The sequence below is a fragment of the Nicotiana tomentosiformis genome, chromosome 2 (assembly GCF_000390325.3).
Source record: "Nicotiana tomentosiformis chromosome 2, ASM39032v3, whole genome shotgun sequence".
Classification (NCBI taxonomy): Eukaryota; Viridiplantae; Streptophyta; class Magnoliopsida; order Solanales; family Solanaceae; genus Nicotiana; species Nicotiana tomentosiformis.
The window spans coordinates 34,726,362-34,798,450 of NC_090813.1; positions in this window are offsets into that span (position 1 = coordinate 34,726,362).

The window sequence follows — 72,089 nt, forward strand, 5'->3', positions numbered from 1 at the left end:
CCGGTGCCCTCCCCCAGCCTCTGCCTCGACCTCTAACAACGGGGGGAGTAGCTCCTCCCGGGTCTGGAACATCCGTTGTACGCGTCCTCATCATCTGCGAGAGAATAGAAGAAGGAAACTTAGTATACCATCAACTGCACGATAGGAGATGAATAAAGAGTAGTTTCCTAACACCCTATAGCCTCTCAAAGATAAGTACGAACGTCTCCACACCGATCCGCAAGACTCTACTAGGCCTACCCATAACTTGTGAGACCAACGTAAACCTAGTGCTCTGATACCATGTTGTCATGACCCAATTCCAATATAGGCCGTGATGGCGCCCAACACCGTTGTTAGGCAAGCCAACACTGATCAACTAGTGACTTCCCGCTTAGATAAATTTGTAAACGATAGCTTTTTCCTTATTTTAAAAAAAAGATTTAGGAGTTTCAATTTTGACATAAATAAATGGAAGCAATTAGTACTAATCGTAATCATATGAACAAACCAAAACCATAAGTCTACCAGTGTGTGTGCCAAGACCTGGTGTCACAAATATGTCGGAAATCTAGTAGAATATACGAAACAATGCTAGCCTACTATCTGAAAGGAAATGGACAGAAAAAAAAGACATAAGAGAGACTCCAGTTGTTGCAGAACGGCTCGTAAGGACAGCTCACTGGGAAGTTTGGAGCAAGGGAATCAGTCTACGCGCCGGATGGGTGGCCAGATGCACCTGCCTCAAATCCTATACAATCAAGTACAGAAGTGTAGCGTGAGTACATAAAAATATGTACCCAGTAAGTATCTAGTCTAACCTCGAAGAAGTAGTGACGAGGGGTCGACTTCGACACTCACTAGGGCCAACAATATAATAATATGTGATTCTAAATAAGCATGATACACAGAGCTAGCAATAAACTCAGAACAAGAAAATAACTGTACAGTTCTTCCATCATATCTAAGAAACCAAAATACTTCCTTCATTTTAAACAAATGATTTCTAAAACAGTAAATTTATACCAATTATAAAAAGGGCTTTCACTTCTATTATCACACACAAATTGCACCGAGGACGTTCGGCCCGATCCAACATAAAAATGTAAGTTGTGCACTGCTGAGGGTCGAACGGCGCGAACCATAAATGCATCTATTAACCTGCTGAAGCGAATGACCCACTCCCATGAGAGTAGTGGAAATAGTCACCCCGCTCGCGGAATATACTTGTGACGCGGTTAAATATAAATATAACAAAATATTTCTCAATTCTTTTCAAAATATTAATTTACTTAAAACCTTTGGAATCTCGAAATCCTCAACATAGTTCCATTCAATGCAAATAAACAATTATGTTAAGATAACGGTACCCATAAAGCATGGTGTAAGCCTAGAACTACCCGGGCATAACAAGAATAGTAGCTACGTACAGACTCTTGTCACTTCGTACGTACGTAGCCCCCACAAATAATCATACATTAATTATGTTCACCTATGGGGAAATTTCCCTCTTACAAGGTTAGAAAAGAGACTTACCTCGCTTTAAAGCCTACTTTCCGGTCCAAGCTTATGCCCAAACCCTCAATTTGTTGCTGAACAATCCAAAACTATCCAAATAGTGTAGAAACTAATCAATATAGGCTTAAAGTTCATATCCCTACTATTTAAGTAATTTCCCAACTCTAAATGCAAGATTCCTAAAATTCACCCCCGGTCCACGTGCCCAGATTCCGAAAATGTTTGAAGAAAGTTGTTACCCATAACCTTGGGAACATAAATATATGATTTTCATTAGGTTCCATAACCATTTTCGTGGTAAAACTCCATTTTTATCAAAAACCTAGGTTTTCCTCTAAACCCATGATTTTCATTAATTTACATGTTATAATCTACCCATAAGCTATGTATTAAACTCACATTAGGTAGAAATTACTTACCTCACAAAGCTAGGTCGAAATCCCCTCCTTAAGAGCTCCCAAGTCGCCCAAGAGTGTAATAAATGACCCTAAAAATGCCTAAGTCCCAATTTTAAACTCACTGCCCAGTTGCTCCCCTTATTCGCGATCGCGGAAGAGGCCTCGCGATCGCGAAGGCAAATGGTCCAGGCCCAGTAAAATTTACCCATCGCGAATGCGACAGGAGCAACGCGAACACGGAGGTTCGCCTGGCCTACCCTACGCGAACGCGAGGGCTTCTTTGCGAATGTGAAGAACGAACAGCGGCTACCCAGCTTAGCCTCTTCTATGCGAAAGCGGGCCAAGTCATGCGAACGCGAAGACCAGAGGGCCCAGACCTCCGTGAACATGGTCCTGTGCAGACAAACGCGAAGGGAAAAGGTTCCCCAGCCCACAGACCCCAAATCCTTCATCGCGAATGCGAGGGTCTGACCGCGTTCGCGAAGAAGGAAACCAGAAGCAAAAATCTAGTGTGTTTCAACTTAACTCCGGGCGGTCCGAAATGCACCCGATCCCATCTGGACCCCGTCCAACTACTCTAACAAGTCTATAAACATAATACGGACTTGCTCGAACCCTCAAAATGCGTAAAACAACAATAAAACGAAGAATCACACCCCAAAACAAAATTGAATCAAACATTGAACTTCAAGTTTCTAAATCGCTATGAACACGTCGGATTATACTTATACTACTCAGAATGACACCAAATTTTGCGTGCAAGACTTAAATGAAATTATGAAACTATTCCCAGTCTCAGAATTCTATTTGGACCTCTATATCACCAAAATCCGCTCTAAACCACATTTAAAGAACTTCCAAGTTCTTCAAGAACCAACTTTCACTATTAGGCGCCAAAATGCTCCCCGGTCATCCAAAACCTAATCCGAACATACGCCCAAGTCTGAACTCATCGTACGAACCTATTGAAGCCGTCAAATCCCGATTCCGAGGTCGTTTACTCAAAATATTGACCAAAGTCAAACTTGGCCTTTTAAGCCAACCTTAAGGAACTAAGTGTTTCGATTTCAACCCAAACTCTTCCAAATCCCGAACCAACTAACCCTGCAAGCCATAAATCAGTAAAAGCATGTACGGGAAGCCTTATTTAGGGGAATGGGGTTCTATCAAGTAAAATGACTGGTCAGGTCATTACACTTTGTGTATTATCACTCACTCACAAAACGTCGCACGGTATCACCCTTCGTGCTTTAACACTCTCCCTCACCAAGACAATGAATAATAACAACAGAGAGATAGCAATATCAAGAACAAGTCTTACTTCAACATTCAATTCCAAGTTACTAACCTCAACTTTGAGTCAATACCCAATCAATACCAATTTCCATGAAACATAATAAGAGTTGTTCAACATAACGAATATCTAGTCTAATCATGAACAATATGATCAAGGAATACCACGATTACAATAATAAGACTCACTCGCATGTTATGACCCGACAACAACACATAGGTACTCGTCACCTCACCTATACATTGTACTCAACATACAAACACGTAGCAAATAAGCGAATAATACCTAATTTCTCAAGCCAAGGTTAACCACGACACTTACCTCACTCCGAAGGCCACTCAATACTCAATCACAGCTTTTTCTCTAGAATCCACCTCCAAACCACTCGTATCTATTAAAAAATAGCTCCATAATATCAAATATTGTTAAAGGAATCAATTACATTGCATAAATTTAGATTTCCCAAACTTTCCCCCAAAAAGTCAAAAACCGACCCCGGGCCTGCTTGGTCAAAACTCGAGGTTCGGACCAAAATTCATTTACCCACTCACCCCCGAGCCCGGATATATAATTGGTTTTGGCATCTGACCTCAATTTGAGGTATAATCCCCAAATTTTGAAATCCCTAGTTTCTACCCAAAAATCCCCAACTCCTCCATGAAAACCTTAGATTTTAGGTTGAAAATTCATAAAATGTAATAGGTAATTGAAAGAATGTAGTTTAGAATCACTTACTAGCACTTTAGGGAAGAAAATGTCTTTTGAAAATCGCCGGCCGTCTAGCTTTTGAAAATGTGAAAGAATGGCTTAAGTCTCATATTGGGACTGTTTTATGAACTGGGCGACAGTATTCATCGCGTTCGTGAGGACACTGTCGCGTTCGCGAAGAGATGCCTTACTAAGCTTATGCGATCGCGAAACCCTCACCGCGTTCGCGAAGGCTATGCCCCCTGGCCTTCGCGTTCGCGAGCCCGAGCTCGCGTTCGTGTAGAAGGAAAGTCTGACCCCTCCTCCATGTCCCAAATGCTACGCGTTCGCGATGAGCAGGTCGCGTTCGCTAAGGGTAAAGCCCCCATCACTCCGTGTTCGTGACCAGGCCTTCGCGTTCGCGAAGAGGAAAAACTCACCCTGACCAGCTTACCCTTCGCGTTCGCGAGAGTATCTTCGCGAACGTGAAGAAGAACATACCAGAACAACTACTGCAGCAAAAATACCAGATTTTCTAAGTCCAAACCTCTTGTAGCCTATCTGAAACTCACCCGAGCCCTCGGGGCTTCAAACCAAACATGCACACAAGTCCTAAAACATTATACGAACTTGCTCGTGCGATCAAATCGCCAATATAACACCTAAAACTACGAATTGAACACCAAATCAAATAAAATTTTCAAGAAAGCTTTAAAACTTCTATTTTCACAACCGAACGTCTGAATCATGTCAAACCAACTCCGTTTCTCATCAAATTTCACAAAAAAGTCTTACATATTATAATGAACCTGTACCGGGCTCCGGAACCAAAATACGGACCCGATATACACAAGGCCAAACATAAACCAAATTCTTAAAACCATTAGATTTTCTGTCTTTTCATTTTCAACAATAATTCATATCTCGAGCTAGGGACCTCGAAATTCGATTTTGGGCATACACCCAAGTCCCATATTTCATTACGGACCCACCGGGACCGTCAAAACACGGGTCCGGATCTGTTTGCTAAAAATATTGACCGAAATAAACTTAAATTGATTTTTCAGGCAAAAATTCTCTTTTTATTTGTTTTTAACATATAAGCCATCCGGAGGAACACTCGGACTGTGCACGCAAATAGACCTCAAAATGCATAATTAGGTTCTAAAATATACGATGACCTATCGGGTCATCACACTTTGAGAACGTGTTATTCTAAGACTAGCTGGTCCAGAGGCATTCGAAGCTGATCCAGAGGTATTTCGTGCCTTAGCCCTTTGTAAACGCGTCCGTCCTAAACTAACAGCTTTTGTTCCACTTGCTGAAGATGATTCTTCAACTGCAAGCGCACTTGGAGCATCGTTCATATAAGACTTTGCCATTGAAAGAGAATGAGTTTCAACATCCATAACAAAATCAGAAAATTGTGATGATGTTGAGATTGGATGAATAGGTTTTCCACGCTTGAGAGAGTGCTTTCTACCCATAAAACTTCAACACTTTTTACTCGAAATTAACGTTGACATTTAAAAAATTAAAGTTCGAGAATATATGATTAAACCCTACCGATTGTGTATTTTGAAATTGGATGTAAATATGTGGGGCACACGTGGTACAAACGTACGCTTTAGGGAATGGCTAGTCATTTGGAAAAGAGAGACACCGTACGCATTTTAGAGTGAAGTTCTTTTTTTACTATATAAAAACTGTTGACTTATTAATCTGAAGTTACATTTCTATTTGTATTTATCACCTACTTGTTATCTTTTACCACCTACTTTTCTTGGAATGTGCAAAAAGTTAAATTTTCGAAATCCATATATCTATCAAATTTTCTATGTAATACTCAGTTAAATATACTGGAACTCATCACATAGAATATAGCAGCATATTATACATAATATACTAGATCAGTGTAATATACTGATCTAGTATATTATACTCATACAGTATATTATACTAATCCAGTATATTATACAGATCGAGTATATTATGCATGAAAGTTTATGAGTTTTACATATCAATTCAGACAGCTCCAGCATATTATACTGGTGTTTTGTTGTTGTTTTGCAATATTTTATGCAGCATTTTTCTCTGGTTTTGAAAATTATATGAAAATAACAACTCCAGGATAGAACGATAAAAAATCATGAAATGCGGCAGATTATACAGCTTGTAAAAATAATTGTGCATCAAAAATTGTCCAGTATAAAATACTGGATAATATGCTTTCACATGATATATCTCCAGCATAATATGCAGGAAGCAAAAAATTTGAAGTCTTTAATTCCAGGAAATTGTTATGTATACAACTTCTCCATTGTTTTACACTGCTCCATTTCTTATAATATACTAGTTTATGTCGCTTCATAAGTAGCATTTCCAGCATAATATACATGAACCATTAATCTTTATATATTAGAATAGCATCAACAAAAGATATGAAATCTAACTTATTATACATAAAAACACACCATGAAAAATATAAACTCCAATCCATTTATCTTTATTTCAATCAATAAATCGCTTGAATTCCATAAAAAAAAATTGGATTGTAAACATCCAGGATAAAATATTGGATAATATGCTTTCACATGATATATTTCCAGTATAATATACATGAAGTATTTAATTCAAGCAAATTGTTATGGATACAACTTCTTCATTATTTTACACTGCTCTATTATAATATACTGGCTTATATTGCTTCAAAAGTAGCATTTCCAGTATAATACACAGGAAGCAAACAAAAATAAAAACTCCAAATAATTATACTAGAATAGCATCAACAAAAATTATGAAATCTGGATTGTACACATTCAGGATAAAATACTGGAGAATATGCTTTAAGATGATATACCTCCCGCATAATATACAGGAAGAAAAATTTTAAAGTATTTAATTCCAACAAATTATTCTAGGTACAAATTTTCCATTGTTTTGCACTTCCCCATTATAATATACTGGCTTATAGCGCTTCATAAGTAGCAATTCCAGCATAATTTACAGGAACCAACGTAAATAAGAAACTCCAGCTAATTATACTAGCATAGCATTAGCAAAAATTATGAGATCCAACTTATTATTCATAAAAACATACCATAAAAATATAAACTCCAATCCATTTGTTTTATTTCAATCAATAAATCGCTCAAATCTACCAAAAATAACTGGATTATAAACATCCAGGATACAAAATCGGAGAATATACTTTAAGATGATAGACCTCCAGCATAATATACGGGAAGCAAAATTTTAAAGTATTTAATTCAAGAAAATTGTTCTAGATACAAATTTTCCATAGTTTTACACTTCTCTATTATAATATACTGACTTATTGTAACGACCCGACCGGTCGTTTTGAGTATTATAATCCTGTTCTCCTATTTACTGCTTAATTTATGCTTTACATTCGTTTTATGATTTACCGAGTTAGTTGGTTTAGGTACGGAAGGATTTCGGAGTGAAATGAGACACTTAGTCTCTTAATTGAAAACTTAAGTTGGAAAAGTTGATCGGATATTGACTTATATCTAAACGACCTCGGAATTTAATTCTGATGATTCCAATAGCTTTGTATTGTGATTTTGGACTTAGGAGCGTGTCCGAAAAATTATTTGGAGGTCCGTAGTGGAATTTGGCTTGAAATGGCAAAAGTTGAATTTTTGGGAAGTTTGACTGGGGGGTTGACTTTTTGATATCGGGATCGGAATCCGATTCTGAAAATTGGAATGCCTCCATTATGTAATTTATGAATTGTGTGCATAATTTTAGGTCAATCGGACGTGATTTGATAGGTTTCGGCGTTGTTTGTAAAAATTTGAAATTTCAAAGTTCATTCTTGAATTGGGGTATAATTCGTGGTTTTAGCGTTGTTTGATGTAATTTGAGGATTCGACCAAGTTCGTATGATGTTACGGGACTTGACGGTATGTTTGGTTGAGGTCCCGGAGGCCTTAGGTGAGTTTCGGATCATTAACAGATCAATTTTGGACTTGGCATTCCAGCTGAAGAATGCTGGTTTTCTGTCACTGGTTTCTTTCTACGCGATCGCATGAGAATGTCCGCGATCGCGTAGGCTTGTTTGAGGCAGTGATGATTTTGTTCTTCGTGATCGCATGAAGAGGGTTGCGATCGCGTAGCTGTGTGAGTTTGTTATTCGCGAACGCGTGAAGAAGGTCGCGTTCGCATCGAGTAAGTGGAGCAGAAGTAGAGGTCACATGTTTTGTGCTTCGCGATCGCATGGACGAGTCCGCGATCACGTAGGCCTCTGAGAGTGAGCTTCGTGATCGCGTGGAAAAGTACGCGATCGCGTAAGGTTAAATCTGGGCAGTGGAAATTTGTGCTTCACGATCGCGTGTGGTTGTCCACGATCGCGTAGAGCAAATGACTGGGCATAGCGTTTAAGTTCTGAAAACAGGAATTCGTCCTATTTTCCATTTTTACCGATTTGGAGCTCGGAGAGAGAGAATGTTCGGGAAATTTTCAAGGAAAATAATGGGGTAAGTGTTCCTAACTCAATATTAGTTAAATTACCCGAATCCATGGTTGTTTTTGACATTTAATTAGTGAATTAAGTTGGAAAATTTAGAAAACTCTCTTGGTTTAAATTGAAGATTTGAGGGTCGAGTTGAGGTTGGATTTTGGTAAAATTGGTATGATTAGACTCGTGGTTGAATGGGCTTTCGGATTTTGTAACCTTTTTCGGGTTCCGAGACGTGGGCCCCACGGGCAATTTTTGAACTAAATTTCGAATTTTGTTGGAAAAATTAGTATTTTCTTATGGAATTAATTCCAATAAATTTAATTGACTGAATCGAATTAATTGTGGCTAGATGCGAGGCGTTTGGAGGCCAATTCACGAGAAAAAGACATTGCAGAATAACGAATTACACGGCTTGAGGCAAGTAATAGTTCTAAATTTGGTCCTGAGGGTATGAAACCCCGAAATATATATTATGTGATTGGTTTTGAGGTGACGCACATGCTAGGTGGCTGGCGTGTGGGCGTGCACCATAGGAATTATGACTTGGTCAATTCCATGGAACTGTGCAGTTGAAAAATCTATTGATATCCGTACATATTTCCCCGTATTAAAGAAATTGATCAATGAATCATGTTTAAATCATATGTTTACACTGTTGGGACCCACAAAGGTCGTGTACTTGTGAAATTATTTGCTAAATTGCTATTTTGAACTCAATCACAGTTCTATTTGTACATTTGTTTACCTTAGTCTCTCTTATTCATTATTGATGCATCATATCATTGTTGTTGGACTGCTTATCATGATTTCTGAGAGCCCGAGAGACTGGAGAGGTTGATGACTGAGTGAGACTGAGGACCTGATTGTGAGGATATATATGGATCGGACTGCACACCGCAGCATGTTTCAATTGATTTATGCCATGATTGGCTTGATATAGCGCTTGGGCTGAAGGAGCCCCTTTGGAGTCTGTACACATCCCTAGTGAGCGCAGCTACCTACTGAGTGTGAGTGTCGAGTGTCGAGTGATGAGTGACTGTGAGGAATGAGCGACTGTGAGGAAAGAATGACTGCGAGGAAAGAGTGCATGTGAGGTTGGAGTGAATATGAGGACTGAGTGACTGTTACTCTGAGAGGATGCGTTGATTTCATTATTTGCTGCATTTCAGCTGTCATATATCACTATTTTGGAAATTTCGGAAAAACATTATTTTCTGTTTTGGTCAAACTTGATTTGAAATTTCAGTGAAATCTTAAATGTTAAACTTGAGAGCATGCCTACCTTTTTTTATTGGAAAGTACTGTATTGGGACTTAGCTAAGACGCTCGTCACTACTTTCAGTTCTTTATTTATTATTGTTACTTACTGAGTTGTTTGTACTCATACTATACCCTGCACTTCGTGTGCAGATCCAGGTGATCCCGGAAACAGTGGGTGTTGATTCTTTCACACAGTCGATTATTCGGAGATTCAGAGGTAGCTGCCATGTTTCGCAGACCTTGTCTCTCCTTCCCTATCCTTTTGTTTATTGTATTTGGTTTCAGATTATTATAGACCATGTTTTCCAGACTTTAAATGTATATATGCTCATGCACTTAGTGATAGCGGGTTTTGGGAGTGTCTTTATTTCCAATGTTTGTGGGATTTACTCTTAAACTTAATTATTATGTTTTCAGTATTTAAAAGAAATTATGGGTTATTGGTGTTGTTGGCTTGCCTAGTATTGAGATAGGCGCCATCATGACATGTTTGGATTTTGGGTCGTGACAAGTTGGTATCAGAGCCTAGGTTACATAGGTCTCACGAGTCATGAGCAGGTTTAGTAGAGTCTTGCGAATCGATACGGATACGTCTGTACTTATCTTCGAGAGGCTGCCTAACCCTTAGGAAAATTTCACTTTCTTGTATTTTGTCGTGCGAATTGTTGATTCCGAAAACTAAATTTCTATTATTCTATTCTCTCAGAATTAGTGAGGACACATACTACCGAATCGAACGGTCAGCCACCAGTGCCACCAGCTAGGGCCGTGAGAGGCCGGGGTCGTGGCAGAGGTCGGGCCGGAGGTAGAGGTCAAGGTGTAGCTCATACAGCAAGTGGAGCAGCACTTGTAGCACCACCAGTTGCTCCAGCTCAGGAGCAGATTCAAGATATAGCTGAGCCGACAGGACCAGCTCAGGCACCAGCTGTACCATTGAGATTCCAGGCCTTTAGGAGACTTTGGCCCAGATATTAACAGTTTGCACTGGCCTTGCTCAGGTGGTTTCGGCTCAGGCCGCACCTCCTACTTCTCAGGCCGGGGGAGGTACTCATACCCTGGTTTCCCGTACTCCAGATCAGGAGGTACAGTGACTTCAGATACTGGGGGCACTACCAGCCCAGCCGGCTGTAGCTGTTCAGGCCCCGGTAGTCCCCGTTATGGCAGATTTGGGAGGCTTGAGATATTTGGGAGGCTTCGACCTCCATCATTTAGCGGTGTTGAATTAGAGGATGCTCAGAGTTTTCTGGATAAGTGCCAGCGGATGCTTCAAACATCGGGTATTTTGGAGACCAGTGAGGTCTTGTTCACTACTTTTCAATTTTCTAGAGCTGCCTTCAGATGGTGGGAGACTTGAGAGAGCCGCAGGCCGGTCGGTGCTGTACTACTTACATAGCAGGAATTCTCCATTCTCTTTTTGGAGAAGTTTGTGCCGCAGTCTCGTAGAGAGGAGGTGCGCAGACAGTTTGAGCAGTTACGTCAGGATGGTAAGTCTGTGACGTAGTACGAGATGAGGTTTTTTAAGTTGGATCGTCATGTAATTTTGTTGTTCCCACTGATAGGGAGAGTATTAGGAGGTTCATTGATGGCCTCACATATTAGCTACTATTACTTATGACTCAGGAGAGAGTATCTGGTGCTATTTTTGATGAGGTAGTTGACATTGCTCGGCAGATAAAGATAGTTCGTAGCCAGGAGCGTGGAGAGAGGGAGGCTAAGAGGCCTCGTGGTCCCGGTGATTTCAGCAATGTTCCTTCAGGGGGTCAGTTTTACCGCGGTACCTGTCGTCCTTACAGACACGCTCAGGCAGGTCGTCCAGTTCACCGTGGTGCATCATCCAGCCAGGGTTCATATAGTTCTCATCAGGGTCAGTCATCTCTCAATGCCCTGCCAGCCCAGAGTTCGTCCCGTGCTTCTTCGGTTCAGGGTTTATTTGCACCGTGTGTTTCTAGCAGTTATTCTAGTGGAGATAATGTCCTCATCGCTTGGGAAGTCCAGTGCAGCAAAGAAGTCAGACTACGACTTCAGCACCAGTTACTTCACTACCCGCCCAGCCAGCTCGGGGTGGGGGTCAGTCAGCTAGGGGTCACCCAAGAGGGGGAGGCCGATCAGGTGGTGGTCAGGCCCGATTCTATAATTTTCCTGCCAGGCCATATGCCGTTTCCTCAGATGTAGTGATCACAAGTATTGTCTTAGTGTGCCACAGGGAAGCTTCTATATTATTTGACCCTGGTTCTACTTATTCGTATGTATCATCGTACTTTACTCATTATCTGGATATGCCCCGTGAGTCCTTAGTTTCACTTGTTCGTGTATCTATGCCGGTGGGCGATACTATTCTTGTGGACCGTGTACATTGGTCATGTGTGGTAACTATTGAGGGACTGGAGACTAAGGTTGATTTCTTATTGCTTAGTATGGTTGATTTCGATGTAATCCTAGTATTGATTGGTTGTCTCCATGTCATGCTATTCTGGACTGTCACGCAAAAACTGTGACGTTGGCAATGCCAGGGTTGTCGAGGGTCGAATTGAGAGGTTCTCTAGATTATGTTCCCAGTAGGGTAATTTCTTATTTGAAAGAACAACGTATGGTTGGAAAGGGGTGTTTGTCATATTTGGCTTTTGTGAGAGATGTTGATGCAGATACTCCTACTATTGATTCAGTACCGATAGTAAGAGACTTTTCGGATGTATTTCCTGCAGACCTGCCGGGTATGCCGCCCGACAGGGATATTGATTTCAGTACTGACTTGGTATCGGGCACTCAGCCCATTTCTATTCCTCCGTATCGTATGGCACCAGCTGAGTTAAAAGAATTGAAAGAGCAACTTCAGGAGCTTCTTGATAAGGGGTTTATTAGGCCTAGTGTGTCGCCTTGGGGTGCACCGGTTCTGTTTGTGAAAAAGAAAGATGGTACATTGCGAATGTGTATCGATTACAGGTAGTTGAACAAAGTTACAATCAAGAATAAGTATCCTTTGCCGCATAATGATGATTTATTTACCAACTTCAGGGAGCAAGGGTATTCTCCAAAATTGATTTGAGATCGGGGTATCACCAGTTGAAAATTCGGGATACGGATATTCTAAAGACGGCATTCAGGACTTGTTATGGTCACTACAAATTTCTTGTGATATCATTTAGGCTAACCAATGCCCTAGCAACATAATATGAATAGCGTATTCCAGCCGTATCTTGACTCATTTGTCGTGGTATTTATAGATGATATCCTGGTGTACTCACGTAGCGAGGAGGAACATGCACAATATTTGAGTACTGCACTATAGAGGTTGAGGGAAGAGAAACTTTATGCCAAATTCACTAGATACAAATTGTTCTAGATACAAATTGTTCTAGATACAAATTTTACATAGTTCTAGATAATTCAAGAAAATTGTTAAAGTATTTAATTCAAGAAAATTGTTCTAGATACAAATTTTCCATAGTTTTACACTTCTCTATTATAATATACTGACTTATTGTAATGACCCGGGCGGTCGTTTTGAGTATTATAACCTCGTTCCCCTATATACTGCTCAATTTATGCTTTACAGTCGTTTTATGACTTACTGAGTTAGTTGGTTCGGATCCAGAGGGATTTCTGAGTGAAATGAGACACTTAGTCTCTTAATTGAAAACTTAAGTTGGAAAAGTTGACCGGATATTGACTTATGTGTAAACGACCTCAGAATTTAATTATGATGATTCCAATAGCTCTGTATCGTGATTTTGGACTTAGAAGCATGTCCGGAAAATTATTTGGAGGTCCATAGTGGAATTAGGCTTGAAATGGCAAAAGTCAAATTTTTAGAAAGTTTCACCAGGGTGTTGACTTTTTGATATCGGGGTTGGAATCCGATTCTGAAAATTGGAATACCTTTATTTTGTCATTTATGACTTGTGTGCAAAATTTGAGGTCAATCGGACGTGATTTGATAGGTTTCGGCGTTGTTTGTAGAAATTTGAAATTTCAAAGTTCATTAGGCTTGAATTTGGGTATGATTCGTGGTTTTAGCGTTGTTTGAGGTAATTTGAGGGTTCGACCAAGTTCGTATGATGTTATGGGACTTGACGGTATGTTTGGTTAAGGTCCCGGGGGCCTCAAGTAAGTTTTCGATGGTTAACGGATCAATTTTGGACTTGGCATTCCAGCTGAAGAATGCTGGTTTTCTATCACTGGTTTCCTTCTACTCGATCACATAGGATTGTGTCACAACCCAAATACTTAACCTATCGTGATGGAGCCTATCGTGGTACTAGGCAAGCTGACTCATTCCAAAACCAACCGATATTTTCATTTCAAGGATAATTTCAAGGCTATTTAGCATAAAAACCTTCGTAAAGGAGTTCAAATCAAAACAAAAGTGCGGAAAAAAAAGCCCGACATTGGGGTGTCACTAGTCATGAGCATCTACTACAATCTGTCTAACAATATCAAGGCTAACTCAGCCAGAAAAATAGCTAAATACAACTAAAGGAAGATAAGAAGGAGACGAGCAGTGGCTGCGATCGCCAAGCAGCTACCTTGCTATCTCCAAGAAAAATCTGCAACCAGAATAATCAAAAACCGCTACCCTGTCCAGCTACACCTGGATCTGCACACAAAGTGTAGGGAGTAATGTGAGTAAGCCAACTCAGTAAGTAACAACAATAAATAAAGACTGAGTAGTAGTGACGAGCAATAAAGCATATAACGTTCATATCATTAAGTCTCAGTAAAATACCACATGCTTTTAAAATCAGGATTTGAATCAAAACATATCGTTTAAACCCAGTTCTAGTAAAAATCATTTAAAGATATTTTTCAACAGCTTTCAAACAGAGGAAAAATGCACAGGTGAGCAAAAATGATAAAATCATAAATAGCCCCTCTGGTAAGGCATCACTCGTATACAGCCCCTGGAAAACCTCACAGTCACTCGTGCCACTCGGGCATACCTCACAATCACTCATGCCTCACAATCACTCAGCACTCAGCACTCGCCCTCGTTAGGTACCTACGCTCACTGGGGGTGTGTACAGACTCTGGAGGGGCTCCTTCAGCCCGAGCGCTATATCAAGCCAAATCATGGCATAAATCACTCACACCCTCGGCCTATATCAAATATGTTGCAACGTGCAGCCCGATCTCATAAATATCCTCACAAATCAGGCCCTCGGCCTCACTCAGTCATAAACCTCTCAAACCACTCGGGCATTTCATTAAAAACAGGGCATTCAACCCAAAACAACATTTATATACATCAAAATAGAGTAATAAAACTCAGTTATGCAGTAAACAAGTATAACCATGACTGAGTATAAATTTTCAATCGAAAAATGGTGAGAGGATAGTAAGAAAAGGCCCCTAAGGGTCCAAACAGCACTGGCACAAGGGCCAAACATGGCATTCGGCCTAATTTACAGAAACTCTTTCTAAAACATATAAGTATCATATAATTTCAACAAAATATACAACTTTACAGTTGCTACGGGTCGGACCAAGTCACAATCCCCAACAGTGCATGCCCACATGCCCGTCACCTAGCATGTGTGTCACCTCAAAATAGTAGAATGATACAAAACTTTGGGGTTTCATACCCTCAGGACTAGATTTACAATCGTTACTTACCTCAAACCGGTAAAATCTCTACCCCGCAATGCGCTTGCCTCTGGACTCGGCCTCCAAATGTTCCAAATCTATTAACAATCAGTACAATACCATCAATATAAGCTAATGGAATGAATTCCACAAGAAAAACTATCAAATTAGCCCAAAACCCGAAATTGGCTCAAACCCGGCCCTCGGGCCCCTGTCTCGGAATCCGACAAAATTTACAAAACTTGAAAGCCCATTTACTCACGAGTCTAGTCATACAAAATTTACCAAAATTTGACAACAAATCCCCTTCTAAACCCCAAAATTCCATCTCAATAATTCTTCCACTTTTTCCCCAATTTTTCTCCCCAAATCACAATTTAGATGATAAAAATAAAGAAAAATCATGGAATTTAACCAAAACCAAGTGAGAAACACTTACCCCAATCAACTCCCTGAAAATCCCTTCAAATATCGCCTAAATCCGTGGTCTCTAGCTCAAAATATGAAAAATGAGTCCAAACCCTAGATTTTGGAATTTAACACTGCGGCCCAGATATTCCTTAATCGCGATCGCGGTAAAGTACTCGCGATCGCGAAGAACAACTTTGCCCCCTCAGAAATTTACTTTACGCGAACACGGAATTTCCCACGCGAATGCGTATCACTGCTTCCCAAACCTACGCGATCGCATCCTAACTCACGCGATCGCATAGAGCCTCGCCTCTTCACCAGCTCGATATCTCTATGCGAACACGACACTGTCCATGCGTTCGCGAAGCACAACTTCACACATGCACGCTATCGCGTCCCAAACCCTGCAATCTCATAGAACAACTCGCTTCTGTCCCCAAATAACCTACGCGATCACGGACCTACCTACGCTATCGCATATAAGGAAACAAGAAAGTTCATACCAGTAGATCAGCCATTTTGCAATGTCCAAAAACTATCTGTTAACCATCCGAAACTCACCCGAGGTCCCCGGGACCTCAACCAAACATACCAACCAATCCTAAAACCTCATACGAACTTAGTCAAACCTTCGAATCACTCAAAACAATATCAAACCACCAAATTACCCTCTGATTCAAGCCTAAGAACTTCTAAACTTCCAAATTCCACAACCGATGCCGAAACCTACCAAACCACGTTCGAATGACCACAAATTTTGCACACACATCTCAAATGACACTACAAACCTACTCCAACTTCCGGAATTGTATTCCGACTCCGATATCAAATTTTTCACTGCCGACCGAAATCGCCAAATTTTTAATTTCGCTAATTCAAGCCTAATTCTACCACGGACCTCCAAATCACATTCTGGACGCACTCCTAAGTCCAAAATCACAAAACGGAGCTAACGGAACCATCAAAATTCAAATTCAAGGTCGTTTACACATACGTCAATATCTGGTTGACTTTTCCAACTTAAGTTTTTACTTAAGAGACTAAGTGTCTCAATTCACCCTGAAACCACTCCGGTCCTGAACCAACTAACCCGATATAACATAAAATAGCTGAATAACACAAAAAGAAGTAGAAATGGGGAAAACAGGGCTATAACTCTCAAAATGACCGACCGGGTCATTACATCCTCCCCCTCTTAAACAACCGTTCGTCCTCGAACGGGTCTAGAAACATACCTGGAGTCTCGAATAAGCATGTATATCTACTCCGCATCTCCCGCTCGGTCTCCCAGGTGGCCTCCTCCACAGGCTGACCTCTCCACTGCACCTTTATCGAAGCTATATCCTTTGACCTCAACTTCCGAATTTGCTGATCCAAAATGGCCACCGGCTCCACATCATAAGTCATATCACCCTCCAACTGAACCGTGCTGAAGTCCAAAACATGGGACGGATCGCCGACATACTTCCGGAGCATGGAAACATGAAACACTAGATGCAAACTCGACAAGCTGGGTGGTAAGGCAAGCTTATAAGCCACCTCCCCTATCCTCTGAAGCACCTCAAAAGGCCCAGTGAACCGGGGGCTCAACTTGCCCCTCTTCCCAAACCTCATAACACCCTTCATGGGTGATACCTTCAGCAAAACCTTCTCCCTAACCATAAAAGACACATCACAGACCTTCCTGTCTGTGTAGCTCTTCTACCTAGACTGCGTCGTGCGAAGCCGCTCCTGAATCAATTTCACCTTATCTAATGCTTCCTGGACCAAGTCTGTACCTAAGAGCCTAGCCTCACCCGGCTCAAACCATCCAACCGGAGATCTACTCCTCCTCCCATATAAATCTTTGTACGGAACCATCTGAATACTCGATTGATAACTGTTGTTATATGCAAACTCCGCGAGTGGTAGAAACTGGTCCCATGAACCCCCAAAGTCAATGACACAAGCGCGCAACATGTCCTCCAATATCTGAATAGTGCGCTCAAACTGCCCGTCCGTTTGAGGGTGAAAAGTTGTGCTCAACTCAACCTGAGTACCCAACTCTTGCTGCACTGCCCTCCAAAACTGTGAGGTAAACTGAGTGCCCCTATTTGAAATGATGGAAACTAGGACGCCATACAGGTGAACAATCTCTCGGATGTAAACCTCAGCCAACCGCTCAGAAGTGTAAGTAGTACCAACTGGAATGAAGTGTGCAGACTTAGTCAGCCGATCCACAATAACCCAAATAGCATCGAACTTCCTCGAAGTTCGTGGGAGCCCAACTACAAAGTCCATGGTGATCCGCTCGCACTTCCACTCTGGGATCTCTAATCTCTGAAGCAAGCCACCCGGTCTCTGATGCTCATACTTAACCTGCTAAAAGTTGAGACACCGAGCAACAAACCCAACTATATCCTTCTTCATCCGCCTCCACTAATAGTGTACTGCCTCAAATCTTGGTACATATTCGCGGCACCCGGATGGATGGAGTACCGCAAGTTGTGGGCCTCCTCCAGAATCAACTCCTGAAGCCCATCTACATTAGGCACATATATCCGGCCCTGCATCCTCAACACACCGTCACTACCAATAGTCACATCCCTAGCATCACCTCTCCGAACCCTGTCCTGAAGAACGAGAAAGTGGGGGTCATCATATTGAAGCTCCTTGATACGGTTATAAAGAGAAGACCTGGAGACCACAAAAGCCAATACCCGACTAGGCTCTGAAATATCCAATCTCACAAGCTAGCCCGCCAAGGCCTGAACATCCAATGCCAAAGGTATCTCTGCTGCTGGAAGGTATGCTAAGCTCCCCAAACTCTCTGCATGGTGACTCAAAGCATCGGCTACCATATTGGCCTTACCCTGATGGTACAAAATAGTTATATCATAGTCCTTAAGAAGCTCCAACCATCTCCGCTGACGCAAATTAAGATCCTTATGTTTCAATAGATATTGCAAACTCCGATGATCAGTATAGATCTCACAATGAACCCCATACAAATAATGGCGCCAAATCTTCAAGGCGTGAACAATGGCTGCTAGCTCAAGATCATGGATAGGATAGTTCTTCTCATGGGTATTCAACTGGAGCAAGGCATAGGTAATCAACCTACCCTCCTATATCAGAACACTTCTAATGCCTATCCTCGAGGCATCACAATACACGGTGTAAGAACCTGAAGCGGATGGCAGAACTAACACTGGAGTTGTGGTCAAGGCAGTCTTGAGCTTCTAAAAGCTCTCCTCACACTCGTCCGACCACCTGAATGGAGCACCATTTTGGGTCAGTTTGGTCAAGGGTGATGCGAACCGATGGTAATAACCAGCCAAACCGAGAAAGCTCCAAATCTCTATAGCTTATGACGGTCTGGGCCAACTCTGAACCGCCTCTATCTTCTTCGGATCAACCTGAATACCCTCACTAGACACCACGTGTCCCAAGAATGCTACTGAACTTTGCATAAAGCTTCTCCTCCTTCAATCGCTGTAATACAATCCTTAAATGCTGAGCGTGCTCCTCCTGGCTACAGAGTACACCAGGATGTCATCAATGAATACAACAATGAATGAGTCCAAATAGGGCTGGAATACACTGTTCATCAAATGCATGAACATTGATGGGGCATTAGTCAGCCCAAAAGACATCACTAAGAACTCATAATGGCCATATCGGGTCCTGAAAGCTGTCTTAAGAATATCCGAATCCTGAATCTTCAGCTGGTGATAACCGCACCTCAAATCAATCTTGGAGAACACCCTCGCTCCCTGAAGCTGGTCAAATAAATCATCAATACGAGGCAAAGGAAACTTGTTCTTGACTATGACCTTGTTCAATTTCCTGTAATCATTGCACATTCTCATGGAACCATCTTTTTTCTTACAAATAGAACCAGTGCACCCCAAGGTGACACACTAGGACGAATAAACCCCTTATCAAGGAGTTCCTGAAGTTGTTCTTTCAATTCCTTCAACTCCGCTATTGCCATACGATACGATGGAATAGAAATGGGCTGAGTGCCCGGCACCAAATCAATACCAAAGTCAATATCCCTGTCAGGCGGCATGCCCGACAAGTCTGTAGGAAACATATCCAGAAAATCGCGTACCACCAGAATAGAATCAATGGCCGGAGTCTCTGCACTAACATCCCTCACAAAGGCCAAATAGGATAGACAACCCTTCTCAACTATACGCTGAGCCTTCAGGTACGAAATTACCCTACTAGGTACATAGTCTATAGAACTGCTCCACTCAACTCTCGAAAATCCCGGCATAGCCAACGTCACCGTCTTAGCGTGACAATCTAGAATAGCATGACATGGAGATAACCAATCCATACCCAATATCACATCAAAGTCAACCATACTGAGCAGCAAAAGGTCCACTTAGGTCTCCAGACCCCCAATAGTCACCACACATAACCGATATACGCGGTCCACAACAACAGTATTGCCCACAGGAGTAGATACATGAACAACTAAAACTAAAGACTCACAAGGCATATCCAGAAAATGGGCGAAATACGAGGAAACATATGAATACGTAGAACCATGGTCAAATAATACTGAGGCATCTCTGTGACAAACTGAGACAATACCTGTAATCACAGCATCTGACACAATAGCGTCTGGTCTGGCAGGGAGGGCATAGAAACGGGCTTGACCAGCCCCTGATCTGCCTCCCCCTCTAGGGTGACCCCTAGCTAACTGACCTCCACACCAAGCTGACTGGGCGGGTGGTGAGGTAATTGGTGCTGAAGTCAGAGGCTGACTCCTCTGCTGAGATAGACCTCCATGATGACGAGGACAATGCCTCCACATATGCCCAAACTCCCCATACTTAAAACAACTCCCTGGTTCTAGTAGCGGGAACTGAAGGGAACCCCTAGCACCCGGATAACTGGTAGAAGAACCTGGCATGGAAGAACCCTGAATAGGTGAACTCTGAGCCTGAAGGGCACTAAGTGATGAGTGGACCTGATGATAACTGTGAGAACTATGGCCGGATGATGCACCACGGTGAAATGGCCGAGCTAACTGAGCCTGTCTGAAATGACGACCTCTACTGTGCTGGAACTGACCCCCAAAAGGAGCACCGCTGAATCCACCCTGACCACGAGGCCTCTTGGCCTCCCTCTCAACCCTCTCCTGACTGCGAACCATCTCAATCAATTGAGCAATGTTGACAACCTCATCAAAAGTGGCACCCGAAACCCTCTCTCTGGTCTTGAGTAACTGTAGTTGATAAGTGAGACCATCAATAAACCTCATGATCCTCTCCCTGTCCGTGGGAACCAACCATATAGCATGATGGGCCAACTCAGAGAACCGCATCTCATACTATGTCACAGACATATCATCCTGGCGAAGTCGCTCAAACTATCTGCGCAGCTCTTCTCTGCGGGATCGAGGCATGAACTTCTGCAAAAAGACCACGAAGAACTGCTGCCAAGTAAGTGGTGCTGCTCCAATAGGCCTACGCTTCTCGTAAGTCTCCCACCATCTGAGTGCAACCCCGAAAAACTGAAAAGTAGTGAAGGAGACCTCACAAGTCTCCAGAATACCAGCAGTACGAAGCATCCTCTGACACCTGTCCAAAAAGTCCTGAGCATCCTCTCTCTCTGTGCCACTAAAAGGTGGTGGCTGGAGTCTCCCAAACCTCTCCAACCTATGTTGATCATCCTCAGGCATAGTAGTAACCACATAATCCTGAGCAACTACAACCGGTTGGGCTGGTTGTGCCCTCGATGTCTGGAGTCCCTGAACAACCTACTCGGGTGTGCGAGCGACGGGAGTCTGAGTGCCTATGCCTCCCCTGGCCTGAGAAGTGGTTGCGGCCGTCGAGATAGAGACTGCCTGAGCAAGGCCAGTACACGCTATCATAATATGAGCTAGGGCTTCCTGAAAGCCTGGAATCAGAATAGGCGCAGGTGGTGCCTGTGTTGGTGCATCAACAACTGGAATCTGGTCCTGATCTGGGACAATTAGTGGATTTGTAAGTACTGCCCCAGCTGCAGTATAGGATGCACCTCTGCCCCTACTACGGCCTCTGCCGCGGCCTCGGCCCCTCGCGGCCCTGGCTGGTGGTACTGGTGGCTGGCCCTCCTGACCGGTAGCACGAGTCCTCACCATCTGTGACAGAATTAAACAACAAATGTTTAGTTACTAGAATCAACAAATTCACACGACAAGAATTCAAGAATGTGGAATCTTCCTAAAGGTTCTGCAACCTCTCGAAGATAAGTACAGACGTCTCCGTACCGATCTACAAGACTCTACTAAACCCGCTCATGACTCGTGAGACCTATGTAACCTAGGCTCTGATACCAATCTTTCATGACCCAAATACCTAACCTATCGTGATGGTGCCTATCGTGGTACTAGGCAAGCCGACTCATTCCAAAACCAACCGATATTTTCATTTCAAGGATAATTTCAAGGCTATTTAGCTTAAAACCTTCGTAAAGGAGTTCAAAACAAAACAAAAGTGCGGAAAAAAAAGCCCGACATCAGGGTGTCACTAGTCATGAGCATCTACTACAATCTGTCTAACAATATCAAGGCTAACTCAGCCTGGAAAATAGCTAAATACAACTAAAGACAGATAAGAGGGAGAAGAGCAGGGGCTGCGATCGCCAAGCAGCTACCTTGCTATCTCCGTGAAACATCTGCAACCAGAATAATCAACAACCGCTACCGTGTCCAGCTACACCTAGATCTGCACACAAGGTGCGGGGAGTAATGTGAGTACGCCAAATCAGTAAGCAACAACAATAAATAAAGACTGAGCAATAGTGACGAGCAATAAAGCATATAATGTTCATATCATGAAATCTCAATAAAATACCACATGCTTTTAAAATCAGGATTTGAATCAAAACATCTCGTTTAAACCTAGTTTCAGTAAAAATCATTTAAAGATATTTTTCAATAGTTTTAAAATAGAGGAAAAATACACAGGTGAGCAAAAATAATGAAATCATAAACAGCCCCTCGGACAAGGCATCACTCGTATACAGCCCCTCGGGCAAACCTCATAGTCCCTCGTGCCACTCAAGCATAACTCACAATAACTCATGCCTCACAGTCACTCAGCACTCGCACTCAGTAGGTACCTGCGCTCACTGGGGGTGCGTACAGACTCCGGAGGGGCTCCTTCAGCCCAAGCGCTATATCAAGCCAAATCATGGCATAAATCACTCAGGCCCTCAGCCTATATCAAACATGCTACGACGTGCAGCCCGATCCCATAAATATCTTCATAAATCAGGCACTCGGCCTCACTCAGTCATAAACCTCTCAAGCCACTTGGGCATTTCAGTAAAAACAGGGCATTCAACCCAAAACAACATTTATATTCATCAAAATAGAGTAATAAAACTGAGTTATGCAATAAACAATTATAACCATGACTGAATATAAATTTTCAATCAAAATACGGTGAGAGGGTAGTAAGAAAAGGCCCCTAAGGGTCCAAACAACACTGGCACAAGGCCCAAACATGGCATTCAGCCTAATTTACAGAAACATTTTCTAAAATATATAAGTATCACATAATTTCAACAAAATATGCAACTTTACAGTTGCTACGGGATGGACCAAGTCAGAATCCCCAATAGTGCACGCCCACACGCCCGTCACCTAGCATGTGCATCACCTCAAAATAGTAGAATGATACAAAAATTCGGGGTTTCATACCCTCAGGACTAGATTTACAATCGTTACTTACCTCAAACCGGTCAACTCTCTACCCCACAATGCTCTTGCCTCTGGACTCAGCCTGCAAATGTTCCAAATCTATTCACAATCAGTACAATACCATCAATATACACTAATGGAATGAATTCCACAAGAAAAACCATCAAATTAGCCCAAAACCTTAAATTGGCTCAAACTCGGCCCCCGGGCCCACGACTCGAAATCCGATAAAATTTACAAAACTTGAAAGCCCATTCACTCACAAGTCTAGTCATACCAAATTTACCAAAATCCGACAACAAAATCCCCTTCAAAACCCTAAAATTCCATCTCAAGAATTGTTCCACTTTTTCCCCAATTTTTCACCCCAAATCACAATTTAGATGATAAAAATCAAGATAAAATCACGGAATTTAACCAAAACCATGTGAGAAACACTTACCCCAATCAACTCCCTGAAAATCCCTTCAAATATCGCCTAAATCCGTGGTCTCTAGCTCAAAATATGAAAAATGAGTCCAAACGCTCGATTTTGGAATTTAACACTGCTGCCCAGATTTTCCTTAATCACGATCGCGGAAAAGTCCTCGCGATCGCGAAGAACAACTTCACCCCCTCAAGGTTTTACTCTACATGAACGCGGAATTTCCCATGCAAACGCGTATCACTGCTTCCCAAACCTATGTGATCGCATCCTAACTCACGCGATCGCGTAGAGCAATCACCTCGCCTCTTCATCAGCCCGATACCTCTACGCGAACGCGGCACTATCCACGCATTCACGAAGCACAACTTTACACACGGACGCGATCGCGTCCCAAACCCTATGATCGCATAGAACAACTCACCTCTACCCCCAAATAAGCCTACGTGATCGCGGACCTACCCACGCGATCGCGTATAAGGAAACCAGAAAGTTCATACCAGCAGATCAACCATTTTGCAAAGTCCAAAAACTATCCGTTAAGTATTCAAAACTCACCCGAGGTCCCCGAGACCTCAACCAAACATACCAAACAATCCTAAAAAATCATACAAACTTAGTCGAACCTCCGAATCACTCAAAACAACATCAAAACACCAAATTACCCTCAGATTCAAGCCTAAGAACTTCTAAACTTTCAAATTCCACAACAGATGCCGAAACCTACCAAACCACATCCGAATGACATCAAATTTTGCACACACATCACAAATGACACTACGAACCTCCTCCAACTTCCAGAATTCCATTCTGACTCCGATATCAAATTTTTCATTGCCGACCAAAATCGCCAAAATTTTAATTTCGCCATTTCAAGCCTAATTCTACCACGGACCTCCAAATCACATTTTGTACGCACTCTTAAGTCCAAAATCACCTAACAGAGCTAACGGAACCATCAAAATTCAAATCTGAGGTCATTTACACATAAGTCAATATCTGGTTGACTTTTCCAACTTAAGTTTCTATTTAAGAGACTAAGTGTCTCATTTCACTCTGAAACTACTCCGGTTCCGAACCAACTAACCCGATATAACATAATATAGCTGAATAACACAAAAAGAAGTAGAAATGGTGAAAATGGGGCTATAACTCTCGAAACAACCGGCCGGGTTATTACAGATTGTTTGAGGCGATGATGATTTTGTTCTTCGTGATCGCGTGAAGAGGGCCGCGATCGCGTAGCTGTGCGAGTTTGTTATTCACGAATGCATGAAGAAGGTCGCATTCGCATAGAGTAAATAGAGGAGAAGTAGAGGTCACACGTTTTGTGCTTCACGATCGTGTGGACGAGTCCACGATCGCGTAGGCCTGTAAAAGTGAGCTTCGCGATCGCGTGGAAGAGTCCGCGATCGCGTAGGTTTAAATCTAGGCAGTGGAAATTTGTGCTTCGCGATCGCGTGTGGTTGTCCGTGTTCGCGTAGAGCAAATGACCAGGCAGAGAGTTTAAGTTCTGAAAATGGGACTTTATCCCATTTTCCATTTTTACCGATTTGGAGTCTTTAATTCAAGCAAAACTTTCTGCATATCAATCAACAAAGTATTCATATTTTATATATACTACAAAAACTAAGTTTATGAATGTATTTACACTTAAGGATAACCAAGTGCTAAAGGATATTTACAAAAGTTATTTACATTCTCTCCATAATCATCACCAACCACCTATGGAGGAGTTGAATACCCTTATTTGCATTTCCAATCTGCATGTCCCCATAGACTTAAACCAAGATAGTCACGATAATATTTGATTGTAGTGGGAACCAATGTCATAACATCTTCACCCTTCATCAACATATCAACATATCTTATAACAAATGCACCACAACTTTTGTTTCCTTTCTGTTTTGGTGCTTCTTTCCGGTCAACCACAAATGGTTCATATACATTCCCAAATGTAGGATGCAAGTCACCAAATTTACAGTGCTCCAAAATCACAGGAATGAAATTCGTATAAGGAAGAACCTGGTCCAATATAACATCATATTCATCGCTCTTATACACCGAATCATATACATCTATGATCTTCTCATTCAAGTCTAACACTGCCAGAAAATAATGAGTGCTAGAATCTAATGGAATTTCACCATTTACCAAAACTACAGGAAGTCAGACCGGACAGAAAACATTTTCAACAGATGTCAATGGAATCCCACATTTACGATTCTCACCTAATACATACTGACAAAGCCCAAATCCCAGTCCGGAAGGGTCATTCCAAAATTCAAACTCATTCCACTCTTTTGGATTATTAGTCCAATCCTTATATGCAAGATCCAAAGTGTCGTCAAAGCCCACATCAGTTGTTGTCGAAGCAAATGGATAGTCATTGATGTGATATATATGCTTCTTCCTCAGATAATACAATAAAATATCTATGTGCTGAATAATAAACATAAATAAATCTATGTCAAATATAATACAAAATAAAATTATGAATTCACAACGTGAAAGAGATATACATACCGCATCATGAAAACAATTTTTATCATCTACAATCTCTTTAAAGAATATTCTAGACTGAATTTTCTCATTGTAAAGTTCATATGGCGTTGCTTGTAGTAAAGGATCTACTTTGTAAATATCAGTTACTCCCCTAAAAAAATAAAGACAGAACAAATATGAAAAACACAATAATAAAAGAATTATTAATAACATCTAAATCATATAAAAATACAATAAACAAATAGCAAAACTTACTTTGGAAGATGACCTTTTCTCTTGTTTTCTTTTAAATATGTTTCAAAAGTTTCCTCCACCTTTCCGATTAAGTTCCGATAATGCCAGCAACATTTACAAACATATTTCAAACTCCAATTAACACCTTTACTTGTACCCTTATATGGAGATTTTAAATGCCAATTGGCATTACGAATTCTTTTTCCTCTACCAAGCAGTTCTTCTACTACATATGCACTTTGTCCAAACTGTGGTACTTGTCCTCCTGCAACTTCTTTTCCTTTATAGGAGCCAAAATTTACTTTTTCATTTTTAGCTTCTACACCCCGAAAACTTTTGAAGAGTTTTAAGACTATTAAGAAGATTGGCGGGTACTAATTATATTACTTCAGGTATGAACAAGAATGATAATTTGAATGATATCAATTTATCATGATAATATATGTATGAGGTGCATTAAGAATGGTTTATGGTCTAATAAGAGCCCTAAGGCTAAGTCAAGTTGATATATGATGGGATAAAGTTTCAAGTGAGTTCGCATAAGATCTAATTTCAAATGAGCATAGCTATCAAGATATGAAGAGTTATATTGTGTTTAACCTATCAAAGGAAAGGTATATGTGTCTAGTTTCTACTGCTTCAAACCGTTTGTCATTTGGAGATCCCTACAAGAAGTTATGACCTTCTTACTAAATGGTGGCAGAACAGCTACGCGAGTATTGCGTAGCCTACGCAGCATAGTAGCGTAGCCTACGCACCATTGCGCAGGCAAATCCAGCAGCTTCAAGGGTCATTTTAAGGAGCTGAAAATGTGGGTTTAGAGAGAATGTGTTAGTTCTTCATCTTGGAATGGATTTCTAGAGAGAAGGAGGAGCTCTTCCACCGTGGATACACTTCAAGGTAAGTTATTTTGGTACAAGGATGATTATATCACATCATTTAGTGATAACACTAACATTATTATGGGTCAAATCCATAGGAAATTGGTTGGATCTTCAAGAACACCAAAAAGAGAAAAAGTTAGATTCTTCCACCAAGAGGTATCCCTTCACTTGAGCTTCATATATATGTCATATTGGAGTATGTGTAGCATGTTTATGAGTTTTATTTGAAGTTGTAATGGGATATTGTATGAACTCTAAGGGAGGGTTTTGAAATGATATTTTGGGCAAAGAGAAAAAATATGAATATTGATGAATTGATATAAAAGGGATTGTTTTGAGTTTCTAATGATTCCAATAGACTTGATAACTTAATTGATGAACGAATTAAATAGGGAATCACCATTTGGACAAGATACAACACTAGTTCTTGAAATGGGTATTCTTGAACATAGGGTTTTGTTGGAGAAGACAATGAATAGTGATTTAATGATGTTGGTTAATTAACATAGTATTATTAATGACTCCAAATGAGTAATAAATGATAAGAATGGAATTGAATAGGCTAATGGGTGAGCCCATTGGATAAATTGTGATGATTGAAGGCTTGTTGCCGAATTTTGTAACCTACATGGATATTTATTAATCTTTTCATATTTATTTTGATGTAGTTGGGATATCTAATAGTAGGTATTGAATTGTGGGTGATATTTGGACATTTTAATCAATTGGAGGATTGTAATATTTTCTAAACTTGAAGGTTGAGGTAAGTAACACTTCTAAACTTGGTTCTGAAGGTATGAATCCCCGAATTTGGTGTTATATAAATTACTTGGAGGTGACGCACATGATAGTTAACGAGCGTGTGGACGTGCACCATAGAAATTGTGACTTGAATAAATTCTGTGGAGTTGAAAAATTAAAGAATCATGTTATTATCTATGTATCCTCCACGTGTTAGAGAAATTTAGCTGAGACTCATATTAAAGATCATGTTTAGGCTACGTGCCCATATTTTGGGACCCATGGGGTCGAGTTGCTGTTGAATTGATTGTTTTAAATTGTAATTCCATACTCAGTCATGTTCATTCATTTCATATCATATCTCAGTCTATGTTGCTATTTATTGGTACATCATATTATCATTTTGGGCTGATTTTCATGACATTTTGAGCCCAAGAGACTGGAGAGATGATGACTGAGTGAGGCTGAGGGCCTAATTATGAGGATATTTATGGGATCGAGCTATGTGCTGCAGCAGGCCATATTGGCTTTATATATATTATTATTATATGGATCGGGGTTGCCCGCCAGCAGGAGGCCTTATAGGCTTTATTATTATTATGGGATCGGACTGCACGCCGCAGTAGGCCATATCGGCTTTATATAGTGCTTGGGTTGAAGGAGCCCCTTCGGAGTTTGCACACACCCCTAGTGAGCATGGTTGATGTATATTGCGGGATGGATCTTCTCTGGACATGGATTTTGCCTGAAGCATTTATATTGAGAGATGGGTCTTCCCTGGGCATGGATCTTGCCCAAAGCATTTATATTGAGGGATGGATATTCCCTGGGCATGGATCTTGCCCGAAGCATTTATATTGAGGGATGGATTTTCCCTGGGCTGGATTGGCCTTATACATTACTGAGTGAGTGACTGTCAGTTGATGGATATATATATATATATATATATATATATATATATATTTGGGATGGATCTTCCCTAGGCTAGATTGGCCTTATACAGTACTGAGTGACTGACTGTTAGTTGATGGATATACATATATATTTGGGATAGATCTTCCATGGGCTAGATTGGCCTTATACAGTACTGAGTGACTGACTGTTAGTTGATGGATATACATATATATTTGGGATGGATCTTCCCTGGGCTGGATTGGCCATATACAGTACTGAGTGATTGAGTATTTTAGATTGTGAGTACACAGAGTTTTCACTAAGGTGCATCACATACAGTATGTACATTGGCATGTAGATATAGAGATGTCATATTCCTCGTATTGTTTAGGATTGATTTGTTTTATTTGTACTGAAAGCAACTATTGAACTTGAAAGCATGCCTACATTTCTGTATTGTTATTATTTATACCAGACTGTACCTGCGCAGCTCGTCACTACTTTCAGGCCAAAGGCTAGTCTTGTTACTTATTGAGTTGATTGTACTTATACTACACTCTGCACCTCGTGTGCAGATCCAGGTGCTTTCGGACACGGCGATCGTTAGATCTCAGAGTGCTATCAGTTGGAGACTATCAAGGTAGTTTTCTGGAGTTCACTAACCTTGACTCCCTTTCTTTCAATTATTACACCATTCTATACTTTCAGACAATGTTTTGTCAATCAGACTTTGTATTCATATTAAACGCTCATGTACTCAGTGACACCGGGTTTTGGGAGTGTTTATATATGTAATTGTGAGATTTCTTCCGCTGAATTTAAATATTATATTTTCAAACTTAAAAAGATATGGTGGTTTATTGATATTGTCGGCTTTCCTAGTATTGAGATAGGCGCCATCATGACAGGTGAGATTTTGGGTCGTGATAAGTTGGTATCAGAGCTCTAGGTTACATAGGTCTCTTGAGTCATGAGTAGGTTTAGTAGAGTCTTGTGGATCGGTACAGAGACGTCTGTACTTATCTTCAAGAGGCTGCTGAACCCTTAGGAAAATTTCACTTTCTTGTATTCTATTATGCAGAATTGATTTAGCTTGAAACATAACTCTTTGAATTCCTTTCACGCATTCGTGTGCGCATGGGAGCGCTCAGTATCAGCTGTGCATCGTTGACTTGTGATTCCATGAATGAGGTTCGAGATGCGTATTCTGTGTTTTGGTGATGGACTAGTCTAGAGGACTTGAGGTCATGTTTAAACCGCAACTTAGACTCGGCAGTTTCAGTTGTGAGAACTTGTACATTAAGACTCATATGCCCAGTAATGTTCCTACGAGAAGAATTTATTGCTCGATGAGCGGTTAAATGGTTATATGATAAGTATGATGTGATTGCGGGATGTGTTAAGATGGTTTGAATGTGACAAGAAGTGTTTTCCTTTTGATAAAAAAAAAGAAAAAAAAGGGTGCTTGGTGTCTGTCTTAATTTGACGTATAGTCTCGAGTATGAATGTGTTGAAGGATATTTCACGTTATTAAATTGTGGGACAAATTAAATTCTCATATCTTGTTACTGAGTTTGGACTCGGAAAGATTAAGTGATTGTGTAGTAATTGTGGCTGCGAAAGGGTATAACAAGATGCCAATTTGAGGCTAAGCAGGTGGGTTATCTCCTGCGGAGTAATCTACATAGGTGTGTTCCTTATAATGTTGAGTGGAGAGTTTCGTTTCTACCAGTAGAGTGTATGTGTTGATATTTTAATTTGAATCTGTTTGAGAAAGATAACCTGACTGTCACGAGAATGAAGGTGAGCTTAGTAGACGAATTGAGGTATTTTATGGTTTGTGTTACCTGAGCTTGTGAAGAATTTGTGTTGAACTGACTGAAGTATTATGGCAGTAATAGAGTACGGATATTGTGAGTTATGGAATGTTTTGTTCTATGGCTTTGAGCCATGTGGGGGAGCCTGCTATTGACGATTTGATTTCATGGTTATGTGTTGTACTGGTTTCGGTTGGAGGCATACATGTGAATCGTTTATGGCTTGCAGAGATTGAGATCAAGGATGAATCGAGTAAAGATATTGCTGGATACAGGTTATATTGCACTTTATGAGTATTTTATTTAAACTCAGTGGAGGCACTAATTGATCCATGTGCAAGTATCGTGGCAAGTATTCATACTCAGAAGAATGCTTAGGCAAAGATATGCCTAGAGTTCACTGTTAAGCATAAAGTCATAATGTTTCTCGTATTCGTACCTTTGTCGAGAACTATCTGGGCTACACTTGAGGTTACAAAGAGGCTAATTCCCTGAATAAGTTGGGTAGCTACTATTTCTATGTTAACTTACTGATTTGAGTTACGATAGCACACTTTGCACATGCCTACTCTATGACGTGTTATTTATACCAGTCCAGGAGCATGCGAATTTTATTTCATTTATCATATACATGTGTACTTATTTGATTGCTCCTACATTCTATGCTTGGACTGGAGGCTTGTGACCATGCTGGGTGATTGATATTATTAGCACGTGAGTTATCCATGCGGGTCCAGACATTTATATTATTGGCACATGAGTTGTCCGTGTGGGTCTAGATATTGATACTTTAGCACGTGGGTTTTCCGTGCGGTTGATGTTAATGTGAGCTCTGGAAGAGCTGGTTACCATTGTTAGATTCGTGTGTCTTGGTTCTACTATATATGATGAGCTTATAGCATTGCAGTTGTGGTGGTGCTTGTTGAACTTGCAATACGGTTCTCTTCTTTGAGACATTTTCCATTTTTGGGTACACGGATTGCGCAATTGTGGCTTGAGTTATATTGGTTTGCCATGAAATGAGGCAAGAAAATATTATATTATGCGTATTCCCAAATACGAAATACTTTTGCAAACCAAAACAATGTGCTCTAGTAAGAAGCACGGGGTCACAAAAGAAAAAGAGACTAAATGGTGCAAGTATTATCCTAATAGCATTGTCACTTGGGAGTTGGAAGCCTATTGTAACGACCTAGCCGATCGTTTTGAGTATTACAACCCATTTCCCCCATTTACTACTCAATTTATGCCTTATAATTGATTTATGACTAATCGGCTTAGTTGGTTCGGGTCCGGAAGGATTTCGGAGTGAAATGAGACAATTAGTCTCATAATTGAAAATTTAAGTTGGAAAAGTTGACTGGATATTCATTTATGTGTAAACGACCTCGGAATGGAATTCTGATTATTCCAATAGCTCCGTATGGTGATTTTGGACTTAGGAGCGTGTCCGAAAAATTATTTTGACGTCCGTAGTGGAATAAGGCTTGAAATGGCGAAAGTTGAATTTTTGGGAAGTTTGACCGAGGGATTGAATTTTTGATATCAGGGTAGGAATCCGATTCTGGAAATTGGAATAGGTCCGTAATGTGAAATGTGACTTGTGTGCAAAATTTGAGGTCAATCGGACGTGATTTGATAGGTTTCGGCGTCGTTTGTAGAATTTGGAAATTTTGAAATTCATTAGGCTTGAATCCGTGTGTAGTTCATATTTTTGAAGTTGTTTAAGGTGATTTGAGAGTTCAACTAAGTTCGTAATGGGATATAAGATTGGTTGGTATGTTTGGTTGAGGTCTCGGGGACCTCGGGTTGAGTTCGGGTGGTTAACGGACCAAGGTTCAAAGTTGAAGAATTTCTGGAGGTATGCTGGTTCTGCTGTTTTCGCACATGCGGAAATGGACTCGCAGGTGCGACGACTTAGGCGTAGGAGCGAGATGGCTGGAAGCCGAGGATTTTCGCATCTACGATGTCTTTCCCGCAGATGCGGCCTCGCAAATGCGATGGTGTCCTCACAGATATGCAAACTAGGCAGGCGAGTGAAGTCCGCAAATGCGACATTTTGCTCGCACAAGCAGAGGCACATGTGCGCAGATATTGTCCGCAGATGTGGATTAACTAGACAGAACCCTTTAAGTTCGAGGGTTCGCGATGTTTCACCCATTTTTCGGATTTTGGAGCTCGGTTTGGGCGTTTTTGGAGAGGAATGTTTCCACACATCTTAGGGTAAGTGTTCTTGACTCCCTTGTGAATTTATTTCATGAATTAATCTCCATTTTTGGTGTAAGATTATCGAATCTTCAAGAGAAATCGAAGGAAATTTCTATAATGTCACAAAACAAATTTTTTCGAGTTTTGAATAACGATTCGGAGTCAGATTTGAGTGAAATTAGTATGGTTGAACTTGTAATTGGATGAATTGTCATATTTTGCGAGTTTCGTCGGATTCCGAGATGTGGGCCCCATGGGTGATATTTGGGGCGTAATTACGGATTTTGTGGAAAATATTAGTATTTTGATATGGAATTAATTCTTATAATTTTAGTGCGCTAAATCAAATTAATTGTGACTAGATTCGAGCCATTTGGAAGTTGATACGCACAGAATGGAATTTCGACATTGGATTTGGCTTGTTCGAGTTAAGTAACTCTTCTAATCTTGGAGTTGAGTGTATGAAAACCCTGAATACATGTATTATGTGATTTATTGGGAGGTGACATGCATGCTAGGTGACGGGCTTGTGGGCATGCACTATGGAAATTATGACATAATTATTTTCGTGGAATTTTATCGTAAACTAATCTTGGCGTTTTCCTTGTATTGTCATATGTTAAAGGAATTTGAGCTGAGAATCATATTGAAAATCATGCTGAGACTATGTGCAAGTATTGCTGAGACCCACAGACGTCATATTGTTGTTGAATTATTTGTTTAAATTGAAATTTCATACTCAGTCATGTTCATTCATTTCATATCATCTCTGAGTCTCTGTTGCTATTTATTGATTCGTCATATCATCATTTTGGACTGATTTTCATGACATTGCGAGCCCGAGAGACTGGAGAGATTGATGACTAAGTGAGCCCGAGGGCCAGATTGTGAGGATAATTATGGGATCAGGCTACACGCCACAGCAGTCCAGATTGGCTTATTATAGCACGTGAGTTGTCCGTGCAGATCCAGATATTATGATAGCACATAAGTTGTCCGTGCAGCACGTGAGTTGTCCATGCTGATCCAGATATTATTATAGCACGTGAGTTTTCCATGCAGATTATAGCGCTTAGGCTGAAGGAGCCCCTCCGGAGTCTGTACACACCCCGAGTGAGTGCAGGTACCTACTGAGTGCGAGTGCTGAGCGATGAGTGCCGAGCGATTGGGAGGACTAAGTGACTGGGAGGACTGAGTGACTGGGATGACTGAGTGAAATGTTACTCTGAGAGTATGCCTATGGTTTTATCACTGAGTTGCATCGCATTGAGTTGCACACATGACATACAGGCACAAAGATGTATTTTCCTCATGCTGTACAGTATCACATCATTCATGATTTCTCACACATGTTGACAGATGGGCATATTGATGCATTTGTTTTACACGGGTTATCTGGAAAGAAAATGAAACATCTTATTTATTATTGAAAGGATTGTTTTTTAGAAAAATCATTGTTTTCAAACTTATTCACATTTATGGCAAACTTCGGTAAAAGATTTGGGTTTTCACTATTTTATTTGAAAGGAAGAACTATTTTTTTGAAATCATGATTTAGCTGAGCATTTTATCTCTAAGTTACTTCTTATATTATTTTCTTTACGTTGTTATGGACTTTTGTGGACTATTGGTTTTGGACCCGACCTTGGTAAAAGCTCGTCACTACTTTCAACCTAAGGTTAGGTTTGTTACTTATTGAGTACATGGGGTCAGTTGTACTCATACTACACTTATGCATCTTACGTGCAGATGTTGGCTGCTGATGTTGTTGTGTTTGTTGGGAGCTGGATCTAAAGATGTACCTGCGTTCCGGTTGTAGCTGCCTCTTGCTCATGGTAGCCTTAGATTTACAACAATTTGTTCATGTATATTTCGAACAGATGATGTATTATTTCATATCAGTTTTGTGAATTCTATTCTTAGAAGCTCATGATTTGTACTACTAGTTCTTGGGGAATGTATAAGATTAAGATCTTTATTTACTTTAATTACTTTAATAATTGTTATTGGAATTGGATAGTTGAAAGTTGGCTTACCTAACGGGTTGGGTTAGGTTCCATCACGACTAGTTGGATTTTGGGTCGTGATAAGGTGGTATCAGAGCCCTAGGTTCATAGGTTCTACAAGTCATGAGCAAGTGTCTAGTTGAGTCTTGCAGATCAGTGTGATGACGTCCATACCTATCTTCGATAGGCTACAGGGCATTTAGGATATATACTTCCCATCTTTCCTTCCTTATCATGCGGAATTGATTCTGCTTGAGACATAACTCTTTGAATTCCTTCCACGCATTCGTATGCGCACATGAGCGCTCGGTATCAGATGTGCATCGCCGGCTTATGATTCTATGAACAAAGTTTGAGAGTGTATAATGAGTTTTGGTGATTGGCCAGTCTGGAGGACTTGAGGCCATGGTTAGACCGCAACTTAAGCTCGGTAGCTTCAGTGGTAACTGTATAATTGGACTAATATGTCCGGTAATGTCCCTACGAGTGGAATTTGTGGCTCAATGAGCGGTGAAATGACTTTGTGATGAGTATGATGTAACTGTGGGATGTGTTAAGATGATGTGAATGTGGCGAGAAGTGTTTCCTTAAAGTGTGAATGAATTCCATTGGGTGCTTGATTTTTGTTTTGATATAACATACAGTCTCGAGTATTAATGTTTTGAAAGATCTTTCACGTGTTAAATTTTGGGACAAATTAAATTCTCATGTCTGGTTAATGAGTTTGGACTCAGAAAGATTAAGTGATTGCATAGTAATTGTGACTGCGAAAGGGTATAACAAGATACTAATTTGAGGCTAAGCAGGTGGGTTATCCCCTGCGGAGTAATCTACATAGGTATGTTTCCTTATATGTGAGTGGAGTGTTTCTTTTCTGCCAGCAGGATGTATGTGTGGAGATTTGAATTTGAACCTGGCTGAGAAAGTTGACTTGAGTTTCAAGAGAATGATTGTGAGCTTAACGGATGATTTGGGGTATTTTTATGGTTGGCGTAGCATGAGTTTGAGAATAAGTCTCGTTGAATTGACTGTGGCATTATGGCAGTAATAGAGTATGAGTATTGTGAGTGATGAAGTGTTTTAATCTACGGCTTTGAGCCAAGTGGGGGAGTCTACCATGGACAAATCAATTCATGGGTATGTGTCAAATTTTTATTTTGGTCTGAAGTATACCTGGGAATCAGTGATGACTTGCAGAGGTGGAGTCCAAAAATGACTCGAATAAGGAAATTCCTGGATATGGGTTATATTGCACTTATGAGTATATGAAAATCATGGGATGAGTGAGTTGTTAATTGTGAATGACATATTGCGCATAGAGTATGAATTTGATAGATGGTATTAAAGTAGAGTTACTTCTTTGAGTGTTGTTGTGCTAATAGGGCACGTGTTTGTTGGCCCATTTGGGCAGTGTAATTTGGATTGAGCAAAGTGGGTGACTCTCGAGAAAGTTCAAATAGGTCCGAGGTTTACATATAGCAATTGAGAATTCCTCCGGACTTGTGTATGGATAAAATCTGAGATTTGCATTTGATGGTGCCTGGACTTGAGAAAATTCTGTATGACTATGGATTCTACATTTTAGTATAAGGAAGGTAAGAAGAACAATTTCAAATTCACATAAGGTATTCTCAGAGTGAGTGTTACAGTTGTGGTATTTTTGAAGGTGCTTAAGAAGAATACAATTGCTTATGGGTCGTAGGGCGTTGTGGTTCTATGCTAGGTTTGTGGGGTGAGTTGTGGCTAAAGATTGTGGCATTTTAGCAAGGAGAAGTATCAATCTGAAGACAAATTCGGAAGAAACTCGGAGAAAATAAGACAACTGGGTAGTAGGTTGGATCAGTATGGTAATGGATATGATCGGTTCTTTGGGTGCTTATGATGTGGGGGTTTCTACAGGTGCTTTGTGGCAATACATCTGGGTTTGGCGACCTACGTCGCTTGGTTGAGCTAGGGAGATTCAATTCTGATGGTTTGATTATGTGCAAATGGATTCCAAAGCATTCTCGAGTATTTCTACCACGGTTTAAGATGGGTATTTTCCTACCGGCCTGAGGAGCATGTTGAGTATTGTGATTTTTTACCGGATGGGATCAAATGGAAAGCTTTTGGCTGATCGGATACGTATTCTACTTGAGACTCAGAATTATTATGAGGTTCTCGTATTTTTCAAATGATGGCATGATAGATACGGTGTGTTGTGTGGGATTATGGTTGGCGTGTGCAAGGTCACAGTTTAACTTTGAAAGGGAGGTCATAAATTGTTGGAGGGGATGAACAATTTTCGATGTTTAGATGAATGCTATCACTATTTGGTATTGCATGAGTAGAGTATACATTTCAGAAGGCGCACTATTCTTTGAATTATGGATATTTTATAGGTATTGCGGCATTTTCCTGGTTGATCGACTGCTGATTTTAAGACGTTACTATGTGGCACGAAAGAATGAGAGAAATATTCCTCGTGGATGATCGTGTATGAGAGATGTGTTAGACATTCGGTTGGTGGAGATGGAATCATAAATGGTGATTCGTGTGTTCTATGGATTTGGAGCAGATCGTTTCATGGTTGCGGACTGTGAAGTCGTGGCCGAAGCTAGCCAGATAATTGTATGTATTATGACTCCATCGTTGTGAATTTTTAGAGGGTTATTTATTTACTATGGGTGACCAGAGTTGATTTGGGGGTCCATTGGTAGGCCCAATTAGGAGGTGTATTATACACCGAGTCGGATTGGTTGGCTCCATACTACTATTGTCGAAGAATGTGCCATTCGGTTGATGTTGAGCTTATTCGTGTTCTGAGATGATCTGTGAGTTACTCCTTTATGATACGAGGAGTTGTGATTCATTGGTTATGTACACACATGGTGCGGTTCTATCGAGGGCCTTATGGCGAAATTTGAGCAAGATGAGTATTTGGGTATTGCATGATTGATTGCATATTGGCTATGTTCTTTCAGGTTTTGTGTGGCAATGTGTCATTTGCCTCTCTGTGGTTATTGATTTTGAGCAGGGTGGCTCGAGGTATATAATATGGACCAGTGTTTGGATGGTGTCACGCGTTGCAGCGAGTTATGTTAAGGTATGAACCTTGTGTTAGAATCGTGTGATAGTTCTACGGTGTGTGATGTATTTTCAGCATTTCGTTGTGGCAGTACTTGTTAATATTGCGGGGCAGTTCTCTCATTTGAGTCATTTTCCACGACTGAGTACATTTGAATTATTGCGTATTGGCGCACTGGTGGCACGGTTTGTGACTCTGAGTTATATTATTGTGGCATGTCTGTGGGATAGTTGTGTTTAATAATATAAGGTCATTGGACCCAGAATGGGTACTGTTAGGTTTCATTACATTATATTTGGGAAGATGTCATTGAAAGTCAGCTAAAAATGGGATTAAGGTTCTGGTTGGGGCGAGAGAGCTCTATGACTTGTTGATCTGATAAGGGGTTATGAGATTCTGCGTGTTTCTTTTATTATCAAAAGTGTATAAAGGTGTTGGGATGAGGTTTTGTTCGATATGGGGTTTAATACTAGTACTTGGTTGGTTTGAAGTAGTAACTATGATCAGGAATGGTGCTACGAACATGCGAGTTATGTAATATGCTGGGTGATTATATCTGTGGTTATAGTTATAGCTCGATGCAACTTGTTCTGACTTATACAGTGTGTAGATATGAGATTCAGGTCTTGAAAAGAATTCTGGATGTTAGAAATTTGGCTCCATGGGTTTTGGACTAAGGCTAAATTAACGATTTTCAGTTATGTTGTGTGGTCAGGCCTATATAGAATAGGGTGATGTAAGATCATCCTCGGATACGTGCGTGGTAAGACAGAATAGTGATTTGATGGCTTGGAAACAACTCTTGGCACGTTCGAGGACGAACGTATGTTTAAGTGAGGGAGAATGTAACGACCCAGCTGGTCGTTTTGAGTATTACAATCCCTTTCCCCCATTAAGTGCTCAATTTATGCCTTACAATTGATTTATGACTTATCGGGTTAGTTGGTTTGGGTCCGGAAGGATTTCAGAGTGAAATGAGATACTTAGTCTCATAATTGAAATCTTAAGTTGGAAAAGTTGACCGGATATTCATTTATCTGTAAACGACCTCGGAATTGAATTCTAATGATTCCAACAGCTCCGTATGGTGATTTTGGACTTGGAGCGTGTCCGAAAAATTATTTGGAGGTCCGTAGTGGAACTAGGCTTGAAATAGCGAAAGTTGAATTTTTGGGAAGTTTAAACGAGGGGTTGACTTTTTGATATGGGGGTCAGAATCCCATTCTGGAAATTGGAATAGGTCTGTAATGTGAAATGTGACTTGTGTGCAAAATTTGAGATCAATCGTATGTGATTTGATAGGTTTCAGCGTCGTTTGTAGAATTTGGAAATTTCAAAATTTATTAGGCTTGAATTCGTGTGTATTTCGTATTTTTGAAGTTGTTTGAGGTGATTTGAGAGTTCAACTAAGTTCGTAATGGGGTATAAGACTTGTTGGTATGTTTGGTTGAGGTCCCGGGGACCTCAGGTTGAGTTCGGGTGGTTAACGGACCAAGGTTTGAAGTTGAAGAATTCCTGGAGGTATGCTAGTTCTGGTGCTTTCACACCTGTGGAAATGGACTCGCATGTACGATGGTCGTAGGTGCGACGACTTAGGCGCAGGAGCGAGATGGCTAGAAGCTGAAGATTTTCTCATCTTGGATGTCTTTGCCGCAGATGCGGCCTCACAAATGCGATGGTGTCCTAGAAGATGCTCAAACTGGGCAGGCGAGTGAAGTCAGCAAATGTGACATTTTGCTCGCACAAGCGGAGGCGCAGGTGCGCAAATATTATCCGCAGATGCGGATTAACTGGACAGAACCCTTTAAGTTCGAGGGTTCGCGATTTTTCACCCATTTTTCGGATTTTGGAGCTCGGTTTGGGCGATTTTGGAGAGGAATTTTTCCACACATCTTGGGGTAAGTATTCTTAACTCCTTTGTGATTATATTTCATGAATTAATCTTCATTTTTTGTGTAAGATTATAGAATCTTCAAGAGAAATCGAAGGAAATTTCTATAATGTCACAAAACGAATATTTTCGAGTTTTGAATACCGATTCAGAGTTGTATTTGAGTGAAATTAGTATGGTTGAACTTGTAATTGGATGGGTTGTCGTATTTTGTGTGTTTCGTCGGATTCCGAGACATGGGCCCCATGGGTGATTTTTGGGGAGTAATTTTGGATTTTGTGGAAAATATTAGTATTTTGATATGGAATTAATTCCTATAATTTTGTGGGCTGAATCAAGTTAATTGTGACTAAATTCGAGCCGTTTGGAAGTTGATACGCACAGAATGGAATTTCTGGAGCATTGCTTAGCTTGCTCGACATTGGATTTGGCTTGTTCGAGGTAAGTAACTCTTATAATCTTGGAGCTGAGGGTATGAACCCTGAATACATGTATTATGTGATTTTTTGGGAGGTGACGCACATGCTAGGTGACGGGCATGTGGGCGTGCACTATGAAAATTGTGACATAATTATTTCGGTGGAATTTTATAGTAAACTAATCTTGGCATTTTCCTTGTATTATCATATGTTAAAGGAATTTGAGCTGAAAATCATATTGAAAATCATGCTTAAGCTATGTGCTAGTATTATTAAGACCCACAGAGGTCATATTGTTGTTGAATTATTTGTTTAAATTTAAATTTCATACTCAGTCATGTTCATTTATTTCATATCATCTCTCAGTCTCTGTTGCTATTTATTGATTCCTCATATCATCATTTTGGACTGATTTTGATGACATTGTGAGCCCGAGAGACTGAAGAGATTGATGACTGAGTGAGGCCGAGGGCATGATTGTGAGGATAATTATGGGATCGGGCTGCACGCCGTAGCAGGCCAGATTGGCTTATTATAGCACGTGAGTTATCCGTGCAGATCCAGATATTATGATAGCACGTGAGTTGTCCGTGCATCACGTGAGTTGTCCGTGGAGATCTAGATATTATTACAGCACATGAGTTATCCGTGCAGCACGTGAGTTTTCCGTGCAGATTATAGAGCTTGGGAGGACTGAGTGATTGGGAGGACTGAGTGACTTGGAGGACAGAGTGAAATGATACTCTGAGAGTATGCCTATGTTTTATCACTGAGTTGCATCATATTGACATGCACATATGACATACAGGCATAGAGATGTATTTTCCTCATGTTGTACAGTATCACAACATTCATGATTTTTCACACATGTTGATAGATGGGCATAGTGATGCATTTGTTTTACACGGGTTATCTGGAAAGAAAATGAAACATCTTAATTATTAGTGAAAGGATTTTTTTTTTGGAAAAATCATTGTTTTCAAACTTATTCACATTTTTGGCAAACTTCGGTAAAAGATTTGGGTTTCCACTGTTGTATGTGAAAGGAAGAACTATTTTTTTGAAATCATAATTTAGCTGAGCATTTTATCTCTCAGTTACTTCTTGTATTATTTTCTTTACGTTGTTATGGACTGTTGTGGACTAATTGGTTTTGGACCCGACCTTGGTAAAAGCTCGTTACTACTTTCAACCTAAGGTTAGGTTTGTTACTTATTAAGTACATGGGGTCGGTTGTACTCATACTACACTTCTGCACCTTATGTGCAGATGTTGGCTGCTGATGTTGCTGTGTTCGTTGGGAGCTGGATCTGAAGATGTACCTGCATTTCGGTTGTAGCTGCCTCTTGTTCATGGTAGCCTTAGATTTACAACAATCTGTTCATGTACATTTCAAACAGATGATGTATTATTTCATATCAGTTTTGTGAATTCTATTCTTAGAAGCTCATGATTTATACTCCCAGTTATTGGGGAATATATAAGATTAAGATCTTTATTTACTTAAATTACTTTAATAATTGTTATTGAAAGTGGATAGTTGAAAGTTGGCTTACCTAACGGGTTGGGTTAGATGCCATCATGACTAGTTGGATTTTGGGTCGTGACACCTATAATCAATGGTAATAATACTATGGTAGGCATAATAACAAATATAATATGAATCTATGGAACATAAATATCACAAAGGACATGGTGGTATCTATGAGTTGGTTAAGGTTAAGAAAATAGAAATATGTACAATGATGCTTGAGAATGAATGGAAACTTGTGCAATGAAAGGGAAGGAAGTGGATTGAACATTTCTCAAATAGCGAAATTGTTAGCAACTCTATCAAACAATTAGAGATCTAAAGGAAACTCAAAAGTTACAATGTAAGTGGAGGCGTAAATCACCCACATGAATGGATCTAAGTAGGACAAATATCATGTTGATATTCGGATGGAATAAAAGAGTATTATGGAAGGAGTTGGCAACTAGAGAATCAAGGGTCCTATGGGTACAAACTATGCTTAGAAGTAATTTTATATTTATGAGAAAGTATTCGAATGGAAGAAATAGAATTTTAATATAGGCAAGAAGTGCTCTTTCACGTGAGACTTGGTGTACACATAATAAAGAGAGAATACAGATATGTATGGTAGTAATATGTATTGCAATATAGGGTAACCGATGTTAGAATGAGAGAGGTATAGATATGCAATTGTTTAAAATAATAAAGAATTATTTGATGCAATTTTGGTATATGCACAGCCATGTGAGACTTAGATATTTTGTTGTTATACGTTGATGATGTATGTGTGGTCGTGCGGGTCCTAAATAGTTTGTTGTTGTACAATGAGCATATATGTGCGGTCGTGTGGGGCCTAGACATCATATTATGCAAAGATATTTGGTTGTTGAATTATATTGAAATTGGTGCCCGTGTAGGGGCTTGTTCTGGACAGGTTGAAGTTTTGGGATAGTCTCAATTGTAGGGGATACTCTGCCGAAAATATAAAGAATATAGAGAGTTAGCCAAATTTTGGGGCCTTAAGAAAGTCGAAATTTTGGAAGAATATCTAAGACCCATATGAAGTCAGGAATGATTAAGAATGATGGTTAAGGTGAAAGGAGGATAATGATGTTCCTAATAATGACTTGCAAAACATTCGAGGACGAATGTTCTTAAGTGGGGGAGAATGTAACACCCCAGAAAGTTTCGAAGAATTTTAAGACCATTAAGAAGATTGGCGGGTGCTAATTATATTAATTCGGGTATAAACAAGACTGATAATTTGAATGATATCAATTGATCATGATAATATATGTATGAGGTGCATTAATAATGGTTTATAGTCTAAGAAGAGCCCTAAGGCTAGGTCAAGTTGAAAATTATATGATGGATAAAGTTTTAAGTGAGTTCGCACAAGATCTAACTTCAAACGAGCATACCTATCAAGATATGAAGATTTATATGGTGTGTAACCTATCGAAAGAAAGGTCTATGTGTATAGTTTCTACTTGCTTCAAACTGTTTGTCATTTGGAGATTCCTACAAGAAGTTATGACCTTTTTACTAAAAGGTAGCAGAACAGCTATGCGAGTCTTGCGTAGCCTACGCAGCATAGCAGTGTAGCCTACGCACCATTGTGTAGGCAAATCCAGCAGCTTCAAGGGTCATTTTAAGGAGCTGAAAACGTGGGTTTAGAGAGAGAATTTGTTAGTTCTTCATCTTGGAATGTATTTCTAGAGAGAAGGAGGAGCTCTTCCACCATGGATACACTTCAAGGTGAGTTATTTTGGTATAAGGATGATTATATAACATCATTTAGTGATAACATTAATATTATTATGGATCAAATCCATAGGAAATTGGTTGAATCTTCAAGAACACCAAAAAGAGAAAAAATTAGATTCTTCCACCAAGAGGTAATCCCTTCACTTGAACTTCATATATATATCATATTGGAGTATGGGTAGCATGTTTATGAGTTTTATTTGAAGTTGTAATGAGATATTGTATGAACCCTAATGGAGGGTCTTGAAAATGATATTTTGGGCAAAGAAAAAAAAAGATGAATAGTGATGAATTGATATAAAAGGGATTGTTTTGAGTTTTTAATGATTCCAATAGACTTGATAACTTAATTGATGAACGAATTGAATAGGGAATCACCATTTGGACAAGCTACAACACTAGTTCTTGAAATGGGCGTTCTTGAACATAGGGTTTTGTTGAAGAAGACAATGAATAGTGACTTAATGATGTTGGGTAATTAACATAGTATTATTAATGACTCCAAATGGGTATTAAATGATAAGAATGGAATTGAATAGGCTAATGGGTGAGCCCATTGGATAATTTGTGATGGTTGAAGGCTTGCTGTCGAATTTTGAAACCTACATGGATATTTATGAATCTTTTCGTATTTATTTTTGATGTAGTTGGAATATCTAATGGTAGGTATTGAATTATGGGTGATATTTGGACTTTTTAATCAATTAGAGCATTGTAGTATTTTCGGATCTTGAAGGTTGAGGTAAGAATACTTCTAAACTTAGTTATGAGGGTATGAATCCCCGAATTTGGTGTTATATAAATTGCTTGGAGGTGACGCACACGATAGTTAACGTGCGTGTGGACGTGCACCATAGAAATTGTGACTTGAATAAATTCTATGGAGTTGAAAAATTAAAGAATCATGTTATTATCCGTGTATCCTCCACGTGTTAGAGAAATTTAGATGAGACTCCTATTAAAGATCATGTTTAGGCTACGTGCCGATATTTTGGGACCCATGGGGTCGAGTTGTTGTTGAATTGATTGTTTTAAATTGTAATTCCATACTCAGTCATGTTCATTCATTTCATATCATATCTCAGTCTATGTTGCTATTTATTGATACATCATATTATCATTTTGGGCTAATTTTCATGACCTTTTGAGCCCAAGAGACTGGAGAGATTGATGACTAAGTGAGGCTGAGGGCCTAATTGTGAGGATATTTATGGGATTGAGTTGCGCGCCGCAGCAATCCATATTGGTTTTATATATATTATTATTATATGGATCGGGGTTGCCCGCCAGCAGCAGGCCTTATAGGCTTTATTATTATTACGGGATCGGACTGCATGCCGCAATAGGCCATATCGGCTTTATATAGCGCTTGGGCTGAAGGAGCCCCTCCGGAGTCTGCACACACCCCCAGTGAGCGCAGTTGATTTATATTTTGGGATGGATATTCCCTAGGCATGGATCTTGCCCGAAGCATTTATATTGAGGGATGGATCTTCCCTGGGCATGGATTGTCATGACCCAAAATCCATAAAGGGTCGTGATTGTGCCAGACACCACTATCTGGCAAGCCAACAATAAATACTTAATTGGGTTCTCATTTTAGTATTTTTGAAATCATATTTTCCTTCAATTAAATATTAAAAGGTGGAATTTATAGAATAAATAATAATATTTTTAACAAATTCAATACCGAACAACCCATAATCATCCCAAAATCTGGTGTCACAAGTGCATGAGCATTAGCTAGGAATATAAAATAAAATACAACAGCTGTCCGGAATACAAATTGGACAGGAAAAATGTAAGTACTCTGAAGGAGACTCTGCCGGCTGCGGATCGTAGTATAGAATGCAGCTCACCTAAATCCCCGCCATAACCGTGCCTCTACGTTCACAAGGCTACTAAACATATATGTACACGCACAAACATGTGCAGCAAGTGTAGTATGAGTACGTAAATCAACGCATACCCAGTAAGTATCCTGCCTAACCCCGAAGAAGTAGTGACGAGGGGTCATCTTCGACACTTACTATGGGTCATAAATAGGATATCAATGATATAATTAGGCATGGATTACGTAGAACGGTTGTAAGCTCAATGTCATGAAATAAGTAAACAATTCTTTTTTTCATAAGAAATTTCCAAATTAATTTCCCATTATTTAACAATTTATCTCAGGCCGAGGAGGCAAAATTATTTATTATAAATTCCGAAGCAATCAAGTTCAATCATGCGCAAATCTTGCCGAGGTCGTATGGCCCGCTCCAACATAAATATTTAAACTGTGATCTACCGAGGGTCGAACGGCGCGAACCATAGATGGATCTATTTAATCTGCCGAGGCGTTCGGCCCGCTCCACAAAAGATAAACACATTCAACAGTCAATCCAGGATTCTTTAAGGAGCAATTATCAAGGAAATGTCAATTCTCATTTAACGGTCAAGAAAAATGAAGTTTAACCTTTTAAAAATTCATTTACCAAGTTCAATATGATTTAAGTAATTTAAATTAACAACAAGGTTGCAAATATTGCAAGCATAGCATGGTTTGGGTCCTGAACTACCTGGACATAAGCATAATAGTAGCTACGCACGGACTCTCGTCACCTCGTGCGTATGTAGCCCCCACAAATAGAAGTACATATTAGATTAATTCACCTATGGGGTAAATTCCTCCTTACGAGGTTAGAAAGGAGACTTACCTCGCTCCGAAGTTCCATCACCAGCTCCCAAGCCCTTTTAATAACTCAAACTGATGCCCAACGCTCCAAAACTAGTCAATAAATGAGAAATTCCATAAATATATACTCTAATACTCATTATAACCCCGTTTTCAGCAATTTCCAACTTCGTTCGAAAAGTCGATAAAAATCACCCTCGGACCCACAATCCAGGATTCCGGAAATTTTCTAAGATAACTATTACCCATAACCTCACGAACTCAAATATATAATTTATTCTCAATTTCATGCCCAAATTCGTGATCAAAATCCAAAAATACCAATTTCTAGGTTTTACTTCAAAATCCCAAATTCCTACAAATTTTCATGCTTGAATGCATGCAAAAACCATGTATTTAACTCACAATGTGAAGAAATCACTTACTCCATTATAGTTGATAAATATGGCACTCTAAAGGTTCTCCAAAATCGGCTCCCATGGATGAAATGAAGTGAAAATGAGCCAAAACCTCGCTGCCCAGCGATCATCGCACCTGCGGTGCAATAGCCTCTTCTGCGGCTCCGCACCTGCGGAAATTCCATCACAGGTGCGGTTCAAGCTCTGCCCAACATTCCCGCATTTGCGCTCCATGTAGCGCATCTGCGCGTCCTCTTCTTTGGTCCATGCGCCGCACCTGCGCCCATCGCCCGCTCCTGCGTTGCCCCCTTCGCACATGCGCCTTCGCAGGTGTTCCCAAATGTTCTGCACCTGCGGTTGCTAACCAGATTCCTCTCCTTCGCACCTGCGACCCATAGCTCACACCTGCGGCCCTTTTCACGCAAGTGCGATTGCACCAGGTATCTGCTACCTCAGCATTTCATCCAAGTCCAAACTCGATCCGTTAACCATCCGGAATCCACCCGAGGCCCTCGGGACCTCAACCAAATATACCAACACGTCCCAAAACACATCACAAACTTAGTCGAGCCTTTATATCACATCAAACAATGCTAAAAACACTAATCACCCTCCAATTCAAACTTAGTGAATTTTGAAACTTCAACTTCTACAATCGATGCCGAAACCCATCAAATTACGTCCGATTGACCTCAAATTTTGCACACAAGTTACATTTGACATTACGGACCTACTCCAACCCCCAGAATCAGAATCCGGCCCCGATATCAAAAAGTCCACTCCCGGTCAAACTCTCCAAAACCTTCAAATTTCTAACTTTCGCCAGATGACCCCAAAATGACCTACGGACCTCCAAATCCCTATCCGGACGCGCTCCCAATACCAGAATCACCATACGGAGCTATTCCCAGACTCAGAATCCTAAACGGACATCGATAACATTGAAATACAGCTTAACCTATTTTTCATGAAATTCTTCCAAAACTCCAACTTCCATAATAGGCGCCGAAATGCTCCCAGGTCATCCAAAACCCGATTCGGACATACACCCAAGTCCAAAATAGCCATACGAACCTGTTGGAACCTTCAAATCCAAATTTTGAGGCCGTTTACTTAAAAATCACACTTTAGTCAATTCCTCCAACTTAAAGCTTCCGAAATTAGAATTTTCTTTCTAAATCAACTCCGAACTTCCCAAAATTCAATTCCAACTACGCGCACAAATCATAATACCTGAATTGAAGTTACTCAAGGCCTCAAACTGCCGAACGACGCGCTGGAGCTCAAAACGACCGGTCGGGTCATTATATTCTCTCCCACTTAAACATATGTTCATCCTCGAACGTGCTAAGAACTGCTCTAGAGTTGTCCGAAATCATTGTTTAACACCTCGTGCACCTACCCGTGCTACCACGACTCAGTTGAGCACATTAGCTTGAGCAAATCTGAAGATCCTCCCCTTTTATTTAGGCAAATAAGCCTTAGAGCCAAATTACAACATACGAACACCGTTTCAATCACTACACGATGTACCAATACATGATTGTATACTCTCACTGAATTCACACCATGCAACGCATTATTCACATGACCATAATGTTGATACCCATTTTCCCTCATATTTCTATATATATATATATATATATATATATATACACCTTCAAAATAGTATATTTGCATCATCATCTTGTTTATGAACCTATACAAGCATTTTTCATAATTTTTAAAGGCTTTAAATTAATTTCTTTCTGCATTTTTATTGTATAAGTATCCAATAATTATCCTTCAAATTATTTTTATGATGATTTAATCATCCAAACTCATCATTTACACCAACATGTATGTTTTTAAATATTTTACTGCATTTTTTATAATTACATTTGCATTTTTAGGCTAATTGCACATTTTGTTTTTGCAATAATAACCTATATTCATGTATAATTACATTATTTATGCCAACATAGATTTTATATTTTTTACAATGTCAAGTTATTATTTTCAATCATTTTAGTGCACAAATAATATTTTTTGTTATTTACTAATTACTTTTATAAACTATTTATTGATAAAAATACTGGGTATTTAAATAATAGCCTAATTGTAACCTATTTTTGGACCTAAAACTACCAACCTCAGCCCAATTACCCCATACACCAGACCAATTGTCCTATACACTAGCCCAGTTACCCAAGCCCAAAACAAATCCCCTTTTATTTTATAACCCAACCGGTAACCTATTTACACGACCCACCCAGCTCCCTCCTATCGTCTTGGTCGTTGATCTCAGGAGATCAACGGCCCTTAACAAACTAACCTCTTTTAATTACCCCATTTTCACCCAAAACCCTAACCCATTTGCCCCTTCACCCGCCGTCCTTGAACTCTCTCAAACTCCCCTTCTCTCTCTGTCAAACCCTAGCCGTCGTAACCCCTAATCCTCTCCGATTCCGGCTCCAACATGGAATCAATCCATGATCTACTTACCTATTTTGTAATACTCTATCATTATACGCATGATTTTGGCATCACTTAGTTCTTGCCCTATTTTTGGCAAGAACTACCTCTCAAGAACGGGTCGTTTCACTTTGATTCTATGAAGATCAGGACGATCTTCTGTCTCTATACATGTTATATTGAACGGTCCTTGTATTTTTGGTCCTATTCAAGGCGTCAGTCTAAACTAGGGCTTGATATTTTCCCTTATTCTTTACTGATTTCTGATTGATATTCTTCCCTTTCTTGTGTTTGACTAATATTTTCCTTATTTCGGTTTAACCCACCATGTTTCACTTATTTTTTACTTTATTTTTTCCCTAAATCTGACTCTAATTGATCTTTGTATGATATTTTCCTTATTCTCTGTTGTATCCTCTTATTTTAAGTGTTATTTGCATGGTTATGTTCTCTCATTCTCTGTTAATTTACTGAACTCCCTTGTTTTACGTATAATTTGCCCTAAAAAATCGATTCTAATTGATTCTGTGTTTAATATTTACCGTGTTTCTTGGTTTATGTATGAAATATGCTACTATATAAACCTCTCTAATAAAACCTCTCAAGGGGGGATTGGAACCTCGGAATCCTTACTTTGTTCTCACTACTCATTTCTCTTACTCACTCACTGGCACACTTAAACGCTCTCTAAATTGTTGAACAACCTCCTCCGGTGCAAGCACTGCTTGGAGCCCATTCTCAAGGCTCTTGTGAATTCTGAAGTATCGGGGATTTGGGGTTTTTGCTACTACACTCTGCACTCTTTTAATTCTACTACTGGTTAATGTTTAAACCTTCATAATGTTTAATTTCTTTCCTTCTTTCTGCACATGTATCTAAACTTTGGTTCAATTGTGATGGTGTTCATCTTTGATATCATTCTGTGTTAATTGATGCCTGAAAATAGTCTATTGTTCATGTCATGCTTCACCATAATCTGCACCCTGTGATCTCTTATCTCCTAGTATTAGTTCTATACCCATGTAGCATCTTAACATGTTAATTTGGACTTCAGTATTGTGGTTGTATGATGTTTTGCATGTAATGCTTAGATAATGCCCTAGCTCTATAAGAACACCTTTACTTGAATGAACTTTCAATGAATCTTGTGTATATTGGAGTGTTTTAAGACCTGTTCAAACTCGTTTCATGCTGTCCTGGATTTCCTACTCTATTTTTTAAGACGCTTGTGATAACATATTTCCTAATATGTCTTGGTCTATCTGTTGTTGTTCTCTCCTTTCTGTGGTTATCAACATGTGCATCCTCTATTGTGTTCAAGTGTTGATTAATGTGGCATTAGGTTAGACTAAGTTTAATTTAGACCCTCAGATGTCCACTAGTGCAACCTATGTATGCTTGCAAACCTGTCTCTTCTCCTAGTTCCTATGATGTTTGTTTATGTGATACTCTGTTATGTGCACCTTGCTGAACCTACTGGCTTGCTTGACTATTTGTGTTGTGTGTTCAGTTCAGTGATCTCTATCTACCCTCCTTACTTGTTACTTTGACATTCTAAATTCCTATTCTTAGCTGGCTGAAAGCCAAGGCTATCTAGGCTTTATTGTTGGCCTTCCTAGTGTGAGCACTGCTTGGGGTTCAATTGAGACCCTTGTGAACTCTGACACACTAGGGTTAGGCTCTAGTCATTCTTCAACTTCTAAAAAAACTATCTCTAATACCCTACCTCCCTATCATGTATTTTGTTGATTCCAAGTGATGCAATATTTGGTGTTGTGGCTCACTAAAGGGGTCTGAACTCCCCTATGGACCTGTGATCGTGTGGCATACTAGGCCGAAAATGTTGAAGTCCCAGCAAGGCTGGGTATTTAGTTATTTTATTTGGGCCTGCTATAGGCCTATCTATTTCCATGTAATATTACTATTTTACTTGTTAATCTGGGCCTGTAATAATACTTTGTATAAGCAATTGGGGTGTTAGTGAAAAGGGAATGGGTAGAATTCTATATCTACATGCCATGGGTAGATAACATGACTATAGGACTTGACAATGTGTTTGCTATATGTCTTGTTCGATTGTATGAGCCCTATAGAAATTATGATATTAGGAGAAGCACACACACACCCTACTTGTTTACTATTCAGACGCTATGTCTACTGTTGCATAGTTATAGACATCATACCCATATGAAGTGAGCACTTTGCATGACTACTCAGTTATTCACTAAAAAGCATGCCTATAAGATGTATAATATCTGCTTTGTCGACTTAGAAACCATGCCTATAGGAAATCACACACTTCACTTAACTTGCCTAATATCTGCACATTATTCAAAAGCATGATCATTTAACTAAATATTTTACCTGCTCTTATGTCTGTTTCTGTCCGATTATTAGATATCATGCCTATAGGGAATGAATGCTAATAACAGCCCTTTCAATCTACACCGCGCTCAATAGATATCATGCCTGTAGGATTTTAATTACTTAAGTTCGCTATTGCATCATACTGTCCATCTAGAAAGCATGCCTATAGGAGCTAAGTATGTATAAAATCAGCTCAAACCGTCAACCTTTAGAAAGCATGCCTATAGGAGCTAAATATATGAGAATCAGTCCCAATCGCTAGTCGCTTAGAAATCATGTCTATAGGTTCCATAACCCCCCTCCCCCCCCCCCCCCATAATCTGCAAATCAGTTAACTTGGGAGAATAGCACTACATATACGATATTGAATTCAGCATCACCTAGAATCCATGCATATAGGACTCTAAGTCTCAAATTCTGAAACTATGTATTGTTTAAACTGCCCGCGTGCATTTGTTTGTTTGTGTGTGGAGGCTAACTTGAGACCTTAATTGCCTTTACATGAAGTCCAACTTGGTTTTGTATGTTGCCTAGTTTTATCATTTTTGAGCAGCCTAAGTAAAGTCTAGAACTACCCAAATAGAGGTCCAAAGCCTCCTGGACCGTAGGCATGGGACGGGTAGTGCACGCATAGGGTACGAGTTATAACTGAACTAGTACGCTTTAAGTAACAGCTTAAAGATAGTAATCGGGTAGCAGGAGATGATAGTCTATGCCCGCTGAATAAATCATCGTTACTTTGGGTATGTTACCGTGACATAGTCATGATACGTAAACCTCAATTCGAGTGTGCGTTTCACGTGACTCGACTATAACTTAAAATAATTAAAATTAACATGTTGTAAATCGCGGGCGCATTTCATGTGATGCAATTCGCAATGTATATAAAAATAATAAGTGTGTGACATCGCGAATTATTTAAATGCCATAAGTCATGAAAAGCAGTTACAATTCTATTTAAAAGAAGTCAAAGAGTAAAAATGCACAATAGGTTTCAAATATGTAATAAATCAGATAATTAGGCCAAGTATTAATTGTTAAGAGACCGTGCTAAAACCACAGAACTCTGGAGTGCCTCACACCTTCTCCCGGGTTAACAGAATTCCTTACCTGGTCTTCTGTGTTCGCGGACCATAAATAAGAGTCAATTTTCTCGATTTGGAATTTAAAAATAAACCGGTGACTTGGGATACCATCACAATTATTCAAACTGGAGACTCTGATTAATTAAATAATCCCATTTCGATTAACGTCACTTTAATTGGAAAAACTCCCATATCTCCTCTGGAAAAAGGAGGTGTGACAGCTCTGGCGACTCTACTGGGGATAAGAACCTAAAACTTCATGTTTAGGGTTCAGAATTCAAGTTTAGAATAACTGTTATGCTTGAATTTCTTGTGATTGTCTGATATTACATGTTTGGGCCTAATGTGCTAATTGCCGCTCATTTGCCGCTTTGATATTCTGTGAACTGTATATATAAATTATTACGAAACCCTTCTTCTCTCTGAGTCTTCTAAATCTTCTGGGAAGTGCACGCTGGCGTGACTTCTTTTCTGTTAGCATATCATATCCCTAATTTAGAATGAGGATCGGATCAGTTACAAAGCCGGATGGCCTTTTGGTTCCTGGTTCGTTGCCCCCCCGGGCTTGAGTTGTCCGCTCGGGTAAGCCAGGTCTAGAACAACACACCCAGGATTCAAACCTAAAATAACATAGCCTCATGCCGGATCCCTAGTAGAAATGTTTGTTTGCATCATGTGCATTTGACTTTGGGGACTCAACACAGGGGTTGGGTCCGTCTAGGACAGGTGTACCCAATATAAAAGACCATCCTGATACATTTTACGTGCTACTTGTGCATATGTCTGTTTCGGCTTACATATTGACCGGCTTCTAGAATAGGGAAAGAAAAATCAAGGGTGAGGCAGGAGAGAGAAAATTTACCCGGTTCCTGAAAAACCTAGGTATTTGAAAATCGTGAAACTTTGCCAAAATTTTGAAAAACAGAAAAAAAAAAAAAAAAAAAAAGACATTTCAAAATAAGCCAATGTTTTCAAAAGTCATATTTTCCTGTTGTGCCAAAACTGACAAAACTACACGGGTTTGATTCTCACCAGGTGTGAGATACGTAGGCAAACCTCATGGGTTCCGGCCCACAATTTTCAAAAATCCAAAAATATTTTCTTTTAATTCCTTCTTTAGAAGTCTTTCCTTTGAAAATTCCAAATATAAAAAAAAAAGCTTTAAAGCCAAAAATATTTTCTTCCTTTATAGAAGTCTTTCATTCAAAAAAAATCAACCAAAATTCAAAAATATGTTTTTTTCCTTTTTGGAAGTCTTTCTCCCAAAAATCCAAAAAAACAAAAACCAAAAAATATTTTTCTTTCTTATGTAGAAGTCCTTCTTTCAAAAAAAACAAATCAAATTCCAAAAATATTTTCTTTCTTCTTTATAAGTCTTTTATTCGTAAATTTAAAAAACAAAATTCAAAATCCAAAAAAAAGAGTTAGTTTATTTTCTTTATTCCTGATCTTCCCGAACTACGCAAGATCTGATTCATGTGGAACATGATACGTAGGTAACCTACATCGGGTTCGATCGAATAAAAAAAACATGGGATGGAGGAATGGGAAGAAAGAAAAGAGAGGCTATCAGAAAGAAAAGAGAGGGAAGAAAATAAAAAAACCAAGGAGCGCGAGAAACAAAAAGTGAAGAAGAAAAGGGGGCAGGAAGAGCGAACTTGGGATGATGCCAATATGACCTTCGTACCCTCGGAATCATTTTATAACCGATAACTGTGACTAGGTGCATTGCACATAATGTGAGATTATCTGATGTTAAATTCCCTAACGCTAAAGTGATGACCTCATTTTTTTCTCTCTTTGTTATCTTCATTATAGAAGAGGGGTAGTTGGTTTGTGGTTCCTAAGTTGGTAACTCTTCCTACAACATAAAGTCGAAAGGCAATGGTAGACGACAATGGAATTGAGTTGGTTGATACTGGTGCCCAAAAGCAATTGGTTGAACGAGACACTGGGTTGGTTGAATAGGTATGTATGTTAAGACAACACATGGCATATATGTATCAGGCTTGGATGACTGGGAAGGCACTACCCCCGCCACCACCTAGCTTCCTAGATGCTACCCTCACCCAAGCCCCGGCCATATTGTCAGATGATCCACCATATTCTCCAGATTTTTTCGCTTATCATAGCTTTCCTAACCTCCCTAGTAGCTCCATTGTTCGTCCTCCAACTATATTTCCCCAAAATAGCCCTCCTATCATGTCCACTATTCCCACCATCACAACTTCTCAACAACCTCTCCTCAGGTCCAACAATGAACACCAGTTCAAACCTCATGATGCCCAATACTACCCCCCAAAGGTGGTCCACCAGGTCCCGGACTCGTATAATTGTAACCCTCAGAATTAGCCTTATGTTGAAAATGAAAAGTCCGCAGTAAAAGAAGGGCGGGATGAGATATCCAGAAAGTTGAAAGGTATAGAACAATTCTTAAAGGATATGTAAGGGATGAGAAATCAGATTAACATGTCTTACAATGACTTGTATATGTTCCCTGATGTTCATCTGCCTGCGGGGTTTAAAATGCCAAAGTTTAACTTATATGATGGGTGTGGAGATCCAGTAGCCCATCTGAGGGGTTATTGCGGTGAAATGAGAAGTGTTGGCGGGAAAGATGAGTTGTTGATGGCATATTTCAGTGAGAGTTTGAGTGGGGCAGCCTTGGAATGGTATGCTCGTCAAGATGTGAGTAAGTGGTATGCCTGGAATGACATGGCTCAAGATTTTGTTCGACGCTTTCAGTACAATATAGACATTATCCCAGACTGTTCCTCCCTATCTAAGATGGAAAAGAAACCCGAGGAAAGTTTTAGGAAGTTTGGGCTCAGATGGAGGGAACAAGCTGCTCGAGTCTGTCCCCCGTTTGATGAAGAAGAAATGGTTAAGATTTTCCTACAAGCTCAGGGACCCACCTACTTCAGTCATTTGATCCCGGCTTTAGGTCAACCTTTCAATGACGTGGTAAAAATGTGGGAGATAGTAGAAGAAGGAATAAAGTCAGGCAAAATCATGAGCTATGTTGCATTGAAAAGTACTACAGAAGACATTCAGAACATCTCTGTAAGTTTGGGTAGAAGTAAGAGAAATAGAAAAGATATTGTTGAGCCTCGCCAACGAAAAGATCCAGCGGGCGTTCTTGCTCAACGCTTTCAGCCTCAACATCGACCCCATGAATATCCCCGTATTCCAAATAATCCTCCCCAATGCTACTTCTTTTCACAAAATTCTCAAAGTCATACCTCGCCCTCCCAGTACTCTATCCACAATGCACCACCATACGCTCCACATCCACCAGACCCGCAATGGCCTGTACCACCTCCACAAATGTCTTATCCACCTCTACAAGCATATCAACCATCTACCCGCAAGAGGTTCCAACCAAAGCCTGAGTAAAAACTAAAAAGGCAGCAACAAAAGGAAAAGTCTTTCACTCCTATTGGAGAATCATATGCCAGTTTGTTCCAAAAGTTGAGGCAATTGGACATGTTGAAGCCGATTCAGATAAAAAAGTCAAACCCCCTTCCAAAGAATTTTTATTATTCTCAAAGGTGCGCATATTGCTCTGATGCCTCGGGGCACAGCATAAAAAAGTGTTGGCATCTGAAAAGAGCAGTCCAGAAGCTTATTGATGCAGGTGACATTACTGTGCAAAATTCAGACGCAATGGATACTAGCCAAAGTCTTTTGTCTGTCCATAATGAGACGTATATGGTGGGTATGATTTGTGTTGAAAAGGAATATGAGAACTCTTCTGAGCTCCTTGGAGGGCCACTTGCCGCAAGGTTTTCAACACTATCAGTCTCGATTCCAGAAGTTGATCTTAAGAACGAGTCAGAAAAAGGGCCCCAAAAGCTATTTGCTGAAGTCAATGTGATTGAAATTGGTAATAGTCTTGGTAATATTGATGTGGAACTTAGTGGCTAAGATGTCGAGCTTGGTAATTGGAAAGACGTTCCTTTCCTGGCTAGCCATGGAGGAGTCTTGGTGGTTTATTTTGTTGTCTTTTCTCTTTGTCCGGGTTATTTCAGGGTCGTAATCCGGATTTTGTCTTGTGACTCAAACCCTTCTATCCTTTTGTTTTGCCTAGTTCATTTAGACGTAGTAACTCGTCTAGTGTTATCTAAGATTGTTCTAGGGTTGTAACCCAAGTTTATTTTGCTTGTTTTTGTTGTTCACACTTTTCACCATCAGTTTAATATAATCTCCCTTTTTCTGTTATATCTTATCCGTTTTTGTTTAGTTTTCTTTTTCGTTTTATAAGACTTTTCATGCTGACTTTAGTGACATGACATCCATGCGTAATTCTCAGTCTGGTCTTAAAAGTTAGTCTAATCATGAAACAATGAAACAAGGTTTGAAGATGACAGGGACATTTGAGGGAAATAAGTAAAGATTTGGACATTTTGAGATCATTTAAAGCCCGAATTGTGTGAAACTGGTGCAGATAGTTTGGAAAGTTAATAGGACGACAAGAATTTGTTACAAGAGAGTGCGTCCTAGACAATGTGAAGCAAGCAACTTTGAGTTCGGGTATCCATTGTGAAGAAGAAATCACCCAATGAGAGTTCTGTACTTGACAAGGCACTAAAGAAAAATGGAAGGCATATCGGTGATATCAAAGCCGATGCTGCAAAGGAAATGTTACGCATGATCTTCATATTCCTTTCTCAAGTTGCGTGTGTCGTACTTGGCATTTTTAGAGATTGGGAGGCCCTCTTTCAGCCACCCAAATACTTTATACCCTTCGGTACCCTTTTGAGCCTATGCCGATTTCTTTGACTTCCCCTCTTTCGGAATCAAGCTAGAGAAAATATAAACAAAAAAAATCATCATGTCCTATAAGGTTTGTTTTAGAAAGTTCATTCCAAAAAAAACAAAGAAAAAAAAAAGAAGTGAAAAAAGAAGAAGAAACGAAAATAGCAATAACAAAAAGTATTCTTTTGAACTATGTTCGACCTGATTCTTGTCACCACAAGATACGTAGGCAGCCTTAAGGGCACACAATGTCCATACCATAACATAAACCCGGCAAGGGCAAATATATAGCATCAATTTACGAATAAAGTATAATCCCTAAATCCACCCCAAACTAAAAATATTGCAGTGTCCTCACTGCACGATATCAAGTCCTTATGGGATCTCCAACCGAATGTTCTTGAATAGGCGGCGAATTAAAATAAGGGCAAGCTTATGGCATGATATTTTGTAACACTTGAAATTCTTTGTTGAGAGTGAGTGTCTTTGTGCATTTGTCCCTTGTGTTATTATTGTAAATATGGTAATTTTGGGACTTTCTTTCTTGTGAGGGCACATGAATTAGGATGGATTGGTGATATTGATGTATCCCGAAATAAGTAAATTGAACATATGTAGTAGACTAGTGCTTTTGAGTCACTTCTTGAGGCTTTTTGTTGTCACTTGATTATCTTGAAACTCCTTTGCATTTCTTAAAGTTGTTTTTGAATGAGGGAGTTGTTTGGTTGAGATTCACATGCTTGAGTCTAATTATTAGTGCCAACCAAATTCATAAGTATGGTGCTTAATTGGAAAATGTGATTTGTTCAGGATAGCAATGCCATTTGTGTTTTAAATGGTAGAACCTCACTGAATTGCTGGTTTTAATTTGCTTGAGGACAAGCAAAAGCTTTAAGTTGGGGGTGTTGATGAGTGGTGATTTTACCACTCATTCTAGTCTCTTTTCTTTAGATTTTGCGTCCTCTAATTATAATGTGAGGTTGTTTATGGTGTATATTGCTAGATTTTCAGGTAAATGATGCCACGAAGAGACTTGAATTCAAGTGAAGCGGAATTGAGCGAAAAAAGAGTACAAAAGTGCAAAATCCTTCAGTAATTTCGCATTTGTGGAACACTGCCCGCATATGCGACCTCGCATCTACGAGCTGGAAGCCCGCATCTGCGGCAAAAACTTCGCACCTGCAGAGTCGCTGGTGTGACTATTTTGTCCGCATCTGTGGAGAAAGGGAATTCTACGTGGGCTCGCACCTGCAATGGTTTATTTGCATCTGCGGAGTCGCACTTGCGCCACAATGTCCGCATCTGCGGAGTAGGCAAAATCCACTGAGTTCACGCATCTGCAATTTGAAGGCCCGCATTTGCGGAGCGGTCAACGGGTTTTTGACCTGGGCTGTATTGACATTTCACATTTTCTCAACTCCAAACCCACAAATACGGAATCATATCATATGTTGGAGAATCTTTGGCTTATTTTCAGTCCATATACTAGAGAGAACAAGTTTTGGGAGCTAGGGTTCTTGCACACACACTTGGGTCTTGAAGATTTGAAGCTTTTGGTTGAGAATTTCTTACTCATTTATGCTCATTTCTTCATTTACTTGCTTTGTATTGTATATCTAAGTGTGTAGTATTTATTTCTAACACTTGAATCTTATTTATGGAAATACTCATATTTAAAGTGTGGATTAAATACTTGTTGTGCTTATGTATTGAACGATTTTTATTTATTATGAAGCGAGTTGTTGTTTCTTTAATTATTCTTGTTCTTGAAATTTGGCTAAACCTAGGACTCGCCCATTTACTTAGGACTAATTTTGGGAAAAATAGTTCAGGGTTGGGAAAGATTAATTAATAAGAACTTGAGGCGTTAACCCTCACTTTATAGATTCTACCTAGGGATAGGAATGAACTACTTGTAGCCATATTCGGGTGTGCTTAATCTCTTAATTGTTTTAGGGATAATTCAATTAGGAAGTCTTGTTAGTCTTCAAGAGAAGCTAATATAGAATTATTATCCGAGGCTAATAAATAATAAACTCATTCATATTTATAAAATTGTGAAATATATTGGATCGTTACTTGAGTGTAAATCCCGATGCACCCATACTTGTAGCCATTGATCATTTTACTTGCTTTCTAGGTTAGTTTACATTTTTGCATTTAGCTATAATATTTTCTCAACAACGATTCTAAGTTTTTGGCATTGCATAATAAGTGATAATTCTCTTACATTCCTAATCGCCTATATATTTTTATCTGTGGGATTCGACCCCGACTCATAGTTGGGTAAATTATATTGCATGCGACCGTGTCCATTTACTTTTTAGTAGTGGATTTGGATGTCATCATCCGGTCGCACCAAATAAAATATTTCAAAATCCCACGAAATCAAGAGTGGGGCAGTTGTTTTAGTAATTCCATCTAAAAAAACAAAAAGAAAAGAAAAGAATCAAATTCTCTTGATCTAGAAACTAGGGAAAAGTTTTTAATGGATTCCAAAAGTTGTAAATAAATTAACCCTTTTGTCTTAGTTTTAATTTGAGCCTTGATGCCTTTATTGTTTTATAACTTTGTCCAAAAGCCACATTATAGTCGGAAAAAGACCTCCTAGATAACGTTTGAGAGTGCCGAGCTAGACATGCCAGGAGCATATGATGTTATTTTTACCATGGTTAATGCCTTGTCATCTGCAGAATCAGAGGAAATAAGAAGAAAAGAACAAAATGAGAGAGTCTTATCGGTGAAAACCTTCACAGGCACCATAAGGCGACGGTGAGTTGAGAGAAAGAACAAAATGAGAGAGGCTTGATGGTGAAAACCCTTCGGGCATTACAAGTCGAATAAGGATCATGAATCAGATAGGATAATCGGAGCATCGAAGCCTAGTTTCACAGCTTAGAGGTACAACAAGAGTTGAATATCAGACTTGCGTGATAGATCAGGCCACTTAATCCAAAATGCATGCCATGGTCATTAGAGTTGGTATCCACATTTGATAAGCTTCTACTGGGTAATTTTCTTGTTAGATGTCATCTCTTTACATTGTCCCCTTTCTCTATTCTTCTTGCTTTGTTTAAGTCCTCTTGAGTCTGTTTTGTCAGAACAAGTGAGAAATGACTTCAAAATTTGCTACCAACTTTCCAATTGCACAAAGCGGAGTTTGGCTAGCACATCAAAGTGGCATAAGTCAGGAAAGAGCAGTATGCGCACTGAGTTGGCGACAATTGATGTGCTTTGGGAATCATGTGAAATGCAAAGGTTCGGTAAATGTCAATTCATGAGCACAATGCAAGAGATAGAAGGTATTGGTTCTGAACGGATCAAATGTATTTTCTGTGGCAAGGGTTGATAGATAAAGTGGTTAGCCAATAACAATTAAGGTCTTACAAGTTGAAATCAAAGTTATCATGGCAAGTGTAGGAGCAACCGCCCTCAAGATCAAGGCCACAAACCAACCACCATGTTTTAAATTCACAAATTTTCTTTGTTTGAAACAGGGACGAAGACTATGTCCAAATAAAAGCTTGGAAGCTTGAAACTTTCGGGTGTCGTACCCAGATTTTGTTAGCACAAAGGCTGTTTGAGAAGGTTTTTACCTTTTAGACATCTTCCATACTTGAAAAGAACCGTACCTCCTAAGCAGTTTCCCTAGTTGGAAGAGTCTTTAGCATTTCTTTAGTTCAAGGGTCCTGCCTGTAGAATAGGGTCAATTTCAGTTTTCTTAAGTTGTTAATATTTAGTTTTCCTTTAGTTCAGGGGTCCCGCCTGGAGAATAGGGTTAGTTTTTAGTTTCCTTAAGTTTTATTTTTTTATCTCTAGTTGTTAGTCATTAGTTTTTCTTGAGTTCAGGGGTCCCGCCCGGAGAATAGGGTCACTTTTAGTTTCCTTAAGTTGTTAATATTTAGTTTTCCTTAAGTTCAGGGTTCCCGCCTGTAGAATAGGGTCAGTTTTTAGTTTTCTTTAGTTGTTACTCTTTAGTTTTTCTTAAAGTTCAGGGGTCCCGCCTGGAGAATAGGGTCAATTTTAGCTTTTTAAGTTGTTAATATTTAGCTTTCCTTGAGTTCAGGGGTCCCGCCTGGAGAATAGGGTCAATTTTAGTTTTCTTAAGTTAATCTTTAGTTTTTCTTAAGTTCAGGGGTTCCGTCTGGAAAATAGGGTTAGTTGTTAATCTAGTTTTCTTGAGTTCACGGGTCCTGCCTGGAAAATATGGTCAGTTTTTATTCTAGTCAAGCTGAGTTTATAGTTTTTCTCAGGCTCAATCTCACATCTAGGAGACACACTTCCTAGTTTGAGTTATTTAGTTTCTAGGAGATTCACTTCCTAGTTCAAGTTTCACCCCTAGGAGACGCACTTCCTAGTTTGGGTCTTTCAGGTCATTCTTTTAGGAGACGCACTTCCTAAATTAAGATTTCATTTCTAGGAGACGCACTTCCTAGTTTGGATAGTTTGAGTTCATCCTTAGGAGACGTACTTCCTAGTTTGGATCATTCAAGTTTCACCCCAAGGAGACACACTTCCTAGTCTAGGTCTTTCAGGTCATTCTTTTAGGAGACGCACTTCCTAAATTGAGATTTCACTTCTAGGAGATGCACTTCCTAGTTTGGGTAGTTTGAGTTCATCCTTACGAGACGCATTTCCTAGTTTGGATCATTCAAGTTTCACCCCTAGGAGATGCACTTCCTAGTTTTGGTCGTTTGAGTTCGTCCTTAGGAGACGCACTTCCTAGTTTGGGTCATTCAAGTGTCACCCCTATGAGATGCACTTCCTAGTTTGGGGCATTCAGATTTTATTTTTAGCAGACGCATTTGTTAGTCAAAATTTTCTTGGCTTTACTCACAGGAGACGCACATCCTAGTCGAGTCTCTAGTTTTAGTCTCATCATTGCATCCTTCACCGATAGCACAAGTGATTTATAGCTTTGCTAACAACTCACAAATCTTCCTAGTGCAAACTAGGTCAGAAAATTTTGTTAGTTTTGTTTGTTTTGATTGCAAGCACCCACCTGGAGAACGAGGGTCAATATTTTAGAAATCAGTTTTAATTTCAAATCAGAGAAGCATCAGGAGCCCGCCTGAAGAACAGGGTCAACTTTCAATTTTCAAGTTCAAGTTAGAGAGGCATCAGGAGCCCGCCTGAAGAACATGGTCAACTTTCAATTTTAAAGTTCAAGTTAGAGAAGCATTAGGAGCCCGCCTGAAGAACAGGGTCAACTTTCAATTTTCAAGTTCAAGTTAGAGAAGTATCAGGAGCTCGCCTAAAGAACAAGGTCAACTTTTAATTTTCAAGTTCAAGTTAGAGAGGCATCAGGAGCCCGCCTAAAGAACTAGGTCAACTTTCAATTTTCAAGTTCAAGTTAGAGAGGCATCAGGAGCCCGCCTGAAGAACAAGGTCAACTTTCAATTTTCAAGTTCAAGTTAGAGAAGCATCAGGAGCCTGCCTGAAGAACAGGGTCAATTTTTAGTTTACAAGTTCAAGTCAGAGAGGCATCAGGAGCCCGCCTGAAGAACATGGTCAATTTTCAGTTTTCAAGTTCAAGTCAGAGGCAGCAGGATCTCTCCTGAAGAATAGGGTTAACCTCTAGTTTTTCAATTCAATCAGAAGTAGCACGAGCCACCTGAAGAACAAGGTTTGCAAGCTCAAGTCTACCGCAAGTTCAAGTTTATTTCAAGCGCAAACAGTAGGGTGCCCGCCTAAAGAATAGGGTCAACTTCCAGTTTTATTCATTCAGCAGGATGCCCACCTGAATAATAGGGTGAATTTTCAGTTTCATATTGAAGTATTAAGTGGAGATTCAAGGAAGATTCAAGACAAGAAGTAGATAGGATCTTGTATTTTTTTTTATTTTTGTTGTAATTTTTGCTTTCAATTCATGATGTAATGGCAGGGACCGCGGACCGGAACCTCGACGGAACCTCACTCGACTCTCTCATCCTCTCCACATACTCCATCACTTCATTCACTTCTGAACTACACGTGGCTTGATTCCTTTATAGCCAAGGATATGTAGGCAGCTCAAATACCAGGGCTCGGTCATAATCTTTTTGAATAACTGTAGGGTCAGAAATCAATTACGTCGCTTACTTGATTCTTTGCTCAAAAACACTTTGTGTTTTCAAGCAAAGAGGGGCAGCTGTAAGCACGTAATTTTTGACTTGCGCAACTTTTAAAAGTAGTATTTAAAAAATATTTGTTTATTTTCATTTTAGTAGGATTTCAGTCAACTTTTAGTTTTAATATTAACACATAAGTTTGAAAACACAAAAATAGTTTTATAATATTTGTTTTAGCTTATTAGTATTTTATAATATTTATAACATTTAAAAAATATCAAAAATATTTTCATTCTAATATATAATTCACTTTAATTGTTTATTCTTATTAACTAAAATTAATTAATATATTTTGGTAGTATTTTTATTTTTATTTTTATTTTTGTTCAATGAGAAAGAATTGAATTTGGGCCAATTGGAAGCTCATTTTCAGATTTTGGTAGCCCAGCAAGACAAAGGCCCATTCTTACCAATCCCGTTTAGCCCAAATTATTTTCTCACCCATCAAACCCCTCTCTTAATCATAGCCATTGATCTACTTTCATCGAAGGGCCAATACTCACTCCCCACTACCATATAAAAACCAAATTAACACCCAAAAACCCTAAGCTAATTCCCCTACTTCAACCACAAGAGACGCACAAAAAACAGAGAAGAAAATCAGACACCCCCTATCATTCTAAAAGGAGACAGCCGCACTTCTCCAAAATGGAGGACTCTCCATCGTCACTCTCTATTTTGATTTCATGTTCGGTGCTTTCAAGAAATGGGATCCTCAAGTGGGTTGTGCTCAATTCAGGGATAAACACAAAGGGTTGTTAAATTCTTTTTCTTCTGGTTCAAAAGAAGAGTTTTCTTTAGGTTTCAACCTTTTCTAAGTTTGGTTAAAAATTCCAGAATTTCAAAAATACAAAAACAAAAAAAATTCATCCATGTTTCTTCTGCTGGGCTACCATGCCAAAACCATGGAATTCGATCAAGCTTGAGGTCAATTCAATTTCATTCGATTGGGCTGTCGTTCATGGTTCGAGTTCGCCGGTCCGATTGGTTTTCTGTTGGGTCTCGTTGTTGTTCTTTAGTCGAATCCTCGTTTCTTCACTTTTGTACAAGATTCAAGCTTCTTCACTTAAAAGGGAACTTCACAGTTAAGGTCTATCTCATCTCCCTTTCTTATTTTGATAATCTATATAAAATTAAAATAATTAAATAATTAAAATTAACATGTTGTAAATCGCGGGTGCGTTTCACGTGACGCGATTCGCAATGTGTACAAAAATAATAAGTGCGTGACATCACGACTTATTTAAATGCCATAAGTCCTGAAAAGCAGTTACAATTCTATTTAAAAGCAGTTAAAGAATAAAAATGCACAATAGGTTTCAAATATGTAATAAATCAGATAATTAGACCAAGTATTAATTGTTAAGCGACCGTGCTAAAACTACGGAACTCGGGAGTGCCTCACACCTTCTCCCGGGTTAATAGAATTCCTTACCTGGTCTTCTATGTTCGCAGACAATAAATAAGAGTTAATTTCCTCGATTTGGGATTTTAAAATAAACCGGTGACTTGGGACACCATAACAATTATTCCAGCTAGCGACTCTGATTAATTAAATAATTCCATTTCGATTAACGTCACTTTAATTGAAAAAATTCCCCTATCCCCTCGGAAAAAAGGAGGTGTGACATGCTCAAAATTGATTGCATCTTCAATATCTATAATCATGTGTTGTAGTTCTGAATCCCAAATTATTTCTGCTTCAATCTTGGGTAGATTATTATAATTTTTTTCTTGATGAATCATCTTGCTTTTTTCGTTACTAGGTTCATCTTCAATATCATCAAATAACTTTTCTTGTAAAATATCAATCTCTTTTGGATGGGCATCTCTTGCAACCAAATCGTCCTTTTTAACAATCGCATAAATTCTTGGTAGATCAACTTGAATATTATTTGACTTCTTTTCGCTTTCACTGGAATCTCTATCACAACAAAAATTACATGTACCTTCTCTTATTTTCTTCTCTATTTCTGAATTTTGGCCTTCTTGATTTATTTATGTTAGATATGGTGTGTCTTCTTTTTCTCTTGGTTGATCATCCTTTTCTTGCGAGATGCCTCCTCAAATGTCTCATCTTTTTGTTGATTCATTGATATCTCGTATGTCATCAATCCACCTTTTAAATCATCAAGTCTGAGCATGCTAAGATCTTTGGTAGCCTCAAAAATAACTTTCTTGTTGTAAAACTTTAAACTTAGAGACTGCAATATTTTTTCAACAACTTTAACTTCTTCCAATACTTCTCCATTTGTCCTTAGACCATTGACTATTTATGTTGAACGGGATGATCCTTTAGGCTAAAAATCTTAGGACCCCCCCCCCCCTATTTTCTTTCTTTTCCTACTAGAATCGAAAATAGTTGTACCCTCTGTTAAAAATTCTGTTTATAATAAACTTCTCAAATTTTTGTGCTCTCTCTTCGTTTATTTGATCACATAGACTAATTCAAATAATTCGAGTTTGTCCGGGACTCACAGTAGTGGATCTTGAAGAGTGCCTAACACCTTCTCCTTGAGGTAATTTGAGCCCTTGCCTGATCTTTGGTGACGCAATCGGTTAATCCAAAGTTATCTGCAAATAGGTTCCCTAACACACCTTAATCCATTAGGTGGCGACTCTCTCTTTTAACACCCTTCCTTTAAAAGAGTTATCACGTGTGAAACCCGATTTCGCGAGAATGAAGGGGCACGACAACATGGCGACTCTGGTGGGGATATATATTAGGCTCTTACCATTGCGAACTTAGTCTATATAAATTAGTCTCTCTTCATAAGCGTGTCTTTATTATTTTGCTGATACTTGAACATCCCGCTCCCATTGTCCCTTTTATTGCTACATGCACACCCTCTTCCCTATTTCCCCTTTATTTGAACTCATATGCAACTCTTCGCTTAATCTAGTTACAATATGCATCCCACTGGCTACAACTTTTTAAATTTTGTTATATCATGACTTTCCCAATCCTTGCCCCTTTATTGCTTCATTACAATTTTTTTATATTATACGAACTAACTTCTTTCCTGTTTTTCTTTCTTTTCTGTTTTTACATTTATTAAATACTGCATTTATCACTTTTATCATGCAAAATACTTGACAACGTGTTATTTTATTTTTGCATAAAGCATGCTCTACATCATATTCCACCCGTGCGCAATTATTACCATAGCAGCACTTGATGAGTGTCCACGCTCTTCCTATATTACCCTTTTTTAAATTTGAAAAGGCTTATTTGCGATAAAACTAGTCGATCAGCGGTGCAATCAACGGTTTCGTGCCTTTCCCTCTCAAGTTGTCCACTTGAGGGTATCGGTCTAGACTCTTCTAGAGACCCCCACTCTGATATTAACTGTGCATACATCATGTCTAAATCTAGTATGGGTTAAAACGCTATCCACGTAATAACCCCCTAAGGCAAGCCTTATCCAAAGCCCATCGGGGTTTCCATAATCCCAACGGGCACGATCATGATATGTGCATTATTTGGAGAAAAGATGCCGATATACTAATCATTAATGCGTAAATAGTCGGATCCGGAGGGGGAAAGGGCTAACTTTATCTATTTTGCAGAAATGAGGCACGAAGTCCCCAAGTTCGGCATGGTTCGAAGTATCCCACCTTTGTTGCTAGATTGGTGGGAAAATCTCTCGCCAAGCGACAAAAACCATGTGAAAAGAGTTCTCGAGAATTTACCTTCTTTGCTAGACATTCAGCCAAACAATGTAATGATTGAGGCTGCTGCTATATTCTAGGATGAGAAGAGGGTTGTTTTCCGTTTTGGTGACATAGAAATGACTCCCCTTCTAGAGGAAATATGAGGCTTTGTTGGGCTTCCCTGGGACAGCCCTGGTCTGTTGGTACCGGAAAATTGCACTTATCAAGGTTTTTTGAAAATGATGGGTTTAAGAAGGAATGATGAGTTAGTCTGCCTGAAGAAGTCTTACATACCGTTCGACTTCCTTTACGAGCGTTATGGGCAAAGCAAGTCCTACCGTCTTTATCATGATGAATTTGCTATCACCTCTCTGGGTTGGACTCATCACCGGGTTTTTGTGTTCATTGTCTGTTTTCTGGGGATGCTGGTATTCCCAATACAAGGAGAAAGGATTCACACTCGCTTAGCTATGGTTACTAAGAGCCTAATGGAAGCAATTGAGGGACAGACTAACACTATTGTCCCAATGATCGTAGCAGAGATATACCGAGCCTTGGACCGTTGCAAGAAAGGATATAGGCATTTTGAGGGTTGCAATCTGTTACTGCAAATATGGTTGTTGGAACATTTTCAAAGGGGACAATCCCGTCAAGAATTTCCGCGACGACCATGGAATGACCACATAGCGTTTTACCATCCGAAAAGAATGACTTTTATCCTGGATAGGTTTGCATAACCAGGAAACGTTGTGGGCTGGCACACTTCTTTAGCAATTTGACTGGCGACAAGGTCCATTGGATGTTCGAGCGGTTCCCTACTAGCGAATTCATCACCAGGTCAAGAGATGTTCCTCATCTAGTGCTAATCGGATTAAGGGGTATCTATCCTTATGCTCATATCAGAGTCATGAGGCAAGCTGGGAGAAAACAAGTTATACCACGAGTTTCCAAAATGGTTCATTACAAAGCAAATTTCCAATGGAATATCATTCCATTCAGGTTCGAGGCACAGCACATGTGGAATCAAAATATTATTATGGAGAAAGATACCATCGATCTATACAGGTATCATGCCGGCCATGTGTACTTCTACCCATCATGGTTGGTCGATGACATAGCAGGACAAGTCAAGCCAGGGGTCGATTTGAGGAATAGGGTCATAGACGACGTTGTTGAAGCACAAGTCAAATATAGGAGGTTGCGCAAAAGGGTCTTTGAATCTGAGTCCAGGCATTTGGTACAGCATAAAGTGGACATGGAAGTTATCAATGAATGGAGGGGAATCGCTACTAAATCAACAGAAAGGTTGGAGTATTTGGACCAGGGTTTGATGGAACTTGAGGGAAAGATGAGGAAAAGGGTCTCGGATTGTCAGAACGCAGAGGGCAATGAAGGAGGACATCTAGCAAGGGTGTATCTGCTATTGGATATGCGCGACCTGGGGAATCTGATTGACGGGGCTAAGAAGGCCAAGCTTGGAGAAGGTCCCTCTGGGACCAACTAGATTAGGGGTGATGTTTTCTAGATTCGTTTTAGAATTTGATTGTAATAAGGCAAATGCCACTAGTGACACTTTATAATTATTATCGTTTTAGTAGAGATTTGGTCTATTTATCATATTAATGAAATGATGCAGTTATCGGCATTGAATTTTCTCCAAATCTATATGTCGCTAGGCCTACGTCAAGCACGATGAGGTCCCCAAATTAGGATGCGAATTCTGCAATACGTGTTTAAATATCGTAAATATCCTTTTAATACTCTTTACTGACTTGTTTACCTTTTGTTTTTCTTCTTTTCTTTGTTTATTCCCATCCCCTAAGGTCGGTTTGTGCATACTGGCATCATCGGCATATCATACCAGATCTAGAGGTCCTCTACCTCCTCATCCTCCAAGCGATCCTAAGAACAAAGAAAAGGCTAAGATGGATGATCTGAGCGGTATCAGGAAAGACAACGATACACATGCAGAGAATGTTGAAACTTCGGATGGTCGGGGTACTCCGGCACAGAACGACTTAGTTTTGTGATTAGAGCAAAAGATACTAGAGTTACAAGGGGAACTTGAGCAAGTCCGTAACTTGGCAAACCTTTCCCTTACCCTGAATGTTCCCGACATCAACCAACAAAATGCCCAAAACTCAACACCTCCTCAAAACACACAAAACCAGCACCCGCAAAATCCTCCCGCACCTCATCAATACGCCATGTCTCCCCAAAATCCTAATCCTCCACCAGAACCAACTCCTCCACAGCATCATCATCATCCGACCCAGTACCCACAAACTACCACATACCATACTCCTCAGAATGCACCACAACCTACTCCTGACCTGCAAAACTCAACGAATGACCACCATTACGCCCAGATTCCCGGAGTCCACCAAAGCAATCCCATATATGTGGAAACCTTACCCCACACCCCATAACAGATCCTATACGTACCTGAATCTGCCAAGAAGGACCTGCTCATCAAGAACATGGCAGAGGAACTCAAGAAACTTACCGGCAGGGTTCAAAATGTCGAAGGGGGCAAAGGTGTTGAGGGTTTTAATTATGAAAATTTGTGTATTCAGCCGGATGTAAAACTGCCAGAGGGTTATAAACCTCCCAAGTTCGAAATGTTCGATGGAACTGGTAATCCGAAGGTGCACTTGAGAACGTATTGTGACAAGCCTGTAAGAGTTGGCAGGGATGAAAGAATCCGTATAAAGTTGTTCATGAGAAGCCTCACTGGAGATGCCCTGTCTTGGTACATCAGTCAGAACCCAAAGAAATGGGTTAATTGGGTAAGCATGGCATCAGATTTCATGGATCGGTTTAGGTTTAACACAGAAAATGCACCAGACATTTTCTACATCCAAAATCTCAAGAAGAAGCCAATGGAAACTTTCCGCGAGTATGCTACTCGGTGGAGGTCTGAAGCTGCAAAAGTAAGGCCAGCGCTGGAAGAAGAATAGATGAATAAGTTCTTCGTCAGAGCTCAGGATCCGCAATACTATGAAAGATTGATGGTTATTGAAAACCATAAAATTTTTTATATCATCAAGTTGGGAGAGAGAATAGAAAAAGGGATCAAAAGCAGAATGGTGACAAATGTTGAAGCACTCCAAGCCACAAATAAGGCCCTGCAGTCAGGAGGTATCTCCAAGAAGAAAGAAGTAGGTGCAGTAATGGTAGCCCAAGGTCTGAAGTCTCCTCTCACATACCAAACACCTCCACCCACATATCAGCCTTCACCTCCCAGATACCAAAAACCTGCCACCACTTACCATACCTATAACACCCAACCCGCATACTACCACTCACCACCAGCCCACCAAAACTACCAAAAATCTAGACTAAATTTTGACCGCAGACCACCCAGACAATACACCCCAATTGCTGAACCTATAGACCAACTGTACGAGAGACTGAAGGTTGCCGGTTATATCACTCCCATTCCCGCTATCTCCATGGAAACTTCCTCTTAATGGGTCAATCCAAATAAGACAAATGTCTATCACTCAGGCATGAAAGGTCATACTATTGATGAGTGTCATACTTTGAAGGATAAGTTTCATATACTAATTGACACCAAAGTCATACAGGCAAAGGAGGTTGCACCCAATGTCCGTAACAAGCCTCTCCCAGATCACAGGGGTGGAGGGGTAAACATGATAGAGATCGATGAAGAATGGGACTCAGAGGGGTCAATTGGACTCATTCGAGAAGGGGATAATCCTAAAATATCTCCATTCACTCTCACACCTATCATGGTACAAACTCAGGCACCAATTGAAGTTGAGGTAGCTACACCAACTCCGTTTGAGGTTGAAGTAACAACACCCTTCACCGTGATGGTAACACCTACACTGTCTTATAAGTTTAATGATATACCATGGTATTATGTTGCGGAAGCAAGAAGGAAAGGAAAGGGGAAATGGAAGAAACTGGTGCAGCACAAGGTATGGCCAGAACTGGTAGGGTTTACATGCCCGAGCATTTGGGGGGAACAAGTAAAGAAGCCGTTTCCAGGCAGCCCATCATTAAAACCGGCCCGGATGATCTTTGGAGAAAGGTGCAATCAAGGGAGTATTCGGTGATTGATCATTTGAACAAAACCCCTGCTCAGATATCCATTCTATCACTACTGCAAAATTCTGAAGCACACAGGAATGTGTTGATGAAAGTGTTGAATGAGGCTTATGTACCCAACAACATTACCAGTGGAGAGATGGCCAATATGATAGGACAAGTGTTGGAAAGCCACAAAATCACTTTTCATGAAGCCGAGCTACCACCAAAAGGACTAAGTCACAACAGGGCACTGCATATCACAGTGCAGTTTGAGGATAAGTTCATTGCCAGACTCTTGATAGATGGGGGTTCGAGTCTTAACATATGTCCACTAACTACTCTGAAAAGATTGGGTAAAGGCCTGCACGAGATACGAGCAAGAATTATGAATGTGAAAGCATTTGATGGGTCTCAAAGGGCCACAATTGGGGAAACCAACCTCAGCCTACAGATGGACCCAACCTGGTTTGATGTTGAGTTTCAAGTGTTGGACATATCTGCTACATACAATCTATTGTTGGGACGACCTTGGATACATACCGTTAGGGCCTTAGCTTCTACTCTACATCAGGTCGTGAAGTTTGACTGGAACCATCAAGAAGTGATCATCCATGGGGACGGAAGTAATCCTATTTACACCAGTCAAGTTGTTCTAGTCATCGAGAATAGAAGGAAGTTGGGTGGAGAAACATACCATCGCATCGAGCGCGTCAACACAATTGAAAAGGACAAATGGTGGAGCAGTAAGATAGAAGGCATATTGGCATGGACAGGTATGAGCCTAGCAAAGGTCTCGGTAATAATTTCCAGGGGATCACCAAACTAATACAGCTAAAGCGTCACAGCAGAACTTT